This window comes from Rhamphochromis longiceps, linkage group LG14 (genome assembly GCF_057381845.1).
Source record: "Rhamphochromis longiceps isolate RC_006_pf linkage group LG14, R_longiceps_female_GT1.1, whole genome shotgun sequence".
NCBI lineage: Eukaryota > Metazoa > Chordata > Actinopteri > Cichliformes > Cichlidae > Rhamphochromis > Rhamphochromis longiceps.
This window is the reverse complement of record NC_140570.1, coordinates 18,578,907-18,649,198: the sequence shown is the minus strand read 5'-3', so window position 1 is coordinate 18,649,198 and position 70,292 is coordinate 18,578,907. Positions and strand designations below refer to the sequence as shown.

Here is a 70,292-nt window from a genome sequence, read left to right as displayed (position 1 = left end):
AGGAAATAGGAAATAGGAATTTTTTTTATCTAATCCCATCATGAATCCTATTCACTACAGTCTATTTATGAGTATAAGTAAAGAAATTATACATAAAACACATAGACACATCAGAAATCACTTTTTTGCACAACATGTTAAGACACAATACAACAAGTAAGTGCAATGCAGCTTGTCCTGAACAACACAAGCTCACAATGCTCTGCAAACTTAAATCATCTATTAGCTCACTCGAAGGCTCCAGGAATCATTACAGATGCCTGGAAGAGGATTATGAATAAACCTATTAACGGGTTCATCTGTCTGACTGCATTTCATTATGCATGGCCAGGTTGTTATAAGTAACCATGCAACAGATGTCCAGCTGCTTTTAGCTTTTTATCAGTTGAGCCCACTGATCACACCGCACTAACACAGTCTGCCAACATGTGGGAAGTTTATAACCACCGCTACTACTCCTCTTTAATATTGTATCATAATAATAGTAATAATAATAATAATTCCAGTAAGTTTGGTTGTAAGATTCCTACCATAGAAGGGTCAAATTCTCATATTCCTTCAATATGTAAGACGTTTTTAATCCCCCTGTGTACCACTATTATAATAATAAGTAAAAAACATGACTTCATTCATCAATAATCAAACTTTATTTGAATTAAGTAAAAAAACTGAAAAAGTCAAAGGAAGCACAAAAACTGTTCGGTCAAATATTGAGTTCACAAAGCATTCAAAGAACTTTACCAGAAGATCCTGACATCCAAAATAAAAGTTGGAACAAATATATTGTTGTAAAATAAATATGAGAAAACATATCTATAGAATTTTCCAGCATTCTGTGTCCAGCACTATAGTTAAAATAAAAATCTCTATAAAGTTGAGTTCTTCCTTCTAAGCTCTGAAGTTTCCCTGCTCATACACTGGGCTGTCTTTCCACATTTCATTTTGATATGTATTTATGTGCATAGTTTGTATTGTATTTCTCAAAGCCTGCTTTAATTGAAATCAATATAAGTCGCCGCTGGATTCTGTGGTCCTTCTCATCAGCAGTTGAGAATGGAGTTGGCCCTTTGGATGCGAATAACCTTCTTTGAGTTGTAACTGTACTCATACTGCATGTGTTCATGGAAGAAGTACAAGTATCCTGTAAAACAGAGATCAGTATCAGTACTGGTGGATAAAAATCGTACCTTTGGATGCTTCTACTCAGAGTGTGACTTTATTATACCATAGTGATAAGTAGCAGCGTCGACCTCATCCTCCATTCCAGGAAAGTCCTCCTCAGTGGATCGTGGGTAGCCACTGTCCATGGTCCCTGTTGCTTCATCATAGCTGTGGGTGACACATAACCATTTAGTCATTCAACACTGTTGAGTCTGATCACTGACAAAGCTGCAGTGTGACCATTACAATCACTTCTATGTCTCCACATACCTCCAGTAGTCTTCATCGGTGAACAGCAGAGTTTTCCCAGTGTCTTTGATGTGCACGGCTGCATCTATTTTCCTGACGCTCTTGGGAAGACCAAGTTTATGAATATATTTTGGGTAACCATCCACAATGTTGTATCCATTCAAAGCCCACATTTGGATCCCTGGTGAAACGTGGAATAGGTTTACGATGTACACGCACTCTAATGTTTATTTAAGAAATGACCAGAAAGTGTGAAGTACTCACCACTAAATATCATAACCAAATCCTTCTCTGGGTTCTCATAAGCTGCATCTACTTTTTTGGGAATAGATGGCCAAGTGGACTTAATCAGAGTCAATTCAGGCTCCACCATCTGAGGATGAATACGCCAGTAGTATCTGAAATGAGGTGTGAAAAAACAGCACGATGAACAGCACAGAATTTACAGAGCTTTTATTTTGGTAGAGCTTAGGCAGAAAATGGAACTCTTGTTCATAGATTGTGTCGAGTGGTTATAGATTAGATATCGTGGTTAGATCTTTCCAGAGTGATGAAGAACCTGATCAGGCTCATGTTGTACCTGTCTTTGAAGATGATGGTTTCTCCTCTGAGCTCTGTGACAGCATCAAAAGTTAGCTCGGGGTCACACTTTTTTGGGGCGTCGGGCCTTGGTTTCACTTTCTTCGGATTTGGGTTTGGACCTGTGGTTGATGGACATGTGGCATTAATCTGCTGTTGATGACAACCAGTCCTCAGTTTTCTATAGGTTAAGCTTACAGTCAAACAGTACAGTACTCCTACCATAGAGGGCTTGAATTCCTTTTATGTCATCTTCAGCCAGCGGGTAGCCTGTAGTATAGGTGTAGATGGGGTACATCAGTGCGCCTGGGTCTGTGGAATGGGACATCCCCAGGGCGTGACCCAACTCATGGGCTGCCACTATAAACAGGTTGTAAGCTGAAAGAAAAAGATGTTGAATTCAAAATATTGTTGGATAATAGTAATTATCACTAGGAAAAAGTTTAGATATTGCTCAATATTCTAATTATAATAATTCTTACCCGATGAATCTTTGGTCCAGTGTTCATCCTCATCAAAGTGAGTGTCTCCTCCAATGCCTTGGCCAGGAGGGTAAGCATGAGCCAGCAGTCCATCAGGTCCATCAAATGGGTTGTAATCTCCATGCTCTGCAGAATAAAGGGTAGACAATGAGCAGGAATGCACCACAGCAACCCTTCAACACTTGTGTTCAATTCAATTGTAATATATCAGAATTCAATCAATAGTTTGTGTACCTTTTGATCCAAAGCTGATCATAATGTCTGCATTGCCCTCGTAAAGCTTCTTAAAAGTCAGAGGAGTAACGTCAGCCCAAACGTTGAGAGCCCTGCGGATGGCTTTGTTTACATCTTCTTTCTTCAGATCTGGTGTGTAATTCACTATCCTGAAACATCAGAGGATATGAGGCAGGGGAAAGCTGGTGAATAAAATACATTTGAGCAAAAATACCTATGTCACCTGTTACTTTATGGCACCTAAATGCATACCTGAATGTGACGTTGTTATTTTCCCATTTGAGGTGTCGAGGGAAGTGGTTGTACTCCCCAATGTCTGGAACGCCACATCTGGGCTCCTTCATCACTGCTAAAGTATTGTCATCTAGTTTCCCTGTGACCTTTACAAGTAAAAGAGATAGTGGAGAATATGTCATGTGAGTACATGTATCGTTTCGATTAACACTTTTGTTATTGTGAGCAGCTGAAAAGAAGCTGGATTCCCTGATAATATTCAACTTTTGAATGGTAAACTTTTAATAGGGAATATACTTTTTTCATTTCTTTGGAAATTACTGGTTATATTTTTGAGATGAGAGATGAGATAGCCTTTATTTGTCAGTTGCAGGTCTTTTACCTCCAGTTTGAAGAATTTCTGCATTTCCTTGATCTTGGCTTGAAGGAAATTTGACGACGTCCGTCTACCTTGGAGACCATTTGGAAGGCCATAGAATCGATGAAGGTATTTCTGTTTGATACAGAACAAAGAACTGTGATGTGAAGCTCATTTAAAAATCAGAAAAGCTCCAGATCAAACATTCATGCTCATTGTAACAAAAACCCCAGATAAAACAGAAATAAAACAGAAGCCAGTTGAAGGCTAGATATTGACTGAATAAGAGCTCTTACCTCAGCTAAAAGCTGCTTGTCAATGTCTTCAGATGACAGAGGCTTAGCAGAGGACTGGGCGGCCAGCGCCAGCAGCAGCACCACAGCGATCATACTTGTTGGCTCACAGTCGTTTACTGTGGCAAAGAAGCTCAGTGGGGTATTTATACTGACTTGAGACCACTTTTTTCCCCCAGCTGTTCCAAGTGATTCATGTGAAAGCACCTACCCACTTCCTCTTATGCCTGTTGAGAATGTGCTTGGGTCTGTAAAACTGCAGGGACTGTGGTTTGAATCTCCTTTGAACTCATAGTTTGATCACACATGTTCTATTTCCTGTATGACCACTACCTAAGACGTTTGGAAATCAATTTACATGGAAATGTCTGTTCGTCAAAATTATGCAACCATGTGTTTGTTTTTCTCAAACGTGAGAAATTTTGAAGAGATGCGTTTTTTGGCAGAAAATACTGTCAGCCTCATTTTTATAAATACATCACATCCGTTGTTATTTTCTGTACATTTTCTTCTTAGGTTACAGTAGATGACATATAAGTGGCTGACTATAAACAACAGGGGATTTTGTGAATTGTGGCCTCATGATCGTCTGGGCCTTATTTTAGCTGCGCATGTTTTAGGATGCATGACTAACAAACATATAAAAAAAAGGATGCGATGAAAGCACAAACTTTTCATTTAAAATGTGATTTACATTTCATGTGACATCATGTGGTTGTAGGATGCAAATGTCCTGCATTTGCTTTGGTGAAATCAGCTCAATCAGATGGACAGTACTGTGCAAAAGTCTTAACCTACCCCTCAATTCTTTCTTTTTCTAGGAAAATGGGAGATGGTAATATGTCTAAACACTTCTTGAAGGACATTAAAAGCTCTTCTTGGGATGTTGGCTGCCTTTTATTCTGTTCTCTGTCAAGAATCCCACACTGATTCAATAATGTTATGATTCAATCACGTCCAAGCTCTGGGGAGGCGAGTCTGTGACTGACTGCGTTCCATTGTGTGTTTTTCCATCCAGGCATGCTTTTACTGTATTGACAATGTGGATAGGATCATTGAGGTGCTTAATAAATGAAACCATGCCAACCAGACACTTTCTTAATGACATTGCGTGCCATTGTGTGGATCAAAATCAGACTGTCTGTATTCATAATTCCATCAATTTTGACAGGATCTCCCATGACCCTGCCTGAAATGTAGCAACAAACCATGATAAAGCCTCCAACGGGTTTTTTAGATGGCTGTAGACACTCACTGTTGGACCTCTTTCTTGAACTCCTCCATACATATTGACAATAATTGGACCAAAATCTGAATCTTTCATACTTAGATTCATCACTCACGTTCTTTCAAATACTATTCATCTGCTGTCAATTGTTTTTGTTTTGTTTTTTAGACTAATAATTTATCTTTTTCTGTCCTCTGCATGTCCAGTTTCCTTTGAGGACACACCTGACACCATATTGAGATATGCCAGGTTTTGGGCTATTACTAAGCTAGCTGGTCCAAAAAAATGCTATTTAATGCCCGTCAAACTCTGTTATCTTAGGAATTTTTCATTTATTGAAAAAAAGAAATGGCAACAAATGATGTGCCTTTGTGACAAAGTGGCTAAAGATCCCATTTTAAACTGTTCTTTTGCTAAGTTGTCTGTTGTGCTGAGTAAGGTAAATGTTTTGTGCTTCTATGCTTTTATAATTCATAGATCAGTGTTATGTCGTTAAAGAAATTCCTCTGAAAATGGTGAGGTCCAAGAACTGGATAAAAAATAGAGTTGTAGATTCTCAGGAACTGCGTAGAGGATTTGGTCATAGCTGAGGTAAAAACGTTGCACATTAATTCAATTCAATTCAATTTTATTTATATAGCGCCAAATCACAACAAAAGTCGCCTCAAGGCACTTCATAGATATAGAAAAAAACCCAACAATCATATGACCAAGGCGCAAAATAACTGCCCATGAACTGAGAAAAGTCAAGCGTGCAGCTGCCAAGATGCCACTTGCCACCAGTTTGGCCATATTTCAGAGCTGCAACATCACTGGAGTGCCCAAAAGCACAAGGTGTGCAATACTCAGAGACATGGCCAAGGTAAGAAAGGCTGAAAGACGACCACCACTGAACAAGACACACAAGCTGAAACGTCAAGACTGGGCCAAGAAATATCTCAAGACTGGTTTTTCTAAGGTTTTATGGACTGATGAAATGAGAGTGAGTCTTGATGGGCCAGATGGATGGGCCCGTGGCTGGATTGGTAAAGGGCAGAGAGCTCCAGTCCGACTCAGACGCCAGCAAGGTGGAGGTGGAGTACTGGTTTGGGCTGGTATCATCAAAGATGAGCTTGTGGGGCCTTTTCGGGTTGAGGATGGAGTCAAGCTCAACTCCCAGTCCTACTGCCAGTTTCTGGAAGACACCTTCTTCAAGCAGTGGTACAGGAAGAAGTCTGCATCCTTCAAGAAAAACATGATTTTCATGCAGGACAATGCTCCATCACACGCGTCCAAGTACTCCACAGCATGGCTGGCAAGAAAGGGTATAAAAGAAGAAAAACTAATGACATGGCCTTCTTGTTCACCTGATCTGAACCCCATTGAGAACCTGTGGTCCATCATCAAATGTGAGATTTACAAGGAGGGAAAACAGTACACCTCTCTGAACAGTGTCTGGGAGGCTGTGGTTGCTGCTGCACGCAATGTTGATGGTGAACAGATCAAAACACTGACAGAATCCATGGATGGCAGGCTTTTGAGTGTCCTTGCAAAGAAAGGTGGCTATATTGGTCGCTGATTTGTTTTTGTTTTGTTTTTGAATGTCAGAAATGTATATTTGTGAATGTGGAGATGTTATATTGGTTTCACTGGTGAAAATAAATAATTGAAATGGGTATGTATTTGTTTTTTGTTAAGTTGCCTAATAATTATGCACAGTAATAGTCACCTGCACACACAGATATCCCCCTAAAATAGCTAAAACTAAAAACAAACTAAAAACTACTTCCAAAAACATTCAGCTTTGATATTAATGAGTTTTTTGGGTTCATTGAGAACATGGTTGTTGTTCAATAATAAAATTATTCTTCAAAAATACAACTTGCCTAATAATTCTGCACTCCCTGTAGTGAGTGAGGAAGGTGACTGAAAAGGAAAAACTCAATGCATCATGGGAATCCCCAGCAGCCTACGTCTATTGCAGCAAAACTAAGGGAGGATTCAGGGTCACCTGGTCCAGCCCTAACTATATGCTTTAGCAAAAAGGAAAGTTTTAAGCCTAATCTTAAAAGTAGAGATAGTGTCTGTCTCCCGAATCCAAACTGGAAGCTGGTTCCACAGAAGAGGGGTCTGAAAACTGAAGGCTCTGCCTCCTATTCTACTTTTAAATACTCTAGGAACAACAAGTAGGCCTGCAGAGCGAGAGCGAAGTGCTCTAATAGGGTGATATGGTACTACAAGGTCATTAAGATAAGATGGGGCCTGATTATTTAAGACCTTGTATGTGAGGAGCAGGATTTTGAATTCAATTCTGGATTTAACAGGAAGCCAATGAAGGGAAGCCAAAACAGGAGAAATATGCTCTCTCTTTCTAGTCCCTGTCAGGACTCTTGCTGCAGCATTTTGGATTAGCTGAAAGCTTTTCAGGGAGTTTTTAGGACTTCCTGATAATAATGAATAACAGTCGTCCAGCCTGGAAGTAATAAATGCATGAACTAGTTTTTCAGCGTCACTCTGAGACAGGATATTTCTAACTTTAGAGATGTTGCACAAATGAAAGAAAGCAGTCTTACATATTTGTTTAATATGTGCGTTGAAGGACATGTCCTGGTCAAAAATGACTCCAAGGTTCCTCACAGCCTTACTGGAGGCCAAGGTAATGCCATCCAGGGTAAGAATCTGGTTAGATACCATATTTCTAAGATTTTCAGGTCCAAGTACAATAATCTCAGTTTTATCTGAAGTAAGAAGCAGAAGGTTAGCGGCCATCCAGGTCTTTATGTCTTTAAGACATGCCTGCAGTTTAACTAATTGGTGTGTGTTATCTGGCTTCATAAAATGAGAATATTTTATTGTTATGATATATGAATAAATAGAATCATATAATTAAAGAGTCAAGATTATCAAGGTTTTATTATTCTTTTTATCATGAATACAACATTTATTGTAAATTGAGATTTTTAACCATTGCTCTAGGATTGCTCTGGGATAACATGCAGCTCTTTTCCCCATCTCCAGTTATGACAGTGCTTTACTTTTGCTATATATGGACCAGTCATGCCAAGGCGTGTATTTATTCTTTTTTTTGTAATTTTGGATTTTATTCTGTTCCACTTTGTTGGTATTTTCATAAATAATTTCATTATTTACACTCTTAGTAATGCATAGAGGTTAATTTATACATCAGCAAATGTAGCAAATTTCAGTATAATGGGACCAATAGGACATGGTCTCTATGGGAACTTTCTAAACATTTAAAGTTACTCTGTGTAACTGTGTAAGCGGTCTCTAGCGGCATATGTAAAACTTGATTAGACAGAAGGAAGATGTCCTTCCCACCCACTATGTTCAAATACGGTCAGGGAACATGGCCACTTCCGCAAACGGCATAAGTTGATGTGGATGCATAAGTTTGTTGGAAGATGCAATTACATGCTATTCTATGTATATTTATATACATAGAATAGCATGTATATTTTTTATTTAGCATAGCATGGCTTTTTTTCTGTTAAATAACATATAAACATTACAGACTGTACCTTTAAAGTACCTAAAGGTCCTCAAGGAAAGTACAGACATGCTGGCTATTAGCCTACTATTACTATTACATCACGCTATTGTCTATGAGGAGTAACAAAGCTTTTGGAATTATTTGCTTCTTGTGCAACAGTGGAATTCTTTAGGCAATGAAAGCAGACGACTCCAAACTGAGAAACAGCTGCACTATCCGAAAAGAAATGAATAAAAATTGAGATGGATCAGTCCATATGGGCATAAAAAGTTTATTTTAGACGTAAGCATTAAGAATTGTGTTCAAATAAAATTGCTGCCATTTTTAACAAGATTATTAAGCAATGTTGTATCTGCAGTTATTAGCAAACATAGTTTTGGAAATGGTCTTCTATTAATTTCTAGTAACAATGTTTCGGTAGACACATCAAGTTTTGCATTTAAACTGCTGCACTGTTGGACAAAACCAAGTCTTAGAGACTGTTTTGCTGTAAGAAGTTCAGGTTTTAAATGATCATTGTAGTAATAGTTTGTGTACCTCCTGATTTTATTTTATTTTTTTTGTATATAATCTCCCACCTTTGTCTTAAAAGAAAAAAAAAAAACATAAAACAAACAGGAATTGTTGCCTGGACTACATACATACTACAGGCCATCTGTATTTCATTAGTGATATCTTGCAACCACACACCAACATCCATATTTGGAGTAGCATCATGGCCTTTAGACAGCGGTTGAGTGCTCCTGACTCATTTTAGGGAAGTAGGCAGTTAGGGGGATTTTTGGTGTATTTTAAAAAAGTTATGAACAAACACAAAACATACACTGACACAAACTTAAGGTAGACATCACTGGTCAGTGCTGTGACCTATTTCTTTAAGATAAAAAATGGTCCTGGTCTAAGATGTAAATCTGTTAAATCCAAATAGCCAGCTCATTAAATGATATAATGTTATTCCTATCATATTGTCCTAACCTTTCACCCAGATTTCAGCAAAACAGGAGATGTATTTACTGGACTCTTAAAGCACACTGTAGACCTACTGTATGACCATTTTAGACTTTTTCAGGTAGTGGAGCCTAACCCGGCTGTCTTACGGGGGGAGGTGGAGTACACAGTACAGGTCAGCAGTCCTTTCCTGGCAAGCCACTTTCAAATTATGGAGAAACCGTGAAACGATGATGTCATACGTTATTACTTTGCTCCCTTTGTAAAATGAAAATGAATAAAAAAAAGTGCACACTTCTTAAAGTAAACAACAGGATACAGTACCAGGAATAATTAGCTCATCATTACAAAGCTGCAGTAGTAAAATGAAATGTAAAGAACATTGTTGCAGCCAGTTTACTGCACAGTAAGCTATTTTTGATACATTTTCCATTACACTTTTATATAGCCTACTTTTTATTTGCAGTGTGGTATTATTAGTAATAATAAAAGCAAATGTTACATATGAGAGTGAGCAAAAACATTGAGGAAATATTAGAGAAAAGGAGAAAAAAGAGAAAGCACTTCAGAAAGAAAGGAGAAATTACCCTTTTGCCTCATTATTCACTTTAAGAGTGATAAGTACGTCTAGACTTCCCGAGTTTTTGTCAAAAACAGTCATTTTAGTCATTCCCATGTGTTCTGGGGAAAGATTTACCCAGGGACTGATGCATAACAACTGCTTCCATTTCTAGTTGTTTAGGATGCTTTTCTTGGCAGTTGCTAAGATAACCAGTGTGGGTTTCATGTGTTATGGTGGAAGTTCAAGTAAGGATAAACCACCAAGTATGTATATTGGCAGAGAGAGGGGATGTTGCTACCCGAGTAGCGCCTCTGTTTTATCTTAAGCAACAAGAGTGGAGATAGTCATCTGTTTTGGAGAGATGGGCTGTTTGTACTTATACAGTAAAAAATAGAAAATGTAACTAATTGTGAATGAGCCATAAATTGTGGTATTAAAAAAAAGATTTGACAAATATTGAAATCAAGATGATTTGTATTAATAAAAAATATTAATAACCACTTTTCAAAATATACCAGAAAGTTTTTCACAAGAGCAGCAAATCAAAATCAGAAAACCATCAAGTCTAAAAGAAGCTTCGAGTGTTTTGAGTTTGTGTTTCAGTTTGGTTCTTTTGTAGTTTTAGTGAGATTTTGTCACTATTATAATAATAATGGATTGGATTTATATAGCACTTTTCAAGGCACCCAAAGCGCTTTACTATTCATTTACCACTATTCATTCACTCTCGCATTCACACACTGGTGGAGGCAAGTTACAGTTGTAGCCACAGCTGCCCTGGGGCAGACTGACAGAAGTGAGGCTGCCATATCACGCCATCGGCCCCTCTGGCCAACACCAGTAGGTGAAGTGTCTTGGACAGGACAGGACAGAGAGCCCGGGAATCAAACCGGCGACCTTCCAGTTACAGATATGCTTCCCAACCCCCTGAGCCACGGTCGCCCCATATTATGCCCTGTTTTGTATTATGTTTAAATTCTAGTTACGTTTGTGATCCTTTCCTATGTCCTGTTCTATGCCTGTCTGTCAGGTTCTCCCAGGACTCTGTTTAATTACGTTTGTTTGTTTTAGTCCAGGTCTCAGTGATAGTTACAATAAGACAGAAATGAATGGAATACAATAGGATGACCCTTTATTGTCATTTTACATGTGCAATGAAAATTGTGAACAATGAAAGTTCCAGTTTTACTTCCTGTTTTATTTAGTCTCTCAGCTCATGTGCAGTATATTCACTTTTGTGTCCCCTTATCTCATTAATTTGATTAATTAGATTGAGTTCAGGGTCTGCCCCGGGGCCTCCTCCCTGACACGCTGGGGAGATTATATTTCTCGGCTGGCCTGGGAGCGCCTTGGTGTTCCCCCAGATAAGCTGGTGGAGGTGGCTGGGGAGAGGGAGGTCTGGGCCTCTTTGCTTAGGCTGCTGCCCCCGCGACCCGGCCTTGGATGAAGCGGATGAAGATGGATGGATGGATAGATTGAGTTCAGCTCTGTTCTTTGGTGTTTCCCACCTCACTAATTACCTGGATTATATCTGAGTCTCCTTCATGCTTTATGCTGTGTGCTTGTTTGTTGGCCTGTTGTCCTTTAGTCCTAGTTTTCATTCTTTTTAGCTCCTGACCTGCTGTTATGGTGTTTGTTAATCTGTGAGCTCAAACCCAATAAAACTCAGCTAATGAATTTATTTCTGTCTCCTGAGTCCTGGATCTGGATCCACACTCTGCCTTCCTCACATGGGTCCATGACAGAAGCGTCATGAGCTGTGTAGTGGAGGAATGTTGAGAACACAAGGCCAGACACTTCAGTCAAAACGGGTAAACTCAAAACATGATTTTTATTAGGTTGACTCACGCAAAGAAAATACAAAAATCAATTAAAGTGATTGTAAAATGCTCTGGGAGCCAGTGCGAAGTGACAGAAAACAATCTGGGGCAGAAACTCCAGTATTAATAATATGGGATCATCCAGTGTGTTTAAACTTACAGTGAAACTCTGCGAAAGGTCAAGGAAGAACTGTTTAATCATGTCTTTCATTTTTTTGTGTGAAGTCCATTACCTTTGTGTCTAAAAGATGCAGTGTAAAAATGTCTAACTGCCTGAAATGGCTTAAGATTTATTAACTAATACATTGTTCATATGCTGTAAACGTGCTTCTCACTTCAGCTGAACGTCAGAAATGTTGTCTGACTTGTTTCCAGAGAATTGCAGAATATGTCTCAAGCCCTACTTGTGAATTTCAGAACCTCCTCCTTGCAACACCCTGTGAGCAATGTGACATTTGAAGTGTGAAGGAGCTCAAAAACATTTGTTACGACATACAAACTCAAGATGGCAAATACCCAGTGGCATGCGTGCTGACAAGCAGCCGTGTCTCCATGATGTATTTCTACAAAACCTGTGAAGAAAGGAGAAGTGTGATGAAACTTCATGTGAAATAAATCCCAGCATATAAACAGTACAGTAGTTCACAATGAAATGTGTGAACTTTTTTGTGTGTGTTTTGATGGAGTCAGAAGTATTAAGGGAGGACTTTTAATGGTTTACAGCAGCGGCCCCCAACCTTTTTTGCGCCATGGACCGGTTTATGCCCGACATTATTTTCACGGACCGGTCTTAAGGTGTCACGGATAAATACAACAAAATAAAACTAGTACCGGTACCAAAAAAAAGAAGATTTATTCATAACACACCTGAAAAGACCCAGGAAAACCGAGTTAACCATAAAAACGATAACAAAATAACGCTGAAAACCGATAAAAACCCTGAAAACCATACATTTCACACCTGAGCCTCAACTCTCGTGGCCCGGTACCAAACGACTCACGGACCGTTACCGGTCCGAGGCCCGGGGGTTGGGGACCGCTGGTTTACAGTGGTAAAAACCATAGAACTATTGTTGCCAGTGTACTACATGAGCCACTAAACACGTTTTAATTAGTGTTATAAACTTGTGCATGGCATGATCTGTTACTCAACGATTTTAACCAACTTGTATGTGAGGTCACACTGTCAGCAGATAATAATGATATGAGAAGCAGTCGAACTCACTTATTAGAAGAGAGAACAGCCATAGATATACTGTATGCCTTATTAGTACCATAGTGCCATTTGATCACCAGGATCCTCCAGGATTTATCCAGCCTGAGGTTAGAGTCAGAAACTTTGTTGTCATTATGCCAAAAGCACAACAAGATCACATGCAGTCCAATTCAGTGCAAAGAAAGTAATCTAACTATTTTATTAAACTTTTTATGTTTATATGTGTGTGCTTGAGTCGTTATTGAATGCAAGGTTGTTCACAACTTAAAAGTAAGATAGTAGTAGGGGAAATGCTTAAAGTTCAGGATTCACATTAATGTTAGTCTGCTGTTATAAGAGAATTGCAAAATGAACATCATATTGTGTCATATATTCATCACACAATATTACATAGTTTTCATCCACATTCAAAAATATACAAGAGATTAGTTAGCACATACTAATTAAGGAGGATGACAGCTGCACACTGGCTAACTGTTTTCCCAGCAGAAGCTTTTTAAAATCATCTATTAATTTCCATAGGCTGCTCTGTAACATCTGTAATCTAAAAATGTGCGTTCTGTTTAGGGAAAAAAGGGGTCAACAACGTGGAACAAGAGGAAGGTCTGATGTCCCACTTTTCCAGTAGCGCTTGAACGCAGCCTGCATTTGTGGATCTGTAAACCTGTTAAACCCCAGGTCGAAATATGACATAATCTATGTATCACACATTCTGTATGTGAGCGTGATAGATGTCACAAATACTTTTGGACAGGCCTTTATAAAATAGTTTTACATGTTTTCAAACTGCTCTGTATTTGTGTGTAGATTACTACTCAGAAACCACATAGGTAGAACTTGTGAGTCACATCACCGTTTTGAGTTCAGTGTAGTCTGGAGTCAGAAAGACTACATTAAAAATAAAAACAGTACAGAAATAATTAATTGTGTGGGATGGAAATGCTCTACTGATGCAAATTTGTTTTATTTGCTTCCTCCTATGAGCAGCAAACCAAACTGAGGAGGAGAGTAATCCCTCAAACAGGCCCAGACTCCAGTGGACAACGAAAGAGGCAAGAATTTCCATGTACTGTCAAAGTTAGCTGGAAGAAGCCAAATTCTGTGATGCTATTGGAGTTTGTGATGCTTTATTTAATTAATACGTATTTTCGCTTGTGAATTACTTGTAATATTTTAAAGCAAACATATCCATAATTATTTACTGTATGTAGTCACCTCCAGCCTGAAGAATGTCTGCATTTTCTTGATGAAGGCCTTCTACCTTGTAGACCCATTGGAAGGACAACACCCTGCAGTTATTTGTTGCAATGTCTTCTGAGCAATCCCAGCTATTCTTCTTCTTGAATCTCTTAAGGTCTTCCAGATTTGATGGTCTTCTGCCAAGGACCTTAGGCATCAATTCACCCCACAAATCTTTGATTCAAGTCAATGCTTTGTGCAGGACAGTCATTCACATTTGCTTTAGTTTCTAGAACTCACCAGGAGTGGTGTATGTTTTGGATCGCTGTGTTGGAAGACAAAGCAATGACCCAGACCCAGTTTTTCTGCTGTCTGCTGGAGGGTTTCTTTCAAAAACCTTCATATATTGTTCTTTCCTCATGATTCTTTGACAAGATTGTCAGTTCCAGACACTCTAAAGTATCCGGCAGCGTAATACTCCCACCGCCGTGCTTCACTGTGGGGACGCTGTTCTTTGGGTTGCACACCTCACCCTTTCTTTCTTCAAATGTAATCAGTGTTTCTGTGGCTAAAGACATCTAGTTTTATCTCATGCATACTACAATGTATGCATAATCTTTCTCCAGGTTGTCTTTATCATACTTCAGTCTGATTTGAAGGTGTCTCTTTTATAGGAGTGGAGCTTTACGTGGTCTGAAAAACAGTTCATTCCTGTGGAGGGTTTAGTGATGGCCTTCTTTTAGACCACAATTCAAAACCCTAATTTTTAACTTAATGTTATAAACTTCGAGCATTACAAAGTTAAACTGTCTGACACAGGGCTAAGTGTGAGGTAGAAATGATAATAAAAATAGTAAAAAATAAATGTTACATATGCGAGTTTGTAACAAAAGAAAAAACACAAACAGGTCATTGGCATGTGGAATGAGGAAATATTTACCCAATTGTTGATGCCTACAGATTTTCTTGATCTTTTTTTTTGGCTGTTTCTAGGCTAACCAGTGTGGGTTTTATGTGTTTTGGTGGAATTTCAAGGAAAGGATAAACCAACAAGTATGCATACTCGCAGCGAGAGGGGATGTTGCAACCCAAGGCTGAAGAGCACCTCTGTGTTATTCTATCTGTACTCAGATGGTAACTGCTGTGTTGTTAGGACCAGTCACTGAAAGCTAATATGAGCTAATTATCTGGCCTTATGTTAGCTGTTAGTGAAAAAAAAATCTGTTTTCAGAAGGCAAAATAGTTCCAGATTCACAGTAATGTTAATCTGATATTATCAGAGAATAGCAAATTGAACATCAGTGTTCAAGTGTGAGATGCTTTCATCACACATTACATCCATTTACAAAATATACAAGAGGTTAGTTAGCACACACTCCCTTCAGATGATGAGCCACAGAGTTGTGTAAGAAGACGTGTGAATTTAGGCAAAAAAAGTTTAAAAAAACAAACGAACCTAACCCCCTAACAAACAAAGAACATGAACACAGAAAAAGGTCTAGTTCCGCTTTTCTATTAGCGCTTGCATCTTGCATGTGTGGATCTATGCGAAGCCGGCAGCATGAACAGTCACAAAACCCTGTGATGCGCTCTATCTGACACGTGTGTTTAATGTTCTGCAGGTGAACAAGAAGTACTTATAAAATAGTTTTTTTAGCTTTACATGTGTTCAAAGTGAGTACGCAGTCGTGAGTACTCAATAGCAGAAATCGTTGCACACATGCGTAGATGTTAGTTTATAGTTGTGCATCATGTCACACTTATTTGTAACCCTTTGAGACAAAATTAAACGTAGGCTGGCGTGAGAGGCTGCATCCTGTGGAAATGGAAATCAAGCAAAAAATAATTTGTGTGGCAGGAAAGTTTATGTAAACATATAAACACATAAAATGATACAAGGAAAAACACCCCACCCATACATATATGTGTTTTTATATCCTTGTGGGGACATCTTGGGCTACGTTCACACTGCAGGTCTTAATGCTCAATTCCGATTTTTTGATCAAATCCGATTTTTTTGTCTGCTTGTTCACACTACAAATAAAATGTGACAGCAAACGTGCTCCTGTGTGAACCCTCAAAGCGGCCCGCATGCGCAAAAGAAGACGTCACACACAACACGCTCTGTTCAGACCCAGACCAAACAGTATTGTTTGACTGATGGCCGTTAATATAAAGACTTGTTTCGGACTTTACGTTCCCCAATTTTTCTTTAAGTTATTTACATATGGCCTAATAATGATCCTTATTGCAGTTTTAGAGAGGAGCGGTGCTTCAAAGGATAGTTGCAGATTTACTGTCAGAATCTGCAGATTATACAGTATAAATAAAATGTTTGCACTTCCCAACAGCTCACTAACATCTACACGGGAGGGACAGGAAGCGTTCACGATGTCTTTTCGGGCGCTTCTCTGGCGCTGATAATTGGCGTCTGTTTTGTGTCAGTGACGTAAAACACGGATTTAATGCGACATCACCATTCACACAGCAGTCGCTTTCTGAAACATCAGATATGTATCGGATTCAGTACCACATACGAAAGTGACCCAGATCGGATTTGTAAATATCGGATTTGTGCCGTTCACACTGTCATACCATGATTGGATATGGGTCGCATAGGGTCAAAAAAGTCGGATTTGATGCGCTTTCGTGCAGTGCACGTAGCCTTATTGACACAATGCTTAGCTTACCCTAACCATCAAAAATGAATGCCTAACCCTGACCCTAAACCACATTTCAAGTCTCAAAGATGCCTTCAAACTCATCACAATGACGGTAATACCCGTCCACACACACACACACACACACACACACACACACACACACACACACACACACACACACACACACACACACACACACACACACACACACACCAAGCAACAAAACAAACTAAGTGAGAAGTGACAGACCCAATTCTGTCCTAAGGATATCCGGGTAGCTCATATATGACTCATGCATCTGGCTGTGTTAATCACCATTAAATAAATTAAATTAAATTAAATTAAATTGTTAGTCATCGTTGTTACTTTAGCACTTTGATTACCTACAGATTATATTCAGACAGTGAAATCTATAAATATATGACAGCCCACTGAAATGTGTTCAGTGAATTGTTGGAGTGGAAATGAAAAAAAAAGTACCTCAAACATGAAGTACGAAGGTGGCTAAATATAACAATAACCCTTTTGTGTTAACTGTCAAGTCATTCTTGTTTACACATACTCTCGAACAACAACAGAAGAGTCCAAACCAAAGATCTTTCTAGATAAAGGCGTTTACGTTCCGGATCAGCAAAGATAACCCTGATATGAGACGAGAACAGACGGATGGATAAATAAATAAAAGTAAAATAAATTAAAATAAAGACTGTTTTAAAGTGTGTGCAAAACTGGGAAAAGTGTGATTTGTTTTGCTAATGCAGTTAACTGCAGAAGTGTCAGTCATTTAGCTGCCATGAACATGTATTCATATTAATGATGACACTTCATAAATCATGGTGCTCTGCTCAACCTGAACTCTGTGACTGACTGAAAACATGGATGAATGTACTGCGGGACACCACAGGGTGGCAGCAGAAACTATAATCAGGAGCTTGAACGCTTTGTTTGTTAAAATTTGAAGTCATCTGATCTTTCTACAATGTTATCTTCGTTGAAAACAGACATTTATTGACAACATTTGCTATCTTCATCTCTCTCATCTGACATCTTATGTGTGGAAGGATGCAGCGCATTCTATTACATTGTTATACCACCACTAGGGGGAGCCAAAGTAGGAGCTCTATCCCTCCAATTTTACATTGACTGACTTCAAAGGGGCAGTTTGTTGCAGTGTGGTCTCAATTCTGTATTTTCTCATTTTTAAAACTGAAACACTGAAGCCTTTTTCTTGGAAAAAAATCATAATAAATACGGACATGATTCAGTTACAATAACAATTTTAATCATTCTTTTGAAGTTTGTGATTGACAAGCAACACAATAAATATTTTCCTTTAAATTATGGTAAAAATATTATTTGGAATTCATTTGGTCATTGAAGTTTTGTATTGATAATCTCTGATACTGTAACAACCCTTGTTATTGACAGTGCCTTGCTGTAAACTCATCTGTCAGGTGTTCAAAGTTTTGTAACTTTCAGGTTTATACTTTTTAACTCAGTTTTCAGGTTTTGTCACATCTGGCTGTGTAGCAAGCAGGATGTGGACCCAAACATCTAAAGAAAATCAGCTTCAATGCTGAACTCAATGCAAAATAACAAGACAGAGGGGAAATAAAATTAAATTCTTTTTTTTTTTTTAAGTAAAACATGTCACCAAATACAAAGCAGTAATTAAGTAAACAAAAACAACAGACTACCATACAAACTTAACACAATGGGGAGACTTGACAGTAACAGGAGGCTAAATAGAATAAACAATAAAATACTAATAGCAAAACATGCTCTAACTGAAACAAGAAATTAAGGCTCAAGACATTAAGGTGATATTAAATACAATAATAAATTAAATTGAAACCTCTGGGTCCAAAACCCAGGATCAGGTTTATTTAAATACCACCAAATCACATCAAGTCACCTCAAGGTAAAAACCCTGCTGTATCCTTGAGAGCAAGCACTTTGTGAGAGTGGGAAGGAAAAACTGCCTTTTAACAGGAAGAAAACTCAGCAGAACCCCTCTCAGGGATCTGAAGCGACCATTTGGGGGTAGAGGGGAAGGAGAAGATAATTCTTAAACCCGTAACAAACTGGATTGATCCTACTTGTGATCCCAATCAGCTTGTAACCTTGCAGCTGCTGCCTGTGACCTCTTTCATCATGGCTGCTTTAAAATGATGTTAGTGCCTCCTCTTTTCTGCTTGGAACACAAAATCTTCCTTTCTTTTAGATTCCAGTTTATCTCACTGGTTGGGATTGGGGTTAGGTGTGCATATTGATGACGTGCAGCAGCCTGGTTTTGAATTCAATTTGGGGCTCTTTGCTGTGTGTCTCCTCCTCCTCTCTTTCTTGTCTACTCTTGACTGTTGAACTGTCAAATATAGACAGAAAAGCCCCAAAATAAATGTTTTAAAACAAAAATCTTCCTTTCTTTCCACAAAACAGTGTAGGCTACGCTGTAAAGGTCTGCTGAAGTTGGCCCCATAACGCTCCACAATGACCAATCAACCTTAATTGTAGCCTGAAAGTACCACAGCACCACCATTGCCAGTTTAAGCACCCCGGGTGATGCCCAATGAGGCTTTAATCCCCTCCCTCTCAATTTAGGCTCCTGTTCTGTGAACTCTCTCATTCAGAGTTGTGACATGCATTTGCTAAAATGGGGACGAGAGCTGGCCTCGATGGGGTTATTTTAGGAGACCTAAAACGCGTGGGACGTGTTGCATCAGTCTGGAAGGAGTTTAAGCTGAGATTCCTCCACAGAAGCTCCATCACTATTACTCTATCACTGCTTAGTTATTAATGCTGTAAATTAAAAATAAACATGTTTGCGCCATGCCCATTCATAGCGATGGCAATGAGCACATAGTGAGGAATGTTTTACTCTATGTTGCCTCATGTTGTAGTTTCACCACTGATTCAGGATTATCTGTGAACCAGCGTGTTGCAAGTTAAAAACTCCGACTGCGCCATGTCTCGCTCTGGTTTCACATATCTGCTGAATTGAAACAAGATTTTGAAATTGGAACTGTGCACTGCTCTTTATTTGATTTAAACCATCATTGGTGCAAACATGTCGTGACAAAAATGTTCAAATGTCATTTTTTCTTTTTTTTTTCTTCTTCTTCTTCTTTTTTTTTGTCCTTGGCCCTTTCCAAACTCCTCCCTAATTTTGTAGTGCTGTCAGAGGCTTCCCTGGGATTTGCATGTGGTATGAGTCACAATGACCATTTAAAAGGCTTTCTCATTAACCAGAACTTCCATCTCCACATGCTTAAACTAGGCCACTGCAATTCACTGCAGCGTTAATTCTGTGAAATGCATGTCATGCTGCTCTCCTGCTGTGTTCTGGTCTTGCTTGTGCCCGGTCCAGGTTTTACGGCACCCACATTTACACCGAAGGAAGAAAGCACTCCTACACCAGAACCACAGGCTGACTTGAAGCTGGCCACGGTAAGTGTATAATTGCACGAGCTCCTTTTACAAATGTTTTCAGAGTGGACTGCATGTGAATTGATGTCTTGTACGATGCAAAGTCATGCTAAATTGTCAGTGATTTTACTGCAGGGTTAAAGAATTTGGAAGGATGCATTATTTCCTGTGCGTATTTTAAGATATTTCCTTTTATTACATTTGTTTTTATGTGGGTGGAGGGTGGAGGTACACAACTGCACTGCCCTCTCAGCCCTTGATGCTGTTATATTATATCCTTTAAAAGATTTGCTTGGCATTCCCATTTTCACATTCTTCATCCCAATTTAATTCCTTACATCTATTTTTTTTGTCTTTTCCTTTGAAGCAAGTTGCTTGTCTTTGTTCCATCTTGTGCCGACTTTTTATGCAAGTGTAATTGATAGTTGATGCTGAAAATAAGGGCATTTATGTTGAAGCCATGATAGCTCAGTCAGACGTTTTATAGCAGTTCATAATCTGTAATGCATGTTGTGATACAAGAATAAAGTTTTGCAGTAACTAGGTTAAAATTAAGAATCCAAAATTCTGACTTTAGCTAAATAAATTACTCCACTATTCAGTCAGTTTACGCCAACCACATTTTTCTTAATGATTAATTATTGGAATTAATAAACATTTGATTTATATATTTCTGTTGCATTTTATTTAAAATGATTGCTTTCTGTTTATTAAAGGTGCAGAATTGTTTTTTTGTTGTTGAGTGAATCAAACCCTCTTTTGTGCAAAATGCTATCTGATGTGATCTGATCTTAAATCTACTTTAAGGACTATCTCCAGCACTATTACCACCTACAAAATGATCCTCTGGGGCGCATGAAACGAAGCGGCCTCTCTTTTACCTCCAAGGTGAAAGACATGCAAATTTTCTTTGGGCTGAATGTGTCGGGAAGACTGGACTCGGATACCCTGGAGGTGATGAGGAGTCCTCGATGTGGCGTTCCAGACGTGGAGGAGTACAGCCACGCCCAGACGACGCGCTGGAATAAGAATGTCATCACCTACAGGTATTTACTGTGGTCTTCACTGATGCTTAATGATCATGCGTAATGAAAACTATCTGGAAATGAATGTTATATAGTGGGCATGTCTAACCTTGAATGAACTCAGGGGGGAAATAAAAAAACAAACTGTCTGGCTGTCTTCACCAAACCTCAGAAATATGTGAGGATCATTTTAAGAAGACAATAAACCCTTTGGCAGAAATGGAGAATAGCCACTGTCACAAATCCTTATGGCTTTTGGTTTGGGACTTCTGGCTTTGAGGGTCACTGTGGGCTTGTTAGAGTGCCAAGCTGACCATACATGCTTTAACTTATGTAACACTGTCTGAGACATCCTTATACATTCCTGTGCAGATTCATTTTGAGGCATGCCTGCTGGATTACATACTGAGTAAATGTATAATTAAAGAGTAACAAAGAAAGACAATTGTTTTTGTTGTTATTAAAAAAGAGACTTTATTCAAGTTAGTGTAATGTTTTGGTATCACGGAAATTTTTATTTCACAAAACCTTGCAGGAATAACCTAACCGTGGCACAGCTCCAGATCTCTCTCTTTAAAACAGTGAGACAGGGCATTGGCTTTAGTGGATGACTGCACCCCCTGAGTGCCCTTCTCTTGACTCTTTAACAGGAAGTTTACACAATAACTACACGATGTATGAAACTTGGTGAGGAGTTGGATGGAGAAAAAGGGAGACCATTCATTTTTGCTGCAGATCTGGATCACATTCAAAAGTTATGAAATAGAGAATTGGCCTAGAAAGATGGTGCTCTCTACAATACATTTGTATTGCGTGTGCAGTTTGATATTCATCAGCGTGTGTTGCTCTTGTAGCATTGGCAGATACACCAGAGATTTGCCTCGCAGCACTGTGGACTCTTTGATAGAGTCAGCTTTCAGCGTCTGGGCCAGAGCCAGCAGTCTGACGTTTGTCAGGTCAAACACTCGCAATGCTGACATCATGGTGGAGTTTGCGAGCTATGGTGGGTTTGTATTTTGTTCTACACGGTACAGTCATGGAATATAACAGAAAGAAAAGAAATTCTCAGCAGCTCTCAGCCTATTATCTTATGCAAATATAACAGAGCAGCAATTGTACACATAGGAAACTGCAGTAGTAATTTCATTGTTAACCAAGGTAGCGTCATCATGCACTGGCTGCTAAACTCAACTGACTCATTCAAATGAGGTGAAGAGAAGCCTATAATTTTCTTTTGGCATGAAAGAAAATGGTTTTCTCTTTGGTTTCTGTTTCGTGTTTGGCCTGGATTGTATCATTTAGCACACGGTGACTTGTTTCCATTTGACGGGCCTGGAAGGACACTGGCTCATGCTTTCGGTCCGGGGTCAGGAATCGGCGGGGACACACACTTTGATGATGCTGAGCGCTGGACAGCAGGAGAAACAGGTGCTGAACCAACCAAACTAGAAATAAAATTGGAAAAAAGAACGCTGGAAATCAATCACATCTTTACGAACGCACTTCTCTTTTTGCTGTTTCAGGTTTCAATCTGTTTGTAGTGGCAGCTCACGAGTTTGGCCATGCTTTGGGTCTGAAGCATTCCAGAAACCGAGAGTCACTGATGTTTCCAAACTACAAACCCTTCCGTTCAGCAAACCTGTTATCCAGTGAAGATGTAGCCAGCATCAAAGCACTTTACAGTAAACACTTTGGATGTATTCCTGAGTAATCCTCAAATTCAAATGCAGTTTTTGTGTGAAATAATTTTCCCAATTAACATATCTATATTTGCCTGTGTTAGGTCCTATCAGAGGTCATCTAAATAATCTTCTGACAAACTTTCATCGTAACAACTGGTTGTCTAGCGTACTATTCCCTCGACTCATGCGGGACAAATGTGCAGCAGACTTGACCTTTGATGCAGTTTCCACTCTCGGGGATTCCACCTTCTTCTTTAGAGAAAGGCATGTTGATGACTAATTTGCTTGAAGCTGTCCGTACCCTTTAGTCAAATCATCACAGCACCATTAGAAGATTTAAAAATACTATTTAAAACATGAAACATTGTATTTTTTAAAATAAATTAACTAACAATATTTCCTCATGCCAGGTATCTCTGGATTAAGCATAATCATGAGGATGACATCAAGGAGGGTCCCATCTCAAACTTTATGCCCAAGATTGAAACCAGCATTGATGCTGCCTTCTGGGTACCTCGCAGATCCACTGCTTACCTTATTCATGGTAACCACACAGTGTCACAGTTTTCAATAAATCTTGGGCTCTGTTGTGCCCTACCCCATAATTCTATGTAGTGCTCCCAAATAGCTTTCCTACTGCAGAAACCTTAGAATTGATAGTAATAACTATACACCTTTATATGCTCCTTCCTATGTGGAGTCCCTCAAGGTTCAATCCTTGAGCCACTTCTGAATTCATTATATATGTTACCTCTGGCTCCTACCATTGCTTTCCTGAGTGCAAATCTGTAAATCTCTGTTAAGCCTAACATGCTTGCTAAACTTCGATTGCTTTTATGGGAATTTCTGAATACATTTCAGAAATTTGAATAATTACCTAAAAAGCCCTACATTGCAGCTCCTGCTTATGCAGCAGAGACCTTATCTGATCTGGGCATTTTGACATTCTTACTTTAAATCCAGAAGTGACCACACTTTTGAGGTTGTAGTGCCTTTTCAGTTTGACTGAATCTGTGGTTTTCTTAAACTGTTAGAAACTCGTTTTTCTAGATTAGTGTTTCCATAACCTTTCTCACAGTCTGTGCATGTATGAACAAATGTAAGAATGTAAGCTTGACTGTGTGCTTGGATGGTGGGATATGTGCACTTTCTTTATGTATGATTTTGTGCACAAAGTACTTTTTAAATGTGATTTAAAGTTATTATTATTATTATTATTATTATTATTATTAATAATAATAATAATAATAATAATAATAATAATGATGATGATAATAATAATAATAATAATAATAATAATAATAATAATAATAATAATAATAATAATAATAATAATAATAATAATATTGTTATGCACACTTAAACTGTGTTATAATAACATTTAAAAAAGCAAAAGCCACGAAAAAATTCTGATGATTGAATCATTTTGACAATAATTTTATTATTGTCAAACAAAAAAAGTTCAGGTTTTTATTTGCATCTTTATGTGTAAAGCATATGTATATTAATAAACAAATAATGCATATTTATAAGGATACTCTTTTCTTGGACAGACTCCATGTTCTGGACAGTGAAAGGCTCTCTTGTGAAGGGAAAGCCCAGAGCACTAAGTCACTTTGGGTTTCCAGTCTGGGTTCAGGATGTAGATGCAGCAGTGCACATCGCCAAAACAGGACGAACTCTCTTCTTTATGCATGATATTTACTGGAGGTAAGACAATAAATGGATGGCATGTATCTGATAAAGATCAAGTAAATGTTTCCCCCAGTGCAATTAAAACTTTTATTTGCAGGCAGGTTCACACATTAGGGCATTTTACTTTGCTGAGCTTGATTATTTGATGTGATTTAACTCAACTGCTTTTGCTCCACAGGATTATATTATCATGCCTTGGGCCATTTCTTTGTTTTTCTTTTATGAGTTCGGGGAAGAAGAGACTTGATGAATGCATGTATGCGGGAACAGCAAATTGAATTAAATCAAATTATACTCTTCTTCTCCTATTTTAGCCACAGTAAAATGTTGTTTAAAGACTGTGTGGTATTAATGGAGGTATAATGCCATAGCAGGGACAAATGACAAAGCAGATGTCAATATGGACTTTTAAAAAGTTGGGCTCAGATATGACTAAAGGATTCCCTCTATCATTTGGACCTCACGGAGAGAGAGGAAAAGGTTCACTGTACACAAGTTACATGTTTAGTCCAATCTTTGAACGACAAACAGATGATTGTGAGTCATGAGTTCTAACAGGGTTACATTACTTGCAGTTACAACGAAAACCGAAAGGTTATGGATTTTGGTTACCCAAGGTTCATCAGCGAGGGCTTTCCTGGACTCAACAGCACAATAAATGCAGCTCTTCATAAAGATGGTGAGGAAAATATTACACCCTACCAAGTGCATGCTTTTTGTTTGATTAAATCTTTCTTTATGCAGTAACTACTTAACATACATATCAACAGTACTCAAACTAGGTGATAATCCTGTCTGATTGTTTAGGATGTAGGTTTGGCTGTGTTTTAATGGCTTTTGCAAGTTTCATTATCATTGGTAGCAAAGGAATGCTCATTTAAATTCAATACCAGCTCTGTGGAGTTCAGTCTGAGCAGAGCATGTGGTTCCCCACTTAGATTTAAATGGTATAATTTACCACTTAAAATGCTTGGTATGATATACTAAAATTTTTCTGTATGATATATATGAGACACTCATTGTGTAAATCATTGACATCAACATCAACAAACTGGAGGAAGGAAATCTAGAAAATCTAACATGAAAAAGTAGAAATGCAGTATGTAAATTATTTCATTTGCATATTAAAAATCTTATTTTGTTGTTTTTGTTTTTTTCTTTTCTCATCTTAGGCTTCATCTACTTCTTTGTGGGACCACAAGTCTACAAATACGACTACACGCAGAAACTTGTTGTAGGAGTTGAGAAAGCAAATTCCTGGCTTGGTTGTTAAAGTACTGTCTGAAATCCATGCAACAATGATATTAGCTAAATTAAAGAGGGCAAATGGAAACACATTGTACTTCTCAGTTTTTAGCGGTATTCTATTTATCAGTAGTCATGTCATGTCAAAATAAAGAATTACAATTGAAAACTTGCTATTAGATTTTTGTAGTTTTTCTATGCCAATCATATTTTCTAATCATGCCTTTGCTGATCAGCATATGAAGTTTGTTTGATTTATAGATGTAAAGAAATCCACATGAGGTATAGACGCATATAAACATGAGACAGTGTACATTAAGTTTTTCTCCTACCTGACTGAGCAGGAAAAAATGCAGTTTTCTATGCTATGGAACAAACCGTACATATGATTATCGCCATTATAGACAGAAAAGCCAGACATATGTAGACATTTCATTGTGAGGTTATAACCACAAAACCTCTCGGGGCAAATATACCCAGCTTTAACAGCCATCATGGAGCACTTTGGGGCCATGTGATTGCAAAACAAGCTCAGGAATACTCCCATATAAAAAATGTGAAGCGTGGTTGAAATGTGCATTTAAAACATGGATTTGTTGTGGATACCCGTTTTGGGCTCTCTGATGTTGGTGGAAATCTTGTGGACTCTACCCATTGACAAAGATCAGCAGAGGCTTGAGGATGTGGAGCTGGCTGAGGTTTGTGAATGGATGAAAGGCTTACGAACTTTGTGTAAAAACCATATAAATTAGAATTGTTGTTTCAGTTAGAAATGTTGGAGATAATGTTTGTAGAACCTTTAATGTAAGACTGTGAAGACTGCAATGGCTTCAATTAAAATGGTAGAATTATGAGTGTATTTCGTTTATTTAAACTAGTAGTGCTACAGTTCAGTGTGTGTGTTTTCTTGCTATTAAACATATGATACATTCACAAAATTTCTATTTGAAGCGTCCTGCATTTTTTTTCCTTTCACTTGTTTTGAAGTTTATGTGTAAGCATCTGAAAAAAAACTGAATTGAACCAACATCTGTGATACAGTTTCTTTTCCTTTTTAAACTCGCTTGCTCTCTCTTTTCAGCTGTTACAATAATAAGCAGGAGGGAATCTTCCTCATCTTTGCTAGACTGACATATTTAACATATTTTATTAGGTGTTTAAGGAAGAGAAATAATTAAATATGTTTTAGATTACATGTAAAAAATTATTAATAAAATCCAGCTTTACATTTTACACACCTCGTCCTAAGCGTCCAGATCTCAACTCTTCATCTCAACAGGATTACCTCAAGAGGTTTTACAGTCTGAATCTGGGAGACCACAGGCCTCCAGTAAGAAGTGTGAGGTCTGCATCCACCATGGAGGAGAAGATCCAAGAAATGCAAAACTTCTTTGGTCTGAAGGAAACAGGAAATATGGACCCTCACACCCTGAATGTGATGAAGGAAGCAAGGTGTGGAGTTCCGGATGTGGACAACTTCGCCTTTTACCCTAATAGGCCTAAATGGAAGAACCACATCATCACATACACGTGAGATTGCATTTTCCATGTTTCCCAGATTTCACAGCAATCTGCCGTTATTTGTGAATGTAGTCAAATGGCGTAAAAGATTAAAAACTCTGAGAGAAAATATTAACAAGTGTAGTGTACAATCTTACAATATTGTACTATTATTTTAAGTTAAGTTTATTAGTTACTTGACTTCCACATTTCGTTTGTTGAAGCATGTATAGAAAGGGAGTTTGAATGAATAGTTCTGTACTGCAAAGACTCATTGGAACATGAAGTTTTCTTATTGGTTATTTTTCATTTTGCTGGGTTTAGACTTCCTTGTTGTGAATGTATGATGTGGTTTACAGCATAATTCCAGCAACTGTGTGGTGTAATAAGAGGTAAAATTGATATGTATGTAATAAGAATGAATAAGAATGTGAATTCTGGATATGAAGGTTTGAATATGCAGATCGAAGGCCCTGAATAGCACGAGGAATCTTCTTTTTATAGATATAAATCTAAAGCAAATAAACTGTTGATGGCAATAGCATGAAATATAGTAGGAACGCTAAATAATGCTATAATAGCAACGATTAACAATATTATACTGTAGAGTTTATATTCCACTTTTGCAATTAGAAAATAATCTCATAAATTGCTTAAAATTTCTTTTGACCACCAGAGGATATGCTAGTATTTGTAGCAACATATGTTGAAACATGTTGTTCCTGATGCCTCATGTTTTTCTCAATTGCTGGCATGCAGGATTGCCAGATACACTCCAGACATGAAGAAAGAGGATGTGGAAAAGTCTGTTCGTTCAGCCTTGAAGATGTGGAGCGATGCAACCCCGCTGAAGTTCATCAAAATCAACCATCGAAAAGCTGATATTGTCTTCTCTTTTTCTCGCAGAAGTAACTGTGAAAACGTGTCTAAGGACTTTTAATCGTGACTTTTAATTATGATTAATAAAAATCAGATCCTGTGTTTTCCTGTAGCTCATGGAGATTTCTTTCCCTTCGATGGACCTGGGGGCGTGTTGGCTCATGCCTTCATGCCAGGAATGGGGATGGGTGGAGATGTGCACTTTGATGAGGATGAAACATGGACGGCAGGGACTCAAGGTTTGTCAGTCAAAACATGAATGCAGTTTGAAAGCCCAAAGATGACACTAGGCAAAAATTGGGAATTAAATACATATTCTGAGCCAGACAGAAGCATTCCAGCAGTTTGTAATGAAATAATAACAACTATTTGCAACTGTGTTTCAGGTTACAGCCTGTTGAGTGTTGCAGCTCATGAACTTGGCCACTCACTTGGTTTGACTCACTCTAGAGACCCCTCTGCTATCATGTACCCCAATTACAGACATCAGAGCAATGCCAAGTACTCGCTCTCTAACGATGATGTGAGGGGTATCCAAACTCTGTATGGTAAAGAACAAAACATAAAACATTTGAAATATTGAATTCATAAATCGTTAAACACTGAAATAAAATTCTCAGAGCGTATTATATATTATATACAATGTTTTCTATGTGACTATTTCACAGGTAGGCCCAACAAAAAGATGGAAACCCAGGTGGCTTCAAAAAAATGTGACCCAACATTTCCCCAACTTTTTGATGCAGTAACACTGATTGAAAATGAGATTTGTTTCTTTAAAAACAGGTACAATGTATTGCCACTTAAAGGTGCACAACATCTTAAATAACCTCTCAACAGCAACTCACTTTTCTTGTTTCATTGCAGACACATGTGGATGAGAACAACAAGGACAACTTATTGGAATCGTTTAACACAAGGCCACATTACCACATATTTACCGAGCATCAGTTCTCAGATTGATGCCGCTTATGACATCCCAGCCAAAGGCGTGGCGTACATATTCACCGGTACAGTAATGGGCAGCCTGCAAAGCATCACTTAGACGTTGTCAGCATGACAAGGCTTGATTTCCAGTAGCAGAACACGCAAATTACAGCCTTGTGCAACATAAGTGTTGCAGTTCATGCAAGAGGCTCATTGAGTTTGGCAGGGATTGTGGTACGTTGCTGTTTTTCATAGTGTCCCCAAATCCAGTGACATGGCTGTGTTTTTCCAGGTCATAAGTACTGGGTGGTTGAACAGCTTAAGATGAAAAGTCGCGCTGGCTCCATTTACGAGTACGGCTTCTCTTCCAGAGTCAGGCGGGTTGATGCTGCTGTGCATGTCAGCGAATACGGGAAAACAATGTTCTTCGTAGGAGAGTTTTATTACAGGTAACTTTTTAAAGTGCCGCTTTACAGTTAGAATTGTTCTCTGTTCTGATTTATACTTTAACATGATGAAAGTCACAGGACAACCTGACCTGTATATGGCTGATTATAGCTGGAGCTAAACTGACCCCAACCTCATTGTTATTTCTGCCATTAATCGATAAGTTGTTTGGTCTGTAAATATCACACACTAGCTTAAATCACTAAGCTTCTGTCTAGTCTAAATTGAACTACATTCAGTTTACTAAAATATAAGCAAAAAGAAGCAACAAATATAATCAGCATATAATAATCAACGGTTAATTCTGGCATTAAGTAAATGATGTTTTTGCTTTAAATGTCTTTGACATTGCCACACTAAAAAATGTACTAATGTTTTTCATATATTTCAACTTTATATATTTGAATGATCAGGTATGATGAGCACAATAGGAGAATGGACCCTGGCTTCCCCAGACTCATCCGAAACGATTGGTCTGGAGTCCCCAGAAGGGTTGATGCTGCATTTAAGTTACAAGGTAAAAAAATAAAAAGGAAAAAAAGACTCAGGAAGTTCAAAATGTGGACCTTAGCAGCCAGTTGCAAATAGAGTACAACTGAAATAGAAGTTGTAATTTCTTTTTTCATTTTTTTAAAACCGAGTTTAGGTTTAGGTAGTAGACGGGTGGAGTTTACCACACCAAACACACTTTGAAACACCATCTAGTTTCAGGAACGATATAAATTTGACAAGTAGAAATAGAATACTATTCAGAGGCAAACATGGCTGTGCACATGCCAGGCAATCACACTCCACTCACTCACACTTAAAGGATCTACAGGAGCCATGTCTCACGCTCTGTTTTACTTACTGTTTCATTCTCACTTAACATGTGGGTGGATTTTGGCACCAAAGCTCTGTATGCTTTAGAGGGGGGGAAATCATAGTGTGAGCTGAGATACATCCACTCACTGTTTTTGTATGATTTTCTTTTCACAGGTAGCATCTTTCTCCTCTGTGGAACAAAATCCTACCAGTATGACTTCAGACAAAAACAAGTGGTGAATGTAATTCCAGGAAAGTCTTGGCTGGGATGCTGAATTGAAACAGACGTGAGAAAGACAGCGAGAATTCCTCAGTTATAAAATTACAAAAAACCCTCTGAACATGTTAAGCTAAGATAACCATGTAGCGGTATAGTAGTTGTGCTACATTTTTTAAGCATATGTGTACTTGTATGTGAATTATACTAACCCTATCTCTGATTATACTAATCCTGTGTCTCATTCGTTGCTGTTGTACATTGGTAGTAATACTTCTTAATCTGTGCATGAATATACTAAGTACTTATACTGTGAGAGTCAAATGTAAGGTGTACATTTTTGTCAGTACTCTACACGTATTCAAACCCATGTACTCAAATCTTCTTTCAAAATGTACATCCAGTTAAATTACACCTTCAGGAAACCTCTAAAAAGCTTACCAGTGAACTCAACAGGATGTTTGTTATTAAACTCACCTCAATAAAACAGAATATTTGTGAAGTGCCCCACGACTATCTTTGCAATGCTGGAATCTTACATATTCTTATTAGCAAAAACAATATGCAAATACCCCAAAAAGTGCAGGGGAAAGGCTTTTGTTCTAAATTGCTCTTAAGATTTGTTGCAAATGACAGCCTCTCAATGCACACTAGTGACGCTCACGCTACATTAAACATAATTGTATTAATTAAAACACAAAAATATTGATTGAATGTTCAATATAAAAACACAAAAATGTTGATTGAATGTTCAATATAAAAACACAAAAATGTTGGCAAATGCATTATTTTTTCTTGATAGAGTGGTTTATGCTTTAATTCGATGGTTTTGGAAACATAAGCCTCATTTAATTGGATGCTCCCGCCTGCAGCAGCTTTAGCACACTGTACCTATACCCCCTCCCAAAAAATAGACAAAATAATGAGGAAATTTGGGATAAAACTATTTAAGCGTCTCTCTCAAAATGACAACATCAGCACAAAAACATGATCTAAACAACCTTTTTTAGCAGGAAGATAAAACGGATCATAACAGCTCCTCCCGCTGTGTTATCAGAGGGGCCGCTCAACTCCTCTTTTTTCTCCACTGTGGTAGCTTTTCCTTTTTTACTGTGCGTTCTTATTGATGTTTTATCAGAACAATATGCACCTCAGACTGTCGCGGCTGCCCTTTTAAGAGGATAATGGATAGCAGACAGAAAAGAAGATGTCTCTGTTTTTGAATAGTACTGCTGGGCTGTTTATCCCTGTCTCATGGAGTGTTTACTATAGTGCCTGAAGATTATCCTTGAAGGCAAAAACATTAGCAAAGTAATGTGATGTAAAAATGGGTTTTATTTATTATAAAATAAATCTGTCATGATCAGTCTGGCCGGACTCAAACGGAGGACTCGGGAAGGAAAGTTCAGTGAGTTTATTTACAGTGTTGGTGCAGATAGTGCTATATGGTCTTTTTGAAGTGCTCAGTTCGAAAGTCCCAATATGTACAAAATCCAATAGAAGGAAGGTTCTGTGAATCCAGGTCCCCGATCCTCTGAGTCTCCCCAGCAGAAACTCCACCAAGTAACAAACACTGTCTCTGAACTCCGCTGGGCTGTTGTAGGCACAGAAAGAGAGACGGTGGAGAAACACAGGAGGACTGTGACAACATTATAGTAATCATATAAAAAAAATCATCTTCCATTTCTTCCTGTGTAAATTGTCTCAGCTCATTGTTGTGATGTCTTAAATGTGACGCATCACCTTTTTCATCTCACATCTTCACTCATTAATCAATATTTCAGTTACTTAGAATTTTATATTGTACAGAAATATGACATGGACTGGCAAAACTGACAAAGCCGTTGTAATGATAATACAGTGACTTCAGAGTCACTAAGTAAACTTCTACTTCACATCACTCTTATTGATGTGGCACACTTGAAAACAAACAGGAGCTGCCCAAACTAGAAATGTCCCCACTGAATTTGAAACAGGTAAACAATGTTACAGCAAACATGCAATCGTCTTCAAGGGCGGATGTTAGGAATTCATTTGGGAATGTATCTTTGTTATGGTGTTAGTGGGTTATAAGGGTGTTGATGCCAAATGATCCCCTGGTTTATGGGATTATCTTTGGTGACACACACCCTTTCATAGGACCTGGAGGCTCACACAACTTCTGACAACAGGAGAGGACGCTAAGTTTCAGAATATGTGATACATATAGTATTGTAACAGTCTTGAGTCCCCACTCTTTTCTTTATATTTTGCTAGGGTAAATAGGAAACTGGTACAGTGATTGATTAAAACATATATATTTCACATATTTTATTCTTAACAAAAAAGAAAAAAAAGCACAATTTCATTGTACGTGTACAATGAGAATAAAGGGCTATTCTATTTATTCTATTCTATAAGGCAAAAACAGGATGTACAATTCTACAATTTCTACAGTTTCTCTGCCCTCTTTAGGTATGACAACATGCAACTAGCAGGACTGATATGAGTTGCATATATCAACATGCAGTGACACAGCAAAACATTGGGAAACAATTTAAGCTGCTGTGTTTTTTCTCGATCGTGTCTGAACTGTTACGTTGTGAAACGCTCACATGCTTTGCTCAGATGCTGCAATTTCGGAAATAAGACCACACAGTTTGTAAAGCCACATAAGACGAGCTCCAATAACGGAAGAAGCCTGAGTCACCGTTTTGAACATGGATATGGATAAATTAAGGATTTTATAGTTTAGTGTTTCATGTGTTATGGTTGAGCCACAGAGCAAGAACAGGCCTATGAGGTGATCCAGTACAAATGATACAACTCACAAGAGTAGGAGACCTTCAAATGGTTAGTTACCAAAAATTCTCCTCTGAGTTTTAGCTTTACTGCCAAAAGTCAAAATATCTGTTACTAAAATTTCTGACACTCCAGTGCAGTGGAAGTGTGTACCGTTGATTTCATTTATGCACAACAGCAAATCCCCACTCTCAGTTTGTCCTCTGATAATTGTCAAAAAGTTGTTCAATTTACAGTACGATCTATAAATTATGCAGACGCACCACAAGGGAAATTTCATTCACTTCCACTGAATCAGGCACGTCTAAGAAAAAAATATAGGCCTATCTATATTTCACTTTGGTTAGATATCCTTGGTGTATGTACCCTTTATTTTGTAGAAAATATTTGGTTGTCTTAAAGAGAAAAACTATTTAAAAAAAGATTAGAACTGCTTCTAAACAGATTTAAGAGAATGTTGACCATTTTATTGCAATTACGTTTTGATAAAAAACAGGTGGTAGTGCTGGTGTAATTTGGACAGGAAATGCTGATCATGTTAGATGTTCTAATCTCCAACAGTCAGGAATATTTAAACATGCAAGATGTCCTTGTAATTGGTGATTCATTTTCAGCACATAAAAACAATCACGCAAACATCAAATAAGTCTCAACCACACAAGCCATCATGAAGAATGGGTAAAGACATTATCTGAAAACGCAGAGAGAAATACTGTTTGTGCACATCTCAATCTAAAACAGCTGCTGGAGCGGAATCTTGTAAGGAGTTCAAGTATGGTAGCCATCTCTAAACACAGTACCTTAACATAGAAGGTCATGCCATTCAAATTACTATAAATTTGAGTTACAGCAAGATGTTTCCTTGTCAGACATGAGGTGTATCATTGTTACAGCCTTCTTGGTAATCTATGTCAAAAAGCACTCACCTCTGACTTTTTAATCACAATAAGCTGCTGCCCCCCAAAAAAATCCACTAATTATATTTCATAGTGGTAAAGTTTTTTCTCATCTACTTCCTTGACATGCTGGGAAAAAAAGGAGCAGGATATATTTTGAAAAGGTACTACGGCCATTTCCACACCTGACAACTATTTTGTAACTATTTGCAGCGGCGTAGTAGTTTTAAATCAGCATATATTAAATGCCTCACATTTGACCTAAAACACTACATTAAAAAAAAAAAAGCACAGAAGCCAGAAAGAATTGCTGCATTGTTAACTCTCCATCTCCCTCAGAGTTAACAATGCAGCGTCTTCTTTCTAAATCTGTAGGTTAATAGGACTTTGGAGCGGGATCTTAAGGGATGGGGCGTGGCCAGGATTTTTGCTCGAGGCGCCATATCAGCAGGCCAAACAAATGCTTGCTGTGTGTGGACACACAGACACGCATACACGTTTACACACACAAACCATCATATAGAAGAGAGATTTCTGAATAGGGATTTTGTTTCTGTTTTTTGTTAAAGAGACATGAAAGACCTCAACTTAAGGTTAAGTGTATAAACTTGAACTTGAAACATCTTTATGATGCAACCGAAAGAATCGTGAATCTGAAAAGCTACATGATTTTTCTGGATTTTATTTTTGTCGACTTATGAAGTTATATATATTGTTTTGTATATTTTTGAAATTTCTTAAGGAGAAGATTGCTGATTGGTCTTAACCAATTACTGTATAAAAGATGAACGACACGACAGCACTTCCTCCCATTGTGCAAAAATGAAGCCAAAATATCCCGCTTGTGGGAGCTGCCATGTTCCACTTTTGGAGCCAGAGTCTGCTCAGTAGTAACTCGTGGCGGAGCGTCTCTGCCCACACACCCACTGGACGTGACCGTGAACACGCCCCCTTACACTTTTTACATAGCCCGGCTGCTCTGTCTCTCATTCTGCAGGGTATGGGTAAAATTTATCATACAAAACATGCAATATGGATTAACGTTACTGCTGAAGATGTGAGGACATCTTATCTCTGAAAAAACAACTGTTAATGAAGCTGGAAAAACACACCCATGTCTTGATCCTTAAAAAAGCATATTAATATATAGTACAAGCCAATCAGAAGTAAGTAGAAGTAAAAGGCTTCAGCCTACTAATATTAGTCAATAAAATACATTCTCTGCGTCAAAAGTGATGAGTTAAGGTGCCCATGGAGGCAAGGGTGCCACCAGGCATTTGGCCCCGGGTGGACCCAAGTCAGGCTGGAGAGATTATATCTCTTGGCTGGCCTGGAAACGCCTTGGTGTTCATATTCATATTAATATTCTTATTCTTCTATGACAAAAAAGTACAAGTGTTCATTTAAAGAAATAAACAGAACAGTAAGAGATGTTTTTTTTTTTTTTTTTTTCCCTTAGCCGAAGGCCGTATCGTTTGTGACCTGGGAGTTGGATAGTCCTGGCTCAGGGACTTTTTTGGACGCCCTGTGTCACTACTGCTTCTGGCCTCTTGTTGTCTTTTGGTGTGTTTGGTGTGTTTTCAGAGGTTTCACTCAAGGTCATATTGTTCATTTTCTTAACTAGCAGTCGGATAGTGCTTGGCGTCCAACTTTTTTGGCTGCTCTGTGTCACTGGTGCTTGTCCTGGCCTCTTGTTGTATTTTGGAGTGTTTTCGAAGGTTTTGGTATCACTCGAGGTCGTAACGTCCATTTTCTCAACTAGGTGTTGAATAGTCCTTGGCGCATAACTTTTTTGGCTGCTCTGTGTCACTGGTGCTTGTCCTGGCCTCTTGTTGTATTTCAGTGTGATTTCAGAGCTTTTGGTATTGCTCGAGGTCGTAACATCCATTTTCTCAACTTGGTCTTGGATAGACCTTGACAAAAAACTTTTTTGGATGTTCTGTGTCACTGCTGCTTGTTCTGGCCTCTTGTTGTCTTTTGGTGTGTTTTGAGAGTTTTTGGTATCACTCAAGTTCATATTGTTCTTTTTCTGAACTTGGAGTTGGATAGTCCTTGAAGAAGAACTTTTTTGGATGCTCCGAGTCACTGCTGTTTCTTTTTTCTCAGTGTCTACTCTCATCCTCTTTCTCTCTGGAGAGTAGCTCTCAGAGTTCTTTTTGCTGCCTTTTGAAATCTGACTGTATCGTCTTTTCAACACATTTTTTTCTTCACAGATAAGTCTTTCTTTCCTTGGTGGTGAGCAGCTGTCAGCACTTGTCCTGCAATTTTGTGCAGCATAATCCGGGCCTTGCATTGTCTTGAGTGGAAGCTGGACAAGTGCGTTTGTTTCCTGAACTTGGAATTGGACCATGCTGGACGAAGAACTTTCTTGGATGCTCGGACTCACTGCTGTTTCTTTCTTCTCTATCTCTATTCTCATCCTCTTTCTCTCTGGAGAGTAGCTCTCAGAGTTGTTTTTGCTGCCTTTGGAAATCTGACTGTATTGTCTTTTCAACACAGTTTTTTTTCTTCACAGATTCGTCTTTTTTTCCTTGGTGGAGAGCAGCTGTCGTCACTTCTGCAATTCTGTGCAACATAATCCGGGCCTCGCTTCCTCTTGAGTGGAAGCTGGAAATGTGTTTCATCAGAATTTGGCTCTGGATTTTGGTGGTCCATTGTAGTAAAGCCAGCGTAAGCTTGTTGGCTTTTGCCGTGTTTACTCTGAGACATGTCAGAGTGTTGATGAAGTGACTGTCTTAAAGATTCAATTATTTTAAAATTTTTCTCAGGCGTACCTTTGAATGCTGCAATCTCGAGTGTTACAAGTAAACGGACTGACAGTTTGGGCTTCTTACCCGGATTTAAGGATTCACAGATCAAAGGCATGTTATGACATGATGATGTCATAACATAACGTAACAACAACATTCTTTTTTAAAATTTGATTCTTTTTATTGAATCGAGTTTCAATGAATAGAATAGAATAGCATAGAATAGAATAGAATAGCCTTTATTGTCATTGTACAGAGTACAACGAAATTGGAGTGCCACTCCCTTGGTGCAAGTTTCAATAATAAATATAAATGTAAAATATAAAAAGTACAAAAAAAAACAATCGTAAGTACTCAAACAATAGTATGTACAATATATACAGGATAGCAGCATTAATATAATGACAGTATGAATAGCAGCATAATATAATGACAGTGACGGTATGGAATAGGTTCAATTGTTTTTGTGCTTATTTACTATGTTGGTAGCTCTGGGAAAGAAGCTATCCCTGAATCTGTTTGTCTTGGTTTTATGTGACCTGTACCGTCGGCCTGACGGTAATAGTTCAAACAGTTGGTTGCTGGGGTGAGAGTAGTCCTTGATGATATTGCCAGCTCTGCTGAGGTACCGAGAGTTTGCAGTGACCTCCAGGCTGGGCAGAGAGCAGCCAGTGATCTTCTGGGCTGTGTTGATGACCCTCTGCAGTACTTTCCTGTCTGCAGCTGAGCACCCTGCATACCATGTTGTTATGCCGTACGTTAGGATGCTCTCTATGGTGGCTCTGTAAAATGTCACCAGCAGCCTCTCCTCCAGGTTGTTCTTCCTGAGCACTCTCAGAAAGTGGAGACGCTGCTGGGCCTTTTTAACCACCGCTGTAGTATTTGCAGTCCAGGAGAGGTCATCAGATATCTGCACGCCCAGAAACCTCATGGAGTGTACCCTCTCCACACAGCTCCCGTGAATGTAAAGTGGGGCCGGGTCTGCTCTGCCCTTCCTGAAGTCCAAGATAAGTTCTTTAGTTTTCGTGGTGTTCAGTTGGAGGTTGTTAACTGAACACCACTCAGTCAGTCTGTTGACCTCATCTCTGTAGTCCGACTCATCCCCCCTTGAGATGAGTCCAACCACTGTGGTGTCATCCGCGAACTTTATGATGGTGTTTGAGAGATGGGTAGGGGAGCAGTCGGATGTGTAGAGCGTAAACAGGAGGGGACTCAAAACACATCCTTGTGGAGACCCGGTGCTGAGTGTGATGGTGCTGGACCGGTGGGGGCCGAGTCTGACAGACTGTGGTCTATTTGTCAGGAAGTCCTTGATCCAGAGGCAGATGGGGGTGGAGAGTCCCAGGTGAGACAGTTTCTGGACCAGGATCTCCGGGATGATATGATTGAATGCTGAGCTGAAGTCCAGAAAGAGCATTCTCACATAGCTTCCTCGGTGCTCCAGGTGACTCAGCGCAGTGTGGAGCGCTATGGTGATAGCGTCCTCGGTGGAACGATTTGTCCTGTAGGCAAATTGGTGGGGGTCCAGAGTGGGAGGCAGACCGGCCCTGATGTGCTGACAGACCAGTCTCTCAAAGCACTTCATCACTACAGGCGTAAGTGCAACAGGCCTGTAGTCATTTGGGCTGGCCACAGCTGTCTTCTTGGGACACTCACCAAAGTGAATCGAGTTTTTTGAGTCATTTGATTCACTGAGTCAGTCGACCAGAGAGTGCAAAAAATGTACATTTTCACTCAAACTTAATTTGTTTCTCTTTTCATGTAAATCCTACTGCTAAGATGAATGATTCTAAAAGAAAACAACTAAACAGCAAAAAAGAGCAAAAAAATTTCTAAAATTAAGCAATTTCCTATCAAAATTGCTTAATAAACATTTATTTTATTTTATTTTTTTATTTTATTAGTATTTTCCTTAAAAAAAGATTAAAAGCAGAATATCCTCACTCATACTGTGAAACACTTAAGAGGTGCAGTACAGTAGTAACAGATAAGTAAAAATGTAAATAAAATAATGGAAAAGGGTTTTTTTTCTAAGTGTAACTTTCGGATTTTATTTTGACGAGCCGTACATGTACACCGGATATCCGGTAAAGTGCTCATCCGTCTTTGGTTCCGATACAAGACTTCTTGATTCTCATATACCTTTACTATGCTACAGTAAAACTGTGATAGATATTCGCTTTTTTTTTTAACCCAACGTCAAATATGTTCACGAGTTGGACCACACTAGTGAAATATGTATTCTTTCAAGTCTGGATTTAAACACGGAAACTGCTCCTAGCCAATGACTCCTAGCTAGTTGATGTTAGCATTTAGCCGCTCTGACTGTAAACAATGCAATGAGGACGGACGAAGGTTCCGGTTGACACGGAAACTAATAGTGAGGAGCACGAAGTCAAATAAGTGTTTGCTGCAGTTTCATTTGGGTAGGTTTTGCTTGTAGCTGGTCCTTACTGTACCTGATGTTATTGTGCAGAAGTCAGTGTTTGCCTTGCTTAAGGTCTGCAGTGAGGCACGCCTGTAGACTGAAACGCAGCTAGATATTTTCTCATTGACGTTTCTTCGCAGATGCTCATACCTGCCCTCCATGGAATCCCTCAACACGTTTGAATCTGAGATGGAGGCTGATGGACAGGGGAACTACTCTCTGTTTCCTGCTCTGGACAGCATTGCAACTCTGTCTGGCACCACTGAAACTCTAGAGAGGTGATTCAAAATAATCAGATTTATAATACGTCATTTTAAAACGTTACTGTCTACTGTAACTTCATTTATTTTGGATTAAGAAATATAATGCTAGTATTGACATAGATTATAGAATTTCAAGTGTTTTGAATACTCAAGCAGAGTAGAAACCCTCTATATACGAAACCAGTCTATTTACCACCATGTTCAGTTAGGGTACAGCTAAGAGCAGAAGAATCCTCAGATCACTGACAAATTCAAGGAAAGAGAAAATGTGTCTTAGTAAGGTCTTATGGCATCATATACTGCCAGAACAGCTTTAGTGTGTCATGTTTCTAAAATATATTTCATCCTTTAGTGTTCGTCCATACACCATAGTTGATGTGATTCACATAATAATAATCATTATACTCAGTGACCCCATGAGTCCTATGAGCGGAGGCACCGTCAGCATAGAAATGTACTATTATGGGAATTTATTGAAATGCTTCTAAGAAGTCATCACTTCCCAGCACTGTAAGGTTAAAGGGCAATAGACTTTTCCTTTTGTCATTCCTCTGCATAAGCAATATGAACATGTATCCAGATAAAGTGGGTGTGCTTGCAGGAAATTATGCCAAAATTTTAAAGTACAAATAAATCAAGGAGATAACTTACACCAGAGGACACTGATGTTTTATTTCCTGTTTGCAGTGAACCACCCAGCGAAATAGCAGAGAAACCGAACCTGACGTGGCTCGATGCTGCGCAGGTATGGGCCATATATTTGTGACATTTCAGTAACATTCACAGCAGTGAGGGTCTTTTGCGTTTGGTTTTGTAGCAAGTTTTTTTTCTTCTTTCTTTCTCTTACATAGATTGTTTTGGAGGAAGCGGGAGGTCCCATGCACATAAAGGAAATTAAACAGAGAATCATCGACAGGGGACTTGTTCAATCCAAGTACAGTGTTCTCTTCACTTTAACTGTCTAGGTTATTAGAGCATATCTGAAAGTCAAGTTTCATAAGTTTTCATGAGCTTTAGTTGGACAGCATCAGAACAAATTCATGAAAACCAAGAGTGTGCAAGATTGCTGTCTTTCAGTGGGTACAAGGGAGGAGGGAGATATGGTTTTCTGTAATTCACTATGATCCTTTAGACTTTGCTCATCTCGTTGTTCTCTCCTTGGCAGTGCAAAATCAAGCTTGGAAGCCGTCATGTACCGCGAGGTAAGGGAAATGTTTGAGACTCAGCCTCACAGCAGCCTCTGCTGTTGAGTGCAGTAAATTACACCATCACCTGTTGAGTGGATTTGGTGCAAACACCATTTGCATTTCTGTCAGCATCCTTTGTTTTCCCATCCCGCTTCTTTGACTTTTATTTGTTTTGCATCATTTTTTTAACGAGGCAGACATTTCTGGGCTGTAATCGGAACAGACAGTTCTCTGTGCGCTCTGATGTGCGGGCCTTTAAACTGTGATCTTATAATGATTGAATTCATCTAAATTGACCCCCAGCTTGTGTGAATCAAACCCAGCCTTTCCTGCCCCGTGCATTTGGCCTCAGTCTCGCATTATGTTTCAGACACAAAAAGGCAGCAGGAGATTCAAGAGGATTGAAAACAGAAACGGAGTCTTTGCTCTGCTGGTGAGTCATCTGAGATACTAATGGCACTGTTATACCAAACCTAAATATATTATAAGGTGCTGCAAATTTGCATTGCTTTGTATGCCCTGCTGTTGGTTATGGATAAATATGGAAGCCTTTCTTTTCACAAAAGAGCCGGACCCAGAAGTGTAGAGGGATACACAAAACTGTTCTAAGTAATTGAAAAAAATCATATATACAGAATTAAAAGTTCACATTATTACAACTAGCATTTTTGCATTAAGCCTGTGTCTGAGTGAAATAAGCTGAGACAGGGAGTTCAGTTTTGTTTTAATTTCTTGTGCATCTTTTGTTTGGTTGAACTTTTGTTATTTGTCAAAAAGCACTTTTAGTGGAAGCTGCATCTGTGTTTTGTTTTGTTTTTTGTGTACATTTCACCATTCTGAGGAAAGCACAAGCATTAGGCTCAGTGTTGGCTCTGTGTTTCCACAAGCCCCGCTGGTTCAGAAACTTTTTCTCGTTAACGACCAAAACAAGATGAACATCTTTGATTTGCTAGCAAGGGAGGCCCCAGCCGGTGTCTCAGAAAGCACTCTGAATCCTACCACAATGACCCCAACGACGGCCTCCGCTTGCTGCCTTTTATTGGGAAAACAGTTCACACAATACACATCACAGCAAAGCAACGCGCACCATAAAACCCCCCAAATGGTTCTAAGACAAGGCACTATGTGTGTGTATGTGTAAACATCTGTATGCATGTGAGAATGTGTGTGTGTGTGTGTGTGTGTGTGTGTGTGTGTGTGTGTGTGTGTGTGTGTGTGTGTGTGTGTGTGTGTGTGTTTGAGTGAGTGAGTGTGTGTGTGTGTGTGTGTGTGTGTGTGTGTGTGTGTGTGTTTCCTCCTGCTGTTTCTAACAACATCCTGGTCATATAGAGAGTAACCCCCCCACACCCAATGTATGGTTCACCATGCATAACACAGTGAAGCCATACAAAGGGCAGGAAGCTTACCAAACATCAAACAATCTTCACAAGGGATGTGTAAAAATTCTCCCCCAGCATAGAGTGGCTGGAGAGGTGGTCAGGGACAAAGGAATGTCTTGACCCTATAGATTGAACTAAGATCTTACAAATTTAAGAAGCATAATGACAAACATTCAACAATTAGACTTAACACTCAGGAACTCGTGCTACAAATGAACAATCCTCTGTCTTTGTCTCCCCTACATCTCTGACCCCTTGCAGACTGATGAGGAGCGGCAACAGGCCCTGCAGGCTTTCACCGCCCAGTCTTTCCTCAGTTCGCCGCAGCAGAATACCATCTCTGGTTCTGGGTCAGGAGTCTCAGCACCCACCTTCCCATCTCCCACTACCTCCTCTGAGCATAAGGCCAAGGGGAAGAGGGGTCCACGAAAGAACCAGAATGAAAAATATAGGCTCAAGTACCTCCGGCTGCGCAAAGCTGCTCGTGCCATGATATTTGTAAGTAAATGATGTTTCCATAAAAATAAACAGTCTTACATCATGCATATAAACTCACCAGCCACTTTAGTAGGTACACCTGATTACCTAATAATGCAAATCAGCCAATCACATGGCAACAACTGAGTGCATTTAGGCATGTAGATATGATCGAGACATCCATTTTTAATTGAATCTGATTTAGTTGTTGGTGTTGGAGTCTTTTAGAAACTGCTGAGTTTTACAAAGAATGGTGCAAAAAAGTAAAATGTCCAATGAGCAGCAGTTCTCAACATGAAAGTGCTTTGTTGAGGTCAGAGGAGAATGCGCAAACTGCTTCAAGCAGAAAGGAAGGCACTAACTCAGTTAGAACAAAAAAAAGAAATCTGCATTCCTTGTTACAACCAAGGTCTCCAGAAGAGCATTCCTCTACTGTGAATAAGAAAAACAAATTGGCACTACAGTTTGGAAAAACATTGCGTAGTCTGATGAGTCTTGATGTCTTTCTATGGATGGTACGGTCAGAATTTCACATAAACGACATGAAATCATGGATCCATCCTGCCTTGTCTCAACAGTTCGGGCTTCTGGTGGTGTAAGAGGTGTGCGGTATGTGGGATGAGGGCTTTTTTCTGGCACACTTTTGGGCGCTCGTGATCAGTGTGTCCATCTTCTGATGGCTTCTTCCAGCAATATGGTGTTTCATGTCAAAAGAAAGCATAGATTGTCTCAAACTGGTTTCTTGAACATGATGGTGAGTCATGAGACGATGACCTTCTCAGTCACCTCAGTCCTCAGTGTGGTAGAACAGGATATTCACGTCATGGATAACTGTGTAATGCTGTCTTATCAATATGAACCAAAATCTCTAATGTTTCCTGTACCTTGTTGATTCTGTTATGGAGAATTAATGCTGCTCTGAAAGATAAAGGGGGTCCAAATTTATTAGATACCCCAAAAGTGTCTAAGTGTAGACTAGGACATGAAAAGTATGTTATCCAATCTGACCACACCGAGGTGTAATTTTGCCAACAGGAAAATGCAGCTCTCTGTGATGAAGTTGCTCACATAGAAGAAAAGTTTCTGAGAGCAAAGGAGGAGCGGAGGTGAGTACAGGTGACTGCTGTGTGACATGCGGAATGATGTGCTTTTGCTCTAATGGCACATGGTATTCATTCATTTTTTTATTTTCAGGTTCTTACTAAAATCCTTGTTGCAATACCAGTCTCTGTCAGAGGGGGAGCTACTGCCCACACCCAGCTCAAGCGCTCATCTACCTTTACCACCAGTGGCATTGTCCTCAGGTCCTTCTGGGGCTTCAGGTCTGTCCACTACTCACAGTGTGTCATCAACAGTGCCAACAGGCGAAGAAGGAGCACTTAAAAAACCCAAAAAGGAAAGGAAGGAGCGGGGGAGGGAGAATGGAAAGGATGAACGTGAGTGTTACGATCAAATATTTATTAAGACAGAAAATGACATCCTTGTGTTGCTGTATACAACTAAATTGTGTTGAAATTGGGCTTTTAGTTCCAAAGAAGATGTCCAAGAAGAGAAAACTCGCAGATGGCTCACGGAAGGTGGTGCAACCCATCCCTCTTGACTCTTCTGGCCGTCCTGTCTTTCCCATAGTACTGGGAGGTTTGACAGTCTACAGTCTGGGCGAGGTCAGTGTCTCAGTGACAGTAAACCTCTGAGCTGAGGTTTTAAAGTTCCAATCTTTAGCATAAAGTGAGCTTTAGAGGACACAGTCAAGCCTCTCAAAATACTGATGACTGAATCCTTCTTGTCTGCTCTCCAGATCATCACAGACAGAATGCTGTTTCATGACGAGTGTGCCATCTACCCAGTGGGCTTCTGCAGCACGCGCATCTTTGCCAGCATGAAAAACCCCGAGCAGCAGTGCCTCTACACCTGCCAAATCAAGGACGGGGGAACAGGCCCACAGGTCAGTTCTCATCTCACATGCAAGTTTTGATACATGTTTATATAAATTCGGTTTACTTTTAGGTGAACACACGACACTAAGATTAAGATTTGTTACTTTAAACAATTATTTTTTCCAAACACCCTCCATCTCCAGTTTGAGATCGTGCCTGAAGAGGACCCTCAGAATGCGATCGTGGCCTCCTCCGCCCTGACGTGCCATGCCAATCTACTGAAGGCCATCGCGTCTGTGAGGTAGCACAACTTCACCGCCACATTCTGAACAAATGAGCAAACATGACAAAGCTTTTGTCTTCCAGTCACTTAACCTGCTTGTACAACTTGAATTAGTTTTGGTCACCTTCAGTTAAAATAAATCCTTCTGCACATTCTTCTTAGTTCCAAGTCCATGGTGTCGATTGTTCCATCAGGAGCAGACTTCTTTGGCTTCTCTCATCCCACCATCCAGAATCTCATCCAGAGTTGTCCCGGAGCTCGCAAGTGTAGCAAGTAAGTGCATATCTGCCAGTGTTGGGGAGTAACGGAATACATGTACCGCCGTTACGTATTTAAAATACAAAATATGAGTAACTGTATTCCGTTACAGTTACCGTTTAAAAAGGTGGTATTCAGAATACAGTTACTTTGTTGAAATAAATGGATTACACTGCGGTACTTCCCTGTTTCATATTGTCGCGGGTCAGGACTGTTTGGGTTTTGTTTGACAGCTACGTTCTGTTGTTCCAGGCGGCAGCGTTACGGTTGCCATGGTTACAGGGCGACGCTCTCTCTCTCTGTGACTGTGTGTTTCCTGGGTGAGAGAGCGCCTTTTCGTTGTTGTTGTTGTTGTGCTAAGCTAACAGGCAGAATGCTACAAGCATAGCTCTAAAGAATGTAGCATCATGGGCAGTGTAGTCCGTGCTGCAGGGAGAATGGACTGCCATACACCTTATGGGTCTGTGAGCGCGAGGAGGGAGAAAAAGGGGAGTGGAAAGGTACGAGTTGTCGTCGAGGAAAAACGGGAGCTGGAAGCATGTAAATATAATAATAACCACTGCAGCCAAGAAGAGTGCCTGACGAGCCCAGTTGTAAGTAAGCTATTAAGACTCGACTGTACACCGTGTTCGTGTTTTCCTCCGAAAACAATAAGTTCCGTTGGAGCAGCCTTTCAACGCCTCTCTCTGTCTCTGCTAGCAAAGTTGACCCACACAACAAAGTAAAGCTAGTTTTCGGCTACGAGCCGACAGGGACCCCGCCGTATTAGTCAGAGGTCCCTTTACTACAGTTCGGAGTCGCGGACCTTCAGTAATAGTAATAAATCACACAGCAATAGTACATTCACGTTGTTGTAAAAAGCCTGATAATATATTAAGTAATCCAAAGTATTCAGAATACGTTACTGTCATTGAGTAACGTAACGGAATACGTTACAGAATACATTTTGGGGCATGTATTCTGTATTCTGTAATGGAATACATTTTAAAAGTAACCTTCCCAACACTGATATCTGCTCCCTAACAATGGATTCTCAGCTTGATATATTCAGCTTTTCTAGGTTTAGCTCACTTGCATTATAGACATCTTAAAAATGTCTTTATAGTATTTATGTTTTGTTTTTGTTTTTTAAAATTGTTTATTTAGCTACAGATGGATCCGTTTTGAGGTGTGTCGCCCCGGCGATGGCCAGGTCCCTCACAGCCTATCAGAGGATGATGCCTCAATCAACTTTGAAGCGTTCCAGAGGCACCACGGCTTTGAGAACATCAAGACAGAGCATATCACAGGCATGTACTTTCCATTAAAGTGACAGATGGGTTTACTGTACAGTGAGTCACAGGTTGGTTGGGGGGGGGGTCGTCATTGGTTGGGACACAAATCAAAAACTGTGTCAACAGCTGCTGTCTGAACAAAGCAGATGACTCAGCTGTACTTTGCTCTGCTGGAGTGTGTTTGTTATTCATCACAGATGTTACACCTTGGATTTTAAAGCAGTTTTGTTTGTTTTGCCAGCGCTGACATGATGATTACTCAGCGTGACAATGACGATGACTTCTCTATCTCCATCTTCCCTCAGGACAGACACCACAGTCTCCTAGTTTATCTCATCAGCATCACCTCACCTCCCCCACCATGAAGGCTTCGACCTCATATTTCAGCTCCTGATGCTCTGTGCCGGAGCACCTCTGAAATCAAGGCCATACCTGAGCTTAGTTGTTGTAAATATTCCTTGTAAATTACAAGATGGAGCATATTTTTTTTCCCTCCACCAGGGGGCCTGGGCTTTCTTTCCAACGTGGCTTTTTGTTAGTTAGGCTCTCTTTAAACTTCAATAAAAGTCGGTGTTTTCATGTTGATTCAATTGATTGATTGTGTTTTGCCAAATGGTAAATGGCCTGTGTTTGTAGCGCTTTACTTAGTCCCTAAGGACCCCAAAGCGCTTTACACTACATTCAGTCATTCACCCATTCACACACACATTCACACACTGGTGATGGCAAGCTACATTGTAGCCACAGCTGCCCTGGGGTGCACTGATAGAGGCGAGGCTGCCGAACACTGGCGCCACCAGGCCCTCTGACCACCACCAGTAGGCAACGGGTGAAGTGTCTTGCCCAAGGACACAATGACCGAGACTGTCCGAGCCGGGGCTCGAACCGGCAACCTTCCTACAAGACGAACTGCCAACTCTTGAGCCCCCAAATAAAAAAGTAACATTTTATAATTAGGCACACTACAACATGAGTCACAAGTCCCCAGTAATTAAATAGAATTTCAAAGTATTTTATTTGATCTTACAATGTCATTATATTTACAACGTTAAAGTGTAAAGTTAGGTAAGGTGGGAACAAGTCAGGTTTTTACATAAGTAAATTTAAGTAATAAAAGTAATTTTTGGTAATACATGAGTACATGAGTAATTTTAAGTATTGCATAACTTCAGGTGTTTTACAGGAACAGCAACACAAATTATACAGTAAATATTGAAGTACTGCATAAGTAGTTTAATTAGTGTGTAATTTCTTGTTAGTTTTGCAATAATTCACCGTCTTACGTTGTAAACACACTGTACTTTTTGTGGTGCAGGTTATATCATGGACCTAAATTCCAGATATTTTACAGGAAAGGACACTGTGTTTTTTTTCCTTTTCAAAGTTATGTTTGAAATGTCATTGTGAAGGGAAAAATGAGAGTTGGCTCCAACATTACAAGGTTTCATAGAACTGCAAATTTTGAAGACATTTATTTTTTCTTGTAAGTTGGTAAGAGAGAATATTTTATTATACCATTACTATTGGTAAAATAAAAGGACAGATGAATACATCATACACATCAGCATAATGATTATTAGATAAAGATGTTTTATTTTCCGTGATGTAGCCTGCATCCTGAAAAATACAGAATATTTACATGAGACCTGTTTTTCTGTAAAATTACCATGAAAATGCACAATACTGAAAATTACTCACAATGTAATTATTTTTTTGTTTTCTCTTCTTTTTTTTTCCAGAACCCCCCTTTATAGGTAGTGTGCATACCTTTATTTATGTGTTACTTTATGACTTTATTTATTTGTAGGTAAATATACTTTGTTGTAATTGAAAAATACACTGAAATTTTGTTTTACAGTTTTTTACAGACGCTAGGACACATGTCTCAATACTTAGGTCACTTTTGCAAAACTCTTCACACAATTCTCCTAACTGACCCTCACCTTGGCAAAGCAGTTCATTTCACATTCAAAATGCACTACAACTACCAAAACACTTCATTCAGGTCTCAAATAAACTCATTCTTCCAGAACACTAGCAAAGGTTGACAGCCGACAAACACACTTTGTCACCCACAAAACAATGACCTAAAAAACACTAACAACATGTAGCATTACACAGCATTTTCTTGTGTAAAACAAGGACACATCTCTGTTTATAATTTCAATATATGTTACTGGAATGAATCAGACATCATGCAGAATTCGTTAATATTTGTTTATGTATTTTTATCTTTTTTGCACTAAGTAATCCCAAAATACAAGAATTTGTATACACACCATCCACTGATACACATACAATAGTAATGCTAATCTACTCGGTCTTCTCCATTTGGCCACAGGTTGTCATCCACATCACATCTTATGTCATCTAGGGCAATACACCTAGGACAGAATCTTCTGGCTGCCAGAATTGAAGGAGTTGAAAAATTGAAGGAGTAACAACTGTGTAGATGTTCATCTACAATGAGAATAAGCTGTGGCTGGTTAAACTGCATTTTTAGATTTAAAATATGTTTCAATAAAATATTGCTGTTGGATTTTGCTGTCTTTTTAAGTTTTGCATTGTGTTATTGTTTTGACCATGAGTTTAACAGTTTTGAAAACAGTATGTAAGCACATGCAAAATGTCCTGTACGTACAAAGGTTTTTGGCAGTTGTTGTGTCTGAGTGAGAAGATAATTCATGAAATTTGAGAGATGTAGTCATTGAATGCATTTTGTGCCAAAACAATGATAACTGATCCTCAGTTTAGCCCACATAGACTTCTGTTGTGCTCACTGTGTGAGGAGTTTTGCAAAAGTGACCTAAGTATTGAGAAATGTGTCCTAGCGTCTGTAAAAAACTGTAATACAGTGAAATTATACCTTTAATCACCAGCGTTATCCCCTCAAAAAAGAATTGAGTGTGTGCTGGTGACATATAATAATATATTAAAGCAACAAGTAAATAAGTATTAAAGTGAAAGGTTCACATTATTAGAGAAAATCAAGAAAAGCTTTGAACTTGGTGCTTTTCAATGTGATCATCAGTGCTTTCGGGACTGACAGGTCTGCCATAATAATGTGAAATCCATGCAGACTTTGGCCACATTGAATTAACTTTTTTATATATTGTCTGTGGTTATCACTAAAACCTGTCACCTTTATAGTCTGTTCTGTCAGCCGCAATACAAATGTATAAAATAGAATTGGCACCAAATCACGACTAAGTATTTACTGATTTTGTTTACTGTGCAACACAAGTTACCATGGTGATCAAGCCAAAATATAAGAGCCTGTTTTGTGACATTGAAAAATCTGACTTGCAGCTCAGGTCAAGTTAATCTTCCTTCAAAGTACACCTCTTGGCTTTCTACTGTATGTGAAAAATAGCTGTGCTTTATTTTGAAGCCTGAGCTCCAGCAGTTGTTTCAGTTTTATTGCTATAACGTTACTTACTAATTGCAAGTTGCACAGAAAACCATGTGAAAATACAGGGAGTGCAGAATTATTAGGCAAATGAGTATTTTGTCCACATCATCCTCTTCATGCATGTTGTCTTACTCCAAGCTGTATAGGCTCGAAAGCCTACTACCAATTAAGCATATTAGGTGATGTGCATCTCTGTAATGAGAAGGGGTGTGGTCTAATGACATCAACACCCTATATCAGGTGTGCATAATTATTAGGCAACGTCCTTTCCTTTGGCAAAATGGGTCAAAAGAAGGACTTGACAGGCTCAGAAAAGTCAAAAACAGTGAGATATCTTGCAGAGGGATGCAGCAGTCTCAAAATTGCAAAGCTTCTGAAGCGTGATCATCGAACAATCAAGCGTTTCATTCAAAATAGTCAACAGGGTCGCAAGAAGCGTGTGGAAAAACCAAGGCGCAAAATAACTGCCCATGAACTGAGAAAAGTCAAGCGTGCAGCTGCCAAGATGCCACTTGCCACCAGTTTGGCCATATTTCAGAGCTGCAACATCACTGGAGTGCCCAAAAGCACAAGGTGTGCAATACTCAGAGACATGGCCAAGGTAAGAAAGGCTGAAAGACGACCACCACTGAACAAGACACACAAGCTGAAACGTCAAGACTGGGCCAAGAAATATCTCAAGACTGGTTTTTCTAAGGTTTTATGGACTGATGAAATGAGAGTGAGTCTTGATGGGCCAGATGGATGGGCCCGTGGCTGGATTGGTAAAGGGCAGAGAGCTCCAGTCCGACTCAGACGCCAGCAAGGTGGAGGTGGAGTACTGGTTTGGGCTGGTATCATCAAAGATGAGCTTGTGGGGCCTTTTCGGGTTGAGGATGGAGTCGAGCTCAACTCCCAGTCCTACTGCCAGTTTCTGGAAGACACCTTCTTCAAGCAGTGGTACAGGAAGAAGTCTGCATCCTTCAAGAAAAACATGATTTTCATGCAGGACAATGCTCCATCACACGCGTCCAAGTACTCCACAGCGTGGCTGGCAAGAAAGGGTATAAAAGAAGAAAAACTAATGACATGGCCACCTTGTTCACCTGATCTGAACCCCATTGAGAACCTGTGGTCCATCATCAAATGTGAGATTTACAAGGAGGGAAAACAGTACACCTCTCTGAACAGTGTCTGGGAGGCTGTGGTTGCTGCTGCACGCAATGTTGATGGTGAACAGATCAAAACACTGACAGAATCCATGGATGGCAGGCTTTTGAGTGTCCTTGCAAAGAAAGGTGGCTATATTGGTCGCTGATTTGTTTTTGTTTTGTTTTTGAATGTCAGAAATGTATATTTGTGAATGTGGAGATGTTATATTGGTTTCACTGGTAAAAATAAATAATTGAAATGGGTATATATTTGTTTTTGTTAAGTTGCCTAATAATTATGCACAGTAATAGTCACCTGCACACACAGATATCCCCCTAAAATAGCTAAAACTAAAAACAAACTAAAAACTACTTCCAAAAACATTCAGCTTTGATATTAATGAGTTTTTTGGGTTCACTGAGAACATGGTTGTTGTACAATAATAAAATTATTCCTCAAAAATACAACTTGCCTGATAATTCTGCACTCCCTGTAGTTGCTATGCTTTTCCATGTATGGGATACATATTGCCCAGGTATTTAACTGGTACATTACAGCTAAGTTTTTTCGTCCAGTTTATGCTCGCATTTAGCAAAACATGTTTCTGTATTTTGTTCTTGTTTTCAGGAGAAGTGTTGGATTTGAACGCAACACATCAGACATTTATTTGTGCAGACTTTTAGTCAAAATGACTTGTCTTGTAAATTTCAATTCACAGTGTGTTAAAATAAACATTTGCCATCCTTTTCTACATTCACACAGTGCAGTAATTATCTGCAAACTATACATTAAAAAAAAGCAATTATCCAGAAAACCTTGAAGTAGATATAATCATTTCGTTCCTAGATGCACACATACTTTATTTTCTTCATGGGGACATCTGAATTGGACTCCAAGCTAGCCAAAACAAACCTGTTACATAGCAGTGTTCGTCTAATAACATTACTTTACATTCCAGTGGGATGAGACACTTAATGATGGGACAGCGGTAAAAAGGAAGTTAAATGCAGTCAAGGTACATATATTATCCAGATAGCACTAACTGAGACTATTGCTTAGGGATTCAGAGTCCACCCTGTGACATTTATTTATTACTAGCACAAATGCACAGAGATTTCCAGGCTCTGAAGTGTTTTGCAATGTGTTTCTCATTCAAATTGCTAAACTTGCAATTAGTGGAAATGCTAACTCACACCTATATCGCTGCCAGTCCTACCTCAAAGACCTTTTTGGAGCACGTGACAGAGGCTGCCTGAATATACTGAATACTTAAGTGGTAGCAGTTTCTTTGGGGAAACGTCCGATGATGGGCATCATAAACCTCGGATTTGGGACACAGAGTCAGTCTATAGGCTACGTCCTACTCATCTTGGGGATGGATCGTGAAAAAAAAAATACAGTGTGAGACTAAAATTTTTTAATGTTTTTGAAAGAGTGCCATGCTAAGATCACAAGAACAAGTCAACACATCAAACAGTAACCAAAAGCAGAGTTCAGAGGAAAATGGAAAATCCCTGTTTAGCTTTTTGTCAAAGAAAAAATTTCCTTAGATGTTAAAGTCATGCCAGAGACATACCGTGTCCTGGCAGCATATCAGGCCACAACAATGACCCACTGAATGCTTGAGCAGGAGCTTCTTAAAAGTAATCAAGTCAAACTGTGTGTCGTACTTGTAGTAAATAGCGCACACCTTCTTCCCCACACTTTTCAAGTGTAGAGTTGGTTTCACATGCAGACACATCTAGATCATGGTGTTGTATTTTAGTGATTTCAGTTATTATTTTACCTGGCCAGTATAAGACAAGATGCGTGCTTATTGAATGTGCAATAGAGTGCAAAATTGTGTTTGCTATCATCTGTAAAGCCAGGATGTTAGTCTCTAATGCATAAACACAGTGTGCTCTTATTTGGAGGTGAGGCAAAATATGCATACACTGCAAAATGGAAAAGTCTGCTCATCCCTCTTCCAGTTGTATTTTCCTTAATAAGCATGTCTACATTTTAGACTTTGTACTTTTAAATATTAAAATGTATGAGATGATGATTATGAGACGTCTTATTAGTCGAATTACTCATGATGCAGATGAAGATTTTCTCACACTTTTGTGCCGTTAAATGCTGTAAAGTCAGGAATACTTGAAGACCAGAATCTACAGCTCAACGTGAAATCAGTGTTGCTCTATGGTACAGAATATTGGAAGATGACAAAAGCTGCCACCAATAAGATGCAGAACTTCATCAACAGCTGCCCAAGCAAAATTTTGGAGACCTTTTGGCCAAAGATCTGTAATCACGACCTGTGGGGGAAAAGCAAAGCAAGTAGCTATACAGGTAGAAGATGCATTAGACATACACTGAGGAAACCGGGCAACAAGATCACCAGACAAGCCCTGACATGGAGCCCACAAGTGAGGAGAAGAAAAAGAGGTAGGCTAAAGAAAACATGGTGAAGGGACCTCTGAAAAGATATCGAACAGGATACTTGGCACCAGATTGAGAAAATTGCTCCAGGCTGAGTGTGGGACAGGCAGTATTTGAACAGGAAGTAAAACTTCAAATTGATTTCAGTTTTTCAGACAGTGCTGTGGATGTTTAGACCAACCCTATGGCGACACTGAAAGTGCAATGTATGTTTAGTGTGTGTGCAGAGCAGGTGAGCAAAGCAGAATGCGTCTTACTGAGCTACAGACAAACAAACATGCTTAACTTGTCTTTTGGCCCCACCGCAGCATCATGAAACTTTTAGTTTTCATTTATTTAGCATCTACAAACTACATTACTAAGAAATCGCAAGCTGCAACTGGTAAAAATGTAAGTGTTCAATGTTTGTGAACACATCATGGAAGGAGGGGCTGGAGCCAGCTACTATAGGTCCAGAGACAGGGTCCACCCTGGACTGGTCACCAGTCTGTTTTAGGGTTAACACAAAGAGACAAACCAATACACGAACTGCGATCAAGTAAAATTACCAAATCAATGCGATACAAATTTTTACCCAAATGCAATTGATTGATTCAAAACTTTACAATCACTGCCTGAATGCCCTCACAGCAGTTACATAATAGAAGCTCTAAAGCAAAAGTGAGGTATCACCATACCTGCTGCTGTCAGGTCCACTTAGTTTGACTTCTGTTTCCAATCAGTAGAGATGTCAACAACGTGCTGTACTTACCGTTTGTCACAGTGAATGGTGAGATTTGCTTCATTTGTTTCATTAATCCTGACAAGGAGACGGTAACCTGTGCAGCCTCAGGGCCATATCCTCACAGCACAGCTCTCTCTGGAGACTTCTACAACACCATGTGGTCTCCATAGTGAACAAAATGAAAGAAATTATATTTGACCCTAAAGGTATATGGATACATGACCCAGTGGTGTTTAAGGCTGTACAACAGAGCAGGTTAGCTCATATAGGTATTTGGGCATCTATATAGATACATGTTTTAAATGGGAAGTTTATGTTGATTTTTATGTTAGAAATTAACAAACAGACTTCATTTTCAATGCAGCACTGAAAGGTTTGCTATTTGGGATGGCAGTCCGGCTTGACTCACTTGCAGTAAAAACAAAATCTAACATCTTTCCTAAATTATAGGAAAGAGTATCAGTCTCTCCAGTCAAAATATGAAATAAATGTGATTCATCACATTTATAAAATTGCCAGTGATCCATCCCATATATTTTTCCAGAGTATGAGCTACTATCCTCAGGGAAATACAGGAAGGTAATGACCAGGGGTCTCAAATTTAAATGAGCTGTGGGCCACTGCTGGCACTGTCATCTCATTGGAGAGCCTCTTTAGTGTTTAAGTAGTACAAAAAACAAACAAACAAACAAGAAAACACCCTCAAATATTTCCGAAAATGAAGTGTTTTGTTTTTTTAAATTTCAATTTACCCTGGGGCAGACCCAGGACACGCTGGAGAGATTATGTCTCTCGGCTGGCCTGGGAACACCTTGGTGTTCCCCTGAATAAGCTGGAAGAGGTGGCTGGGGAGAGGGAGGTCTGGGCTTCTCTGCTTAGGCTGCTGCCCCCGCAACCCGGCCCCGGATAAAGTGGAAGAAGATGGATAAATTTCAATTATTGTCTAACAAGACAAAACTGCAATTGTGAACGCAATTTTTTTTTCTCACTGAACTGAAGCGTTTCATTGAACTACCAAATAAACAAGTTGTTACTCTCTTTCTGGCTGCTATGATTTTGTTTATATTTGACAAAATAAAAATGCAGACATAAGTGTACACATTAGTTTTTGACTGCTAGTGAAAATTGTTTTCACAAACAACTCTCTCACTGAACTAACACAGCCAATCCCTCAACATGTTTGTACTCTCTGCTCATATTAAATCATTTTTTGCTTTTTAAAGAACTTAATTTAACACTGCACTCAACAACAAACAAATCCTCCCTAACAGAAAAAGTAACTTCAAGGGCCAAATCGCATTATATTTCCTCACGTCAATATACGGGCTGCAAGTAGGGGTGACGTGGGCCGCTAGTGGCCCCCGGACCACAAGTTTGAGACCCCTGGTTTAGAGGAAGCAGCTCCAAAACTAACTGCTATAAACTCTCATTCCCTCTCATTTCTTACATATACAAATAAGGATTTAGTGCCACATCAGCATGTACTTTAATGTATCAAACAAATGTGTATTAACCAATTAATTAACTTATTTATTTTTCTGACTGAACAGCTTTTCCAGGTTTTCATCAAAGACTTAGAAAACTTGTCCTGTAGTTTTTTAGTTAAATCTGGAACTATTGCTGAACTATAAACTATAACTCAGTAAAACATCTCTGCCTAAGTAAGCCATTATTTGTCAGTGAAGGCTGATATTAGATGATATTATAAATGGTTAAGCTGGGGAACATTAAAGCAGACTTTTTCTCTAAATCTCATGATGCATTTTTTTTCAGTAATGATAAAGAGCAAAACAAAATACAAGAAAATGAGGTCACTACTTTACATCAATAGACTAAATTTTTAGGGAATAATTATTCAGACAATGAAATGGTCATAATCTGGGGGAAGATCCGTCTTTTGCTGTCTCTGATCTGTTTCTCAAGATTTTTTCTTCAGTTTCTGTCTCCTGAATTCGTCCCTGTCAGTTTACAGCTGAATTATTATAAAATTATACACTTTAAATTAAAATTTTATTTTATACAGTGATGATGACAGAATTGACCAGGATGAAATCACTTTTCCATCCTTCTTGATTCATGTAAATTATGGCCTAATCAGCTGTTCTGAAACAGGAAACGATGCTTTATTCGTTAATGTAAAACTCAAACATGACATAAGGATTCAGTGGGAAAGCATAAATGATAACAAAAAGAGTGCAATGTTTATTTTTGATTTTATAACGATTGATACATTTTCATTAATGCTTGTAACAAAAATAAACAACAAAAAACTACAGTAGTCAGGAAAATTTGACTGAATCACCTAAAAATCATCACAGTGATTGCTGCTCTGCAAGGACGGCACAGAAAATTAGTTAAGAACTTCACAAACAAAGAAAGAAATATACAAATACAGCAATGAGAACATGATTCTTCACCCCCCCCCCCTCCCAAAAAAAATTTAAAAAATCCCACGCAAATTAAAATTGTTTGTGCAGTTTTATTTTGAGTGACTCATTTTCTCAAATTCCAACAAAGGTAAACACGGAAGCCTGATCGCATATTAACACCAGAGCTCTAAGAAAAACAAAACTATAAAGCACGTTTTATTTTTTTTTAGAAACCCAATCACTCCAACATGTCTGCCACACCACAATCAGATACCATCAGTTATTACACCACTACAGCGAGTGATCACCAAACCAAACAAGCTGCTAGATAAGGTTTTGCAAACATCCTCCTCAGATACACAGAACGGTGTGTTGCTGTGAGGTGAATCCTTATGAATACCACAGTAATTAACATCTATAGACTAAAACAACAGCATGAAAAATGAAAGCAGATGCAACATTAATTATCCAACAGCTTACCAGCCAGGTGCTTATTTACCAAAGGAGATTACCTGTTTGGCTTCAGCAAAGACAAATGAACACACTGCGTTCTGTTGGCATGTTATTTAAAACTGAATGTCAGTAATAACCAAGATAGCTGATGGTTATAGGCAGGAGAATAGGAAAGCTGTTGGTTGGGGCATAAAGTAATGGAAGAACTGTGAAATGTCCCCGTCCTGTACATGATGTTAGACAGAGGCCACCATTAATGTCCAACCATTGCAAACTGCTTTAAAGATCTGTGTCAGTACATAAAACTGAAATTACCACAATGTAAAACTTCAGCAGCAGCTGTACGTCTCACAGTTGGGCTTTTTTCTTAATCCAAACAGTGAGACATACTGTAGAACTTGGATTTTGTTTTTAATTCAAGTTTCGTAGGCTTGCATATCACATTCCAGCTCCACTGTTAAGTGATGCAGTTGTCAAATTGAAGAACAACCTTGTTGGAGCAGCTTTGAAAGGGTGTCTAATAACAAGGCTGTGAAATATACGGCTCATTGGCTCATTTGGAAATGAAGAGAGTGATCACTGATTATTGCTTAATGTTTCCTTAGTTTGACAATGAAAGTAAAATTCAGTTTCAAACCATTCTGTTGCTGATACATTGTACTGTACTGTGAAACCTATAAAGGGATTTTTTTTTATTAGTTCTATATGTGTCTGATCAATGAAATACAACTATTTTTAAAGTAAAAGGTCATATTCAAAGTAATAAAGAAATGGTATGGAGATTTTTATTATTTTATTCATTAAATTTCATGAAGACAAAGTGTTTTCACCAAATGGAATTACAAAATGAACAGACAAGCTGCTCTGAGCCTATTACAAACCCTGGAGAGGTCGCCAATCAACACCGTGCCCAGTTATCCCAACTGACCATAGAGACAAATGTCTTGTCACAGTTTCAGGGTTAGTAGCTTTTCCAAATGCCTCCTTTCCATGAAGAGTGATTGATGATGAAAGGAGGTGCTGGTAAAATCCAACTGGCGCTGTAGACGGGACAGGCTTTAAACTCACAGGGCCAGTCTCTCCAAGCGTATCGAACAGCAGCGACTTCAGACGACTGACACACAGCAGCTGACACCTGGATGGTGGTCAGATCCCACCCCACTATAGGAGTTTGAAGCCAAAGGGACTTAGGCCCACATGGAGCCCAAATATCCGAGCAACAGACCTTGATTAAAAAGACAAGAGAACAACAAGTGACTTTGACTTAGAAGTCATCACAGCAAGTACTGACTACAGCTAAATATTCTTTAAGTGCATGATTATAAGAGTACAACTACAATAGTAAATAATCTAAGAAGTAACTTAACCAGGCTGTGCAGACTATTCTACAATGTTTCTCATTGATATGCACACACAACCTGCACACCAGTAGGGACAGTGTTGGAATGCAGGGTGCAACGGTCCAACGAGTCTACATGTGCTTTGTGGATTTGGAGAAAGCGTCCCTCAGAGGATCCTGTTTGAGAGGGTTCAGGAGTATGGGGTATCTGACCCACTGCTATGAGCCATTCAGTTCGGTGGCTCTTGGACTTCACCCAGTTTGTTGGTTTTGAATTTGTTGGCTTCAAAAGGCGTAAGCTTTATAGGGTGGCAGCCTCCAAATTGGACTGGAACCTCCAAGTCTGAGACCATGGTTCTCAGCAAAAAAAGGGATGGTGTTCTCACTCCAGATCAGGTGCTTTGTTGTAATTAAGTTAGGATGAGTTGCTGCCCCAAGTAGAGTAGTCTAAGTATCCTGGGGTCTGGTTAACAATTGAAGGGAGAGGGGAGCTGGAAAATGACAAACAGATTGGTACAGCTTCTGCATTGATGGGTGTACCAATCTGTTGTGGTGAACCAAGAGCTGAGTATAAAAGCAAAGTTTTTGATTTACCAGCTGATCTACATTCCTACACTCACTTATGGCGACAAGCTCCAAGTAATGACTGAAAGAATAAGATCGCAGATACACGTGGCAAAAATAAGTGAAGTGTGGCTGGGCTTAGTTTGAGAGACAGTTCAGTCATTCAGAAAGCACTCAAAGTAAAGCCATGACTCCTCCACATCACATTGAGCCAGCTGAGGTGGTGGCATCTGATTAGAACGCTGCCTGGGCGAGGTGTTATGGATATATTCCACCAGGCAGATATCCTGGGGTAGGCCCAGGACACGCTGGGCATATCCTGGGGTGGGAAGGCAATGGTGTTCCCCCAGATGAGGTGGAGGTGGTGGCTTGAGGCCAACTGTCTAGGTTGTTTTCCCCATGACTTGGCCCCAGATAAGCAGAACAAAATGGATGGACGGATGGATATCTTGCTGTAGGACACTTTTGAAAGGGGTCTAGGGATACAAATGTCAACCCTAAAGTTTTAGGATTTGCGCTAACTCAAGCTTACATCCCTGCCACCCTTACCTCAAAGATGTCTTTGGATGATGTGACAGAGACTGCCTGGTCATAGGTAATGTTGACGTACATCTGAGTGGATGCAATTTCTTTGGGGAAAGGTCCGAGGAAGGGCACGTTCTCTTCCTCATAAGCCACAGCCCTAGCACCCAGTGTCAGTCTATAGGCTACATCCTGCTTGTCTCTGGGATGGATCCTGAAACGGAAAAACCACATCAGTATTTTTATAAACAATCCGATTGTCATATAAACTAGAATCCAATATTTGTACTCTCAATACTTTGTATCTGTTTAGAGTTAGCTTTACACTAGCCGTACCACTGAAAAATAATCAACGCCATCATCAAATACATAATTCTTTCCCTCATAAGTGATTATGATGACATTAGATAAATTCAGTAATCTGCACTGGATTGTACGTTTCTTAAATGGAGTTTTAAGCATCACTCATCTCTTTCCCACCAATGCAGAACCAATTCTGCCATTGTAAGTGAAAAACAGCCTGCATGTTAATTCCAGTACCTAATCTAGAACTGATACTACCAGGTTAGACACCTACCTTATAGACAAGAGGTAAAATTGGCATGTTCCTCTCATCAGGTAAGGGTCAAGTACCACTTACCAACTCCATCCTCTTTTCCATAAATTGCCACTTTTGGCTCCAAAAATTGCAACATTTACAGCTAGCCTTGACTTTGGTATTTTCACCATCCACAAACAATCAGTGACATCAGAGGGGTATGTTCCTTTTTTTTTTTTTTTTACCTAGTCTATTTTCATCCCCAAATGTGACAGGTGTGCCTCAGCTTGTAGAGTGGATAGACCAATGGCTATTTATAGTTTTGAGGTTTAATCCCCACCTTCTCCTGTCCACATGTAGAAGAGTCCTTCGCCAAGACACCAAAACCCACTTGGCATCTGACGAGAGGAGAGCTCCTTGTGGCTATTGAATGTTGGGTAGAATGCTAAAAATATTAGCTAAAAAGAGTTGTACAGTCTGTCCATCTTAAGACAGTACAATGTGACTGACATACCTTTGAGAAAAATTTGCCTATTAAAGGCGGCCTCTGAAATGTTGATGGTTATGTATGAAAATACAGTTTACATTGTTGGGTTAGGTTGCATACTAATACTCAACTGGATAGAGAACTGCATCACATGTCTGTTAAATAATGAAGAAGTGGAGAAAGCTCATTTCCGCTGCTTGTATCCACAATCTTGTTCTTTCGGTCACTAACCAAAGTCTGTGACCACAGGTGAGGGTGGGGATGTAGCTCGACTGGTAAATCGAGAGCGCTTTTACACTCAGCTCTCTCTTCAACATGACAAAGCGGTAGAGTATCTGCATTACTGCAGCACCGTCTGTCGATCTCCCACTCCCCTTTCCCCTCACTCGTGAACAAGACCCTGAGATACTCAAACTCCTCCACTTGGGGCAGGAACTGGTCCCTAACCCAGAGTGAGCACTCCACCCTTTTTCGGCTGAGGACCATGGCCTCAGACTTGGAGGCACTGATTCTCATTTCCGCCGCTTCACACTTGTCTATAAACCGTTTCAGTGTGAGCTGGAGGTCACTATCTCATAAAGCCAGCAGAACCACATCATTCATAAAAAGCAGAGACGAGATTCTGAAACTGCCCAAGCAGAAGCCTTCCGCCCCTTGGCCTAGAAATTATATAAAAATTATGAACAGAATCTGTGACAAAAGGTAGCCCTGGCGGAGTCCAACGCCCACCGGGGACCAGTCTGACTTATTGCCGGCTACGCAGACCAAGCTCTTCCAACTGTTGTATAAGGATTGATTTGATTATATGTCCAATTCTTATTAATATCTGACTCTCTTCCACAGTGTCTCTTTTTTCCTGTCCACCTCCCCTTACCCACAATGACTGTGTCCCTTCCTGAGCCTGGTTCTGCCGGTGGTTTCTTCCATTTAAACGGGAGTTTTTGCTTTCCACTGTCGCCAAGAGCTTTGTCATAGCAGATCATCTGATTGGTGGGGTTTTCTATATATTATTGTCTTTACCTTACAATACAAAGTGCTTTGAGGCAACTGCTTTTGTGATTTTGCGCTACATAAATAAGACTGAATTTAAATAAACTTGTGTGTTTGGAAACAAGGGTTTTTCCACAAAGTACTAATGTTTAGCTTGAGAATATGCAAAAAATGTATAACTTTTATGTAAACTGCCTTTTCTGGATTTTTGGTTGATATTCTGTCTCTCTACACAAAAATGAAGCTACCAAAAAAATTGGAGACTTAATTTCTTTGTAAGTGAACAAACCAAATAATTCTGCATGGGATCCAGTAATTATTTCCCCCACTGTACACACTAGATATAACAAAAATTCTATGCTTTCACTTGTTCTTACGTGCCATACGGCGAAGTTGCATCTGGTAAATCCAAAGCCACAGCCATGAAGGTTTTCTTCATCCTGAGGTTAGGAACAAAACCAAAGTCTGCTGTTTGGTGCCAGCGGATGTTTGGAAAGCCATCATCTTTGGAGGTCTTTATGTAAGTGGACAGCTGCACATGTAGAGGAATCACTCATCACCATTGCAACACAATAAACAATGTTATAAATCGGCCTATGTTACACTTATACTGAAAAGAGAAGCCCATGTGTTGTTGGATGCTACAGTGCTACAGTAATGGTGCACCTACACCAAAAATGTTTCAAGTTTACTCTTTGTTAGTGTTAAACCAATGCCTAACAGACCTGGACAAACCCAAAGGGGAAGTCAGGAGCTGTTTGCCCCCCTGAGCCCTGATGAAATGCCATCCTCCAGTCATCAATCATAGCCGGGAAGGAACAGTTGTACTTGTCCTGGTTATACTCTGCATTGGCCTCACCTGAAAATGTGATAAACCCCAGAAGTTTATGTGAGTCACTGAATACGCCAAACCTACCTGTGATATAAGGAGTCTTACCTTGGTACCAGAGGGCCCCTTTGATGGTCATATTGAGCAATGGGTGGATCATTGAATTCCACAAAATAGAATTTTTTTTAGGTCTGAGATCACGACATGGAGAAAACATGCACAGTGCAGTTAGTACAGACCATGTTTGATGGGTATTAAACACACAGAAACAACTGCTGTCTTAACTTCAGTCAGACAGCTGGAGAATGTGTCTTTATGTCCTTACCCGTCTACAACTGGCACTTCTTGACACTGTTTCAGGGCTCTTGAAGATGACCACACTTCGACCGGTGTGCCACCCCAACAGGACTCCACCAGTCCTATGGGGTACTTCAAGGTCTCATACATGTAGCGTCCAAAGAGCCAGCACACAGCAGAAAACTCTTCCACCACACCTGGAAACACAGCTGTTCATTAATCAACCAGTATAACGCAAGCTAAGAGCGGTATATATGCATCATGGTTGATATTTATTTGACCTGAGACCATATTCTAATGTCATATGTTGAAACCACAATAAAACCATAGCTTGAATTTAGGGAGAGATGCAAAGTACTATATGAATGTTCAATGATCCAAAACAAAACCTTTAAGTATAAACACATTTTCCAATATCTCAATAAATACTTAAAATGAAAATAAAATCTTATCTTACTGGCAGTGGGCACAGACCAGGGAATCTCTACTTCTATCAGATCCATTAACTCGATGCCACTTGTGTTCAACGCTACCATAAAAGGCCTGACATAAGGATACTTAGCAACAACAGACAGCTCCTCTGTTGCATTGAAAATCTGGTGAAGAGTGAGTAAACAAAATAGATATGCTTTAACAAATGATTAAATACATTTTAAGAAGAAACTGCTTTTTGCCTTATATGTTTGATGGCTCTTTTGTAATTGGGCAAAGATGCAGAGGGTTTTGGCATGTCCCAGCTGACACCAGGTATAAGGCAAAACCTGAATGTCAGCACAGAGACAGACAACCTTACCTGAGTCATGTTAAACCACATGTTGCTCTGCCCTCCACACATCCAAATGTCTCCAAACAGCACATCTGTAAGAGTAGCTGAATCGTTCTGAACTTTTGCTGTCACATTATATGGACCACCAGCAGCAACAGGGTCAAGGGTCACTTGCCAAATGCCTTTAAGAAAAAGAAACAAAACTTTTAGCTATGTGTAACATTGTAGCATCTATGAAACATGATCAAGACAAATTCATAGACTGAATCTGAGGCACAACATGCTGTTACTTTTACTAGGTCAGTGACCACAGTTACAGAATACAAGCCCCAAAACAAAAGTGAGGTACCCGCTATATCTGCTGCCGTCAATTTCACTTAGTTTGAATATAGTACAGACATCAGGATAAATCCCGTCTTTGACAACAACGTGCTGTACTTACCGTTTGTCACAGTGACCAGTGAGGCTTGCCGTTTAAATAAACCTAACAAGGAGACGGTAACCTGTGCACCCTCGGGGCCATATCCCCACAGCACAGCTCTCTCTGGAGACTTCTGCAGCACCATGTGGTCTCCATAGTAGGAGGCAAAACGCAGCTTCCCATCTACACACACCAACAAGTTTTATTGTTTTATTACACTGAAAAAAAAAACAAGCAAGATTAATGCTGCCTATGTCAGCCCAGGACACTTGCAAAAGATAGTGTTCGTCTCAGCAATTTCACTTCCTGGTTATTTAAAGTTTCAAGGAATCATAAAACTTGTGCAGATGAATAAAAAACACAACATAAAAAATTGAGTCCGGTTAGATTTACATTAAGTAGGTCAAGGCTTGCTGGAAACTCGAAAACTGCCACAATATGCAGCGTAAAGATAATGCACTCACCACAAGTGTGAAGAGAAGCTAAAAGTGCAAAAACAACACAAAGTGTAGCAGCCATGATCACACGATCACATGATTAATAGAAAGCTGTGGGGAAAAGTCACGCGCTTGTTGGCGAAAGTCCATGTAACAGATACAAACGTCACTTGCGTTTCGGGACTCGGTATTTGTGCGTCGATGTCGTGACGTCATCCAGCAGCTGACGCGCAAATCTCGTGATCCTTCAAAATAAAAGCCAAAGAAATCAACCGCGTTTTTAGTAATTCCGAAACGTCCGGAGCTCTATTCCACGAAACATTTTGTCCAAATTTGATAAACAATTATGATGATAAATAATTCACATTATTTAATCTCTTCTTGTGTTTTTTTTGTTGTTGTTGTTGTTGGGTTTTTTTTTTTTTACATTTATCGGATACTAAGACATCCATCACAGCTGATTTAAATGGATAAATTACCTTCTCAACATGTCTTGAAGTTCTCCAGAGGCCTGGTAATGAACTAATCGTGTGATTCAGGTGTGTTGACCCAGGCTGAGATCTAAAACCTGCAAGGACACCAGCCCTTGTGGACTGGGATTGGGGACCCCTGCTCTAAGAGACAATACCAGATATATGACCCTGAAAAATTTTCCATCTAGTACAGTGGTTCTTAACCTTGTTGGAGGTACCGAACCCCACCAGCTTCATATGCGCATTCACTGAACCCCTCTTTAGTGAAAAATAAAATGTGATTTTTTTACTGGTGCACAAAATGAGCCATGCATGTCATGGCGAAGGCTCTGCCGAACCCCTGAGACCGACTCACCGAACCCCTAGGGTTCGATCGAACCCAGGTTAAGAACCACTGATCTAGTAGAACTCTTTCAAACACACTTGTGTCCCTTTGGAGTCATAAATTGAACATAAATTTACAGAAACCATTAATGTCTCCTCTGATTTAAAATAAATAAAACACTACTAGGAGTAACTGTGACAACCACAATGGGCATAATATGTCTTTTTTCCTTTAAGCATTAGATTTAGTGCAATCTGCAGTAAATTAGTTGCTGCAAACTTTAGTATAAACATTTACATTATGCATTTAAATAATTTCCTCTTGACAGGGAAATTTTCATCATGCTAGACTAAAATCAGAATCAGAATACTTTATTGATCCCTGGGGGAAATTATTTTTTTGTTACAGTGCTCCATTATAAACCAACATAAACCAACATTAACAAGACAGACAATACGCTAACTAAGAATAGTACAATATATATATATATATATATATATATATATATATATATATATATATATATATATATATATATATACATAAGTCACTCATTAATAAATAGCTGGAAAAGAAACATGTGTAGTTGTAGCAGTAACCAGTGTGTTAAGTGGATGCGTTGTACAGGGAGATGGCCACAGGCAGGAAAGATTTCCTGTGTCGTTCAGTGGTGCAGTCTCTCACTGAACGTGCTCCTGTGACTGACCAGCATGCCATGGAGTGGGTAAAAATACCCCTATTTACAAAATCACTCACAAAACCTTCATATTTTAATATGAAAGCATAGCGTGCGGGCTACTGCCATATTGCTTTGTTACCGCAACAGTAGAGGCCGCTGTGAAATTCAATATCAAATTCAAATATCACACATTTGACCTGACAAGCACTCTTTGTCTGTTCCCTCACCCAGGACCTATTTGCCATGGGAGACCCTATCAGGAGGCAAAAGCCCCCCGGACAACATAGCCTCTGCGATCCCTGGGACACACAAGCTCCACCACCATGACCATTAAATAACCAGGAAGTGAAACTGCTGAGAATAACAATCACTTTTGCAAGAGTGTCCTGGGCAAACATAAGCAACATTAACATATGTTTTTCAGTGTAACAAAACAGTAAAACTTGTTGGTGTGTGTAGCTGGGAACTTGGACTTTGCCTCCTACTGTGGAGACCACATGGTGCTGCAGAGAGAGCTGTGCTGTGGGGATATCGAGGGTGCACAGGTTACCATCTCTTTGTCAGGATTATAAAAACAGCAAGCCTCACTGGTCATTGTGACAAATGGTGAGAACAGCACGTTGTTGTCAAAGACGGGATTTATCCTGACATCTGTACTGAATTCAAACTAAGTGAACCTGGCAGCAGCAGATATAGCGGGTACCTCACTTTTTTTAGGGCTTCTGTTATGTAAATGTAGTCGCCGACCTAGTAGCAGTAACAGCATGTTGTGCCTCAGATTCAGTCTCTGAATTTGTCTTGATCATGTTTCATAAATGCTACAATGTTACACACATAGCTAAAGGTTTTTGTGTACTGGTACGGTCTATTTTCTATAGTTCACGTGTCATGAACATTTGATGAGTGACCCTTGACCCCATTGCTGCCGATGGTCCATACAGTGTGACAGCAAAAGTTCAAAACAGTAGAGCTACTTTTACAGATGTGCTGTTTGCAGACATCTGGCTGTGTGGAAGGCAGAGCAACATGTGCTTTAAGGTGAGTCAGGTACGGTAAGCCAAGTGAACAACACACCATATCGATAAAGGTTTATTTTAGGCAAGCAGCATCGTGATGCAGTGGTCGATGCTGTCGCCTCAGTGGAGGTGCTAGCCCTTTCTGTGTGTCATTTGTATTTGCTCTCTGTGCCAGTTTGGGTTTCCTCTCAGTGCTTTGCTTTCTTTCCACAGTAAAGACATTCTTGTTAGGTTGACCGGTCATTCTACATTGGTCATAAGTGTGGGTGTGGGAGTGCATGGTTGTCTGTTCTCTGTGCTGGCATTCGGGTTGTGCCTCTTACCTGCTGTCCGCTTCCTCTTTGCCAAAGTGCAAAACCAAAATATTTCATGCTTAAAAGGTATTTATTCATGTGATGAAACATATTTATTTATTACTTTGGTTTGAATCCCTGATCAGTTATCAAGACAGTAAACAGTAAAAGTAATACACTTTGCCCTGGAAGTCAGTTACCAGACTGACTCATATATATATATATATATATATATATATATATATATATATATATATATATATATATATATATATATATATATATATATATATATATATATATATATATATATATATATATATATATATATATATATAGGTGGGATGGCTGTTTGTAATTACCTTTTGTTAGAACTAATCGCCAAAATGAAAGAGATGCTAATTTTGAGTTAGTGCCTTAAGCTTTAATTTAACAAAGCAATGGTTATTAAAGGATGTTCCAGTAATTAACAATTGATGCAAAGAGTGTGAATTCAAATCCTGGTCTACCCTAAATCTGGCCTTTTATGTTCACTCTTTTTAAAAAATTTGAGCCTTTGCAATGAAATGATCATTTTTGCAGGTTGTTCTGGTTTATATAACCTGCATAAATGTTTCTGGACATAGAAAGATTGACTACATGTTTCTGGAACAGAAAACCTCACATCAGAGTTGTTCACTAAATCTGCTTTCAGGAATAGGGCCTTGGCTCATTAATGCTTTTAAAAAAAGGAAACACAGTAGTCAGAGAAATTGGGTTGAATCTCCTAAAATCACAGTGATTGCTGTTCTGCAAAGAAAGCACAAAAAATGACTTGAAACAAGCCCATCACAAGGTGTGCTATATGCCATGAAAGTCATGTCATGTAGTATGCCACACCACAAACAGATATCATCAGTTATTGTGCCACAAGTTTCTCAAACATCCTCCTCAGATACACAGAACGGTGTGTTGCTGTGAGGTGAATCCTTATGAATGCCACAGTAATTAACATCTATACACTAAAACAACAGCATGAAAAATGAAAGCAGATGCAACATTAATTATCCAACAGCTTACCAGCCAGGTGCTTATTTACCAAAGGAGTTTACCTGTTTGGCTTCAGCAAAGACAAATGAACACACTGCGTTCTGTTGGCATGTTATTTAAAACTGAATGTCAGTAATAACCAAAGATAGCTGATGGTTATAGGCAGGAGAATAGGAAAGCTGTTGGTTGGGGCATAAAGTAATGGAAGAACTGTGAAATGTCCACGTCCTGTACATGATGAGGCCACCATTAATGTCCAATCATTGCAAACTGCTTTAAAGATCTGTGTCAGTACATAAAACTGAAATTACCACAATGTAAAACTTCAGCAGCAGCTGTACGTCTCACAGTTTGGCTTTTTTCTTAATCCAAACAGTGAGACATGTACTTTTATGTTGTTTTCATTGATTTACTCTAAGTTTAACAGGCCTGCATATCACATTCCAGCTCCATTGTTAATCAGTGTAATTGTCAAATTGAATGACAACCTTGTTGGAACAGCTGTGAAACTGCGTCTAATAAAAAGGCTGTGAAATATACGGCCCTTTGGATCTGATTAAAAGGAAATGGAGAGGGAATTACATTTCTGAATTGACTAGGTGAAATACACTATATTGCGCAGAATCCCTTTGCTTCATTAGCAGTTTCAGTTTGCCCATTCTCCTCTGCTGTCATAAATACTCATGAAGCGTAATCATGAGTAATCACTATGATTACTTTGGGTTTCTTTGGTTTCACACAGAAAGCAAAATTAAATTTCAAAGCATTCTGTTGCTGATATACCTTCTTTATGCAAACTGTCAAACCTTGAAGGGGTTATTTCTTTGTATTTCATTGCTCAAAAAAACTGATCTCATATTACCAGTGTTAGGACTAACGCGTTATTAAGTAATGCGTTACAGTAACTACGTTATTATTGTGGTAACGAGCACGGTAACTAGTTATTATGCCAAAACCAGGAACGCGTTACTCGTTACTGGGATTTAGATAGGCACGTTATTCGTTACTTCGTGTGGTGGCTATCGTGGAGCTTCCACAGATTCAGTAACATTAGCAAGTGGTGGAGGCCAGCAGGTGGATGAGAGAAAGGGGACGCAGGAGGAGGAGAGACCCGTAGCGGCCGCTGGTCCGAGTCAGGTGAACTGAACTTCAGGTAAGACGTTATGACCTGCAGTCTATCTGGGTCAGATATAAACCAAGTTTAGGTGGAGTTTATTTTCGTTGTGCTGACTTTTTCGTACTGCGTGCTAGCTAGCATGATGGAGTTTCTATACATCTGGGTGGGTTCTATGATGTTAATGATGTTGAACTTTATTTTGTTCATACGGTTAATTATTAGAGTTGCCAACCGTTCCCTAAAAAACGGAATCGTCTCGTATTCAGAGAAAATATTACGTGTTTAGTATTGAGGTGAAAAGAAACACAGTTTGTCCCGGACTTCAGCTACAATGAAAAAGACACAAAGCTGGAGTTATTCTGCGTCTTTACACTGTCAGCTGCCTCTTCTTCCCTCATTCTCTCCCCCTCCCTCTCCTGTTGCTACTTTAATCATGAAACTGATCAATGATCAGCTGATCAGCTTTTCCCTCTTGTTTATTTATCGTCCACTTTGCGCCAGAAAGAGGAAACCACCGGATGTCGCGCTAAACAACAGCAGCACGTTTGATCAGCTGTTGTTAGAATTTATTTAATATTAATTTCTAGTATCAGCTGATGTTTGCTGGAGCCACAGCTGTAAAGCTGCTGGTCATGATATCAGTTTGTATATCTGGTGAGAGGGAAACATGAAGATGAAACCAGGAGATGTCCTTACTGAATCATCAGAGCTGAACAGGTGATGGAGAAACAGGTTTACCTTTTAGCTGACATAAATGAGTTGAAGGGAAGTTATGAACTGTTTCTGAGAGACAAATAACCCCAGGATCCTTTTTTACGCTGACAGCTGGTAACTGTGCAGGGGCGGATCTAGCAAAGTGTTGCCAGGGGGGCATGTAGGGCATTAACAGGGAGAGGGGGGCACAAGGAAATACTTTCTTATTCTCATTTCAAATGTCTAGCTTTTAATAAATAATTATCTGAGTCTTACAACAAACGATTGATAGATTGATGCATATATACCATCAGAACAGTGCACATCACTGTCACAACAGTGTTTATTTTCATTCAAAGGCTTTATGATTTTTGCTATAATGGTGGGCCAGTCTCTAGTCAAAATGCCCGGGCTGATTTTTTGCCCCAGTCCAGCCCTGTATGCAGCTCATCTGCAGTCTGGTGTTACCTACATCTTCCTATTCGGAAGGCAGAATTTCTGAGTTCTGAGTACAATCGAAAGCACCACGACTGCAGTTTTTGTGTTGGATGTAAAAAGCGCACATGACGCT

At 39.3% G+C, this 70,292-nt stretch overlaps 5 protein-coding genes across 6 annotated transcripts; 3 read left to right on the top strand and 2 right to left on the bottom strand.

Annotated features, from left to right (window-relative positions):
* Positions 1–680: 680 nt before the first annotated feature.
* On the bottom strand, positions 681–3,701 carry mmp13b (matrix metallopeptidase 13b). The gene is made up of 11 exons (XM_085379590.1): positions 3,594–3,701; positions 3,322–3,432; positions 2,958–3,085; positions 2,706–2,854; positions 2,472–2,597; positions 2,212–2,367; positions 1,991–2,111; positions 1,675–1,808; positions 1,432–1,591; positions 1,226–1,329; positions 681–1,141 (listed from the first exon to the last, which is right to left on the bottom strand). The coding sequence occupies exons 1-11, from the start codon at positions 3,684–3,686 to the stop codon at positions 1,041–1,043; spliced, it is 1,383 nt and encodes a 460-aa protein (XP_085235716.1). The 5' UTR covers positions 3,687–3,701; the 3' UTR covers positions 681–1,040.
* A 16,276-nt stretch (positions 3,702–19,977) lies between these two features.
* Positions 19,978–26,182, top strand: mmp20b (matrix metallopeptidase 20b (enamelysin)). The gene is made up of 10 exons (XM_085379955.1): positions 19,978–20,143; positions 20,930–21,168; positions 22,002–22,150; positions 22,450–22,575; positions 22,671–22,829; positions 22,931–23,093; positions 23,240–23,373; positions 24,383–24,539; positions 25,100–25,203; positions 25,697–26,182. The coding sequence occupies exons 1-10, from the start codon at positions 20,009–20,011 to the stop codon at positions 25,795–25,797; spliced, it is 1,467 nt and encodes a 488-aa protein (XP_085236081.1). The 5' UTR covers positions 19,978–20,008; the 3' UTR covers positions 25,798–26,182.
* Positions 26,183–26,186: 4 nt separating this feature from the next.
* On the top strand, positions 26,187–30,968 carry mmp20a (matrix metallopeptidase 20a (enamelysin)). The gene is made up of 10 exons (XM_085379956.1): positions 26,187–26,467; positions 27,049–27,299; positions 28,029–28,177; positions 28,262–28,387; positions 28,535–28,696; positions 28,817–28,934; positions 29,016–29,158; positions 29,368–29,524; positions 29,936–30,039; positions 30,501–30,968. The coding sequence occupies exons 1-10, from the start codon at positions 26,357–26,359 to the stop codon at positions 30,599–30,601; spliced, it is 1,422 nt and encodes a 473-aa protein (XP_085236082.1). The 5' UTR covers positions 26,187–26,356; the 3' UTR covers positions 30,602–30,968.
* An 8,085-nt stretch (positions 30,969–39,053) lies between these two features.
* On the top strand, positions 39,054–46,981 carry tbrg1 (transforming growth factor beta regulator 1). The gene is made up of 15 exons (XM_085379954.1): positions 39,054–39,396; positions 39,539–39,676; positions 40,349–40,406; positions 40,513–40,595; positions 40,827–40,863; positions 41,219–41,281; positions 42,489–42,725; positions 43,740–43,810; positions 43,899–44,140; positions 44,232–44,368; positions 44,503–44,649; positions 44,785–44,882; positions 45,027–45,137; positions 46,269–46,411; positions 46,702–46,981. The coding sequence occupies exons 2-15, from the start codon at positions 39,558–39,560 to the stop codon at positions 46,788–46,790; spliced, it is 1,635 nt and encodes a 544-aa protein (XP_085236080.1). The 5' UTR covers positions 39,054–39,396; positions 39,539–39,557; the 3' UTR covers positions 46,791–46,981.
* Positions 46,982–56,241: 9,260 nt separating this feature from the next.
* On the bottom strand, positions 56,242–64,298 carry siae (sialic acid acetylesterase). Of its 2 annotated transcripts, none has more exons than XM_085380304.1 (10): positions 64,124–64,265; positions 63,681–63,877; positions 63,266–63,420; positions 62,930–63,068; positions 62,501–62,669; positions 62,284–62,366; positions 62,072–62,205; positions 61,724–61,878; positions 59,359–59,545; positions 56,242–58,131 (listed from the first exon to the last, which is right to left on the bottom strand). In XM_085380304.1, the coding sequence occupies exons 2-10, from the start codon at positions 63,802–63,804 to the stop codon at positions 57,868–57,870; spliced, it is 1,410 nt and encodes a 469-aa protein (XP_085236430.1). In that variant the 5' UTR covers positions 63,805–63,877; positions 64,124–64,265; the 3' UTR covers positions 56,242–57,867. The 2 variants fall into 2 exon arrangements, with proteins under 2 accessions (XP_085236430.1, XP_085236429.1); XM_085380303.1 differs by having other exon boundaries at positions 56,243–58,131; positions 63,681–63,842; positions 64,124–64,298.
* Between the last annotated feature and the right edge of the window lie 5,994 nt (positions 64,299–70,292).

What these genes read in the sequence shown, in the direction of transcription:
- mmp20a (XM_085379956.1), top strand. Translation starts at nt 26,357, where the DNA reads ATGGATTTGTTGTGGATACCCGTTTTGGGCTCTCTGATGTTGGTGGAA. An exon ending in AGGATGTGGAGCTGGCTGAG is followed by an intron (nt 26,468 to 27,048) that starts GTTTGTGAATGG and finishes TCATCTCAACAG; the next exon opens with GATTACCTCAAGAGGTTTTA. An exon ending in ATTTGTTTCTTTAAAAACAG is followed by an intron (nt 28,935 to 29,015) that starts GTACAATGTATT and finishes GTTTCATTGCAG; the next exon opens with ACACATGTGGATGAGAACAA.
- mmp20b (XM_085379955.1), top strand. Translation starts at nt 20,009, where the DNA reads ATGCATGTCATGCTGCTCTCCTGCTGTGTTCTGGTCTTGCTTGTGCCC. An exon ending in CTGACTTGAAGCTGGCCACG is followed by an intron (nt 20,144 to 20,929) that starts GTAAGTGTATAA and finishes ATCTACTTTAAG; the next exon opens with GACTATCTCCAGCACTATTA. An exon ending in CACTGCTTACCTTATTCATG is followed by an intron (nt 23,374 to 24,382) that starts GTAACCACACAG and finishes TTTCTTGGACAG; the next exon opens with ACTCCATGTTCTGGACAGTG.
- mmp13b (XM_085379590.1), bottom strand. Translation starts at nt 3,686, where the DNA reads ATGATCGCTGTGGTGCTGCTGCTGGCGCTGGCCGCCCAGTCCTCTGCT. An exon ending in ACCGATGAAGACTACTGGAG is followed by an intron (nt 1,330 to 1,431) that starts GTATGTGGAGAC and finishes TGTCACCCACAG; the next exon opens with CTATGATGAAGCAACAGGGA. An exon ending in CGCTGCTACTTATCACTATG is followed by an intron (nt 1,142 to 1,225) that starts GTATAATAAAGT and finishes TCTGTTTTACAG; the next exon opens with GATACTTGTACTTCTTCCAT.
- tbrg1 (XM_085379954.1), top strand. Translation starts at nt 39,558, where the DNA reads ATGGAATCCCTCAACACGTTTGAATCTGAGATGGAGGCTGATGGACAG. An exon ending in ACGGAGTCTTTGCTCTGCTG is followed by an intron (nt 41,282 to 42,488) that starts GTGAGTCATCTG and finishes GACCCCTTGCAG; the next exon opens with ACTGATGAGGAGCGGCAACA. An exon ending in CAGTCTACAGTCTGGGCGAG is followed by an intron (nt 44,369 to 44,502) that starts GTCAGTGTCTCA and finishes TCTGCTCTCCAG; the next exon opens with ATCATCACAGACAGAATGCT.
- siae (XM_085380303.1), bottom strand. Translation starts at nt 64,178, where the DNA reads ATGGCTGCTACACTTTGTGTTGTTTTTGCACTTTTAGCTTCTCTTCAC. An exon ending in TGTGGTTTAACATGACTCAG is followed by an intron (nt 63,069 to 63,265) that starts GTAAGGTTGTCT and finishes ACTCTTCACCAG; the next exon opens with ATTTTCAATGCAACAGAGGA. An exon ending in CTGGTCTGTGCCCACTGCCA is followed by an intron (nt 62,670 to 62,929) that starts GTAAGATAAGAT and finishes CTGTGTTTCCAG; the next exon opens with GTGTGGTGGAAGAGTTTTCT.